Genomic DNA, 68,390 nt, shown 5'->3' with positions numbered 1-68,390 from the left:
CTTCCTCCAAGTATTGTAGAGACTGTCTAAAGCCCATATGGAAAGATCCATGATAGGGTATGCCTTGGCACTTTTGTGAACTAAACCCCTGCTTTCAAAACTGAGGCCTAATAAGAAGCTTTTTGCATGAAGAAAAGTGTCCTGCTCGGAATTGTATCCACTTCTGTAAAATAGAATCATAGAATCATTCAGGTTAGAAAAACCTCTTCCAGTTCAACTCTCAGCCCAACCCCACTGTGCCTGCTAAACCATGTCCTGAACTACCACATCTACATGTTTTTCTGAAGCCCTTCAGGGATGGAGACTCCACCACTGCCCTGGGCAGCCTCTGCCAGGGCTTCTCTACTCTGTCAGTAAAGAAATTTCTCCTAATACCAAATCTAAACCTGCCCTGGTGCAACTTGAGGCCATTTCCTCTCATCCTATCCCTTGTTACTTGGGAGAAGATCCCAGCACCCACCTTGCCACAGCTTCCACTCTGGGAGCTGCGCAGAGTGATGAGGTGTCTCCTCAGCCTCCTTTTTCCAGGCTAAACAGCCCCATGTCCCTCAGCTGCGCTTCATAACGCTTTTGCTCCAGCCCTTGTACCAGCCTTGTTGCCTTTCACTAGACAATCTTCAGCCCCTCAATGTCTTTCTTGTACTGAGGGGCCTAAAACTGAACCCACGATTCAAGGTGTGGCCTCAGCACAATATAGGGGCATGATCCCTTCCCTGCTCCTGCTGGCCGAACCGTGATGATCCAAGCCGAGATGCTGTTGGCATTCTTGGTCACACTGCTGGATCATATTCAGCCTGTGATTTATCTACTCCATTTCCAGTGAAGTCAGGCAAGTTCTAACACTCTGTCATGACCAGAACTAAGCCAATGCTGAACATATTTCAAAATCCTCCACTGAGCGACTGATAATCTTACTGAGCTTTCAAATAGCTACTTAGGCAATAGCAGTGCCCGATAGACAAGAGGCTCTGGTTTGTCTTGTTTAAAGCTGTCCGTACCCAACTTTAACTGCAGTTACATACTACAAGGAGGAAGCAGTACTTGATTTTTTCCTTCCAGAAATAGAACTAAGTGGCCTACTTGACAGCCAGGAATCAAATAAAATAGTCTTTTTCTTTAGGGGAGGAAAAAAGGATACAAATAATAAACTATACAGAAATTTCTTGGGAAACCCAGTCTAAATTTCACCTTTGCCACACAATAATTTTTCAGTCCCAGTTTGCCACCTTTCTGTGTTGAATTTTATGACCAGCTTGATCACGAGGTGTTCTTTCCGTGGGTGGCAAGATAAAGTGACCCAAGTCCATCTCAGTGGGGTTTTTCTTTTGTTGCCACATGGTACAATGTGTGGTTTTTTTCCAAAGAACAGAATATTCAGTGCAAAGTTCCATGAAATCAATGCCATGAGGACTGACAGAAATACACATTATCAGTGAAGCAGGGAAGGTTGCTAGCCAAGGGCTTCCATGTGTGTTGTTCTAAAGCCATGACAACTACAGGTCTTTTACAGTGTCTGGGTCTGTAGGTCTTAAACAAGGAAAAGTAATTCTTGAATTTTCATAGAGAAGATATTTGAATTTTCATAGAGAAGATATTTGAATTTTCAAGGCAGGCCTGGTGAGCATGTGGTATGATTTTGTTCTCTTGATTTCATGCTGGGTTCAAATGGTCGCATTTTTAGTGGCAGGTCTGTTTACAGGGTATTTTCTGATTCACATTGGACTGTTGCACGCCGTGAGGCACCTACCAAAACAGGTTGGGTTTGCAGGTATGATTCACATTGCATTAGTCTCTGTTCATTCCGTTTCCTGGCAGTGTCAGACAAAACTGGGCTTTCAGGATCAGAGGTGTTGTTCTGTTTTATGTTAGTGGGGATGGCAGTGAAAACTCTGAACTGACACTGCCAATAATGATGGATCCTGTGCTTTCCTTATGCAAGATTCCAACTGCAGCCACCCTTCCTCACGCAGAGCTGGGTTTGCTCATGTTGTGTTCCTTTTTATACAGATTTTCTGACAGAAACAAAGCACAGAAGGAACACGAGGCTTGGTCTTTTTAAGATGTGTTGAACTTCGTATATCTTCTGGTGTCAGATCTCCAGGAATTATATCAATCATCTTTTGAGTGACTAGTTCAATCCTTGCAAGTTTTTAGATTTAAGATTGTTCTCTGTGTTTGGAAGGATAACTTCAACACTCAGACTTGCATTTGCAATGTGGGAGACACAGAGTGGGTGCGGGCTTACGTTTCTGGCACTCGTACAGACTTATCTGCACGCTCCTCTTAGTCTGAAGAGGCAAATAATGACCACTCTACAAGGCGAAGTCTTTCACAAACAGCCAGTCTTGGGCTTTGAGAAGAGGTGCTGAGGTCAGGCAGAGTAGCTGGACTCTGTCATTCTGAGTCTGAGAAATGGGCGTGTGTCTGGGTAGGTCATAGTTGAGCACAGGTTCTGGGGTAGCAATGTTGTTGTTTGTTAACGTGTTTTGAGTTTTTATTGGGCATAGGTCAGGCTTGGCAAATTAAAGGATGTGTCTTAGTTGATAGGTTTGAACGTTTCAAACATTCACTCTTGAACCGCTGTGGTTTCTAGATCACAAGACACCATCCCCAGGGACAATAGATGCATTCGGAAGGGTGATTTTCCATGGACTCGGTGCTGTCCTAGCTCAGACTCCGGTTGGGAGTTTTACTGTTGTCTTCAGTAGGAGCAAAGACATGCTGTGATAGTTCTGATCAAGCAACCACTGTGATGTAAAGTAGACCTGGTCTGCCTCTTTATCGAACAGTTTTCACATAAAATGTCGATGAAATGAATCCAAAGTGTTTCTCTGGAAATATCAGAGTTCTGATAAACAGTCCTGAAATCCGAAGTTATGTTTTCTATGGTAGCATGCTGGCTTTAACAATCCTGCAGGGAGTCAGGTGCTGGGCTTGTAAGATTTCTAGCTTTGAGACACCCACTCAAAAGAACATCAGTGTTCTGGGATGCCAAAGCATCCAGGCTCTCTGGCAGGAAGCAGGGAATCCAAAGCTCTCACAGTGCTGACAGCAATGAAGCTGCAAGACCCAACTGTGCCACAGGACATTGGAGGCTGTGAGGCTCATGTTTGGGTTGGGTTCTCAGTGTTTTCAGGCTTCCTCTTCTTGCACCGGGAGCTGAGCCCAGGTTCTTGTTTCAGCACTAGGCTCTCTTTTCTGTTCTTACACTGGGAACTGAGTCCAGGTTCTTGTTTCAGCACTAGGCTCTCTTTTCTGTTCTTACACTGGGAACTGAGTCCAGGGTCTTGGCTCAGCACTGGGCTTTCTGAACAGGGGATCCCCCCACTGCAGTAAGGGACACAGGCCAGGATTCTTCTTTAACACAAGCACCTCCATTTGCCTGGATGATGAGAGTCCTTCGTGACTGTATTGACTCAGTCTGTGCTGGCTGTAAAGGAATCCTTGAGGCTCTCAACAGTGAGAACAGCTCAAGTGCCTGTACTGGAGACAGCTGAAGCTTAGTGAGCAAATCTCGCTCTGTTTCCAGTGCTCACAGTCATAGAGAGAAGTCAGAAATCAAAGTTCACTTAAAAGTGAAGGAGCCAGGTAAAGACAATTCTGAATTTATCCTTATAATTTAATTTCCTGAGTTATTTTTAAGATAGGTGAAGAATACGCTTGACTGGCAATATCGACCTCCTGTTGGTATTAGAATAAAAGGCATTTGAGCAGAAAGCAAATGTCAAGGACTGTCAGCATGGGGCTGGAGGGCAGGGTAGAGGAATGGCCTAGCGAGTATCACCGCTGGCTAATTGATCCAAAAGACAACACTAAAAGCTTCACGTGCAAAAAGCTTGTTAATATTTCTTCTCATGACTTGAGAAGGATTCTCGAGTTAGCACTCAAATTAAAATACTCCCAGCACAGCTACTGGGACTTCCACAGATCTATCAGGTGCCTCTCTAATTCCTTCATTGTGACAGTCTGCACCAATGTTTTTATTACCCATTTAAGTGAAACACATGAATCGTGTGGATCTTTTCTAAGCTTAATCACATTGTTTGATCTCTCTTTTAATAGCAGGTCTTCTTGAAGGCTGTCAAATTAGGTCCCCAAATCCCTTGTCTCCTTGAAAATCAGAGTTTGCAAGCCCTACTTTAAAGCAAAACCAACCAAACAAGCAAACCAAGTGACATATTCTCTGTTCCATACTATCTTTTAGTCACTTCTTTAACTTTGGAAATCACAGTTTTCTAGTATTGTGTGCTATATTCTAACAAATACAGGTAAAGGAGAATATAAGAAGGAAAAGGGCAACCAGAAAGATATCTTTTTGTTGCTGCTGCAGCAAACAGTTCTCTTTGAAGAGCTCATTACATGCTGGTAATACCACTGGGAGTTTGATTCAATTTAAGGCAGAACTGAACCTACACGCCAGAGATCAGCTAATAAATGTGGGCTGTTTGAGCACTGCTTGGAAAGCTTTCAGCTGTTAAAAACCATTGATTTTTTTTTTAAACAGAAAAGTACACATGCTTAGGTTTGACTAATTTTGCTGCTGAGGCTAAGAAAAAGCATTGTGCTATTTCACCATGGCTTTGGATTTCACCTGCTGGGACAGAAAGCAGCACATTTAATGCATGGAGCCTCACACTTTGTTGTAGCAGAATAATATGCAGAAATGGTTTATCTTTTTATGTCGGTGAGTAAACGGCAGTGCCAGCTTTCAACATGTCTTAACGTGCCTGCTTCAAAAGAACAGAGCAGGCTCAGTCCTAGCTGTGGCTCAGTCTGAGCTGTGACCAGCCTGCTCTGGGGGCTGCAGCGCTCTGGGCCATGTTTCATCCTGTTCATCCTCACCTCTCTGCTCTTGGGGTTCCCTGCTGTCATGTCAGAAGGCAAGTGCTACCTCTATCCAGATACCAGCTTTGAGGAAAATGAAGAGCTGAGTGCTGAAAGGAGCAATGCTTTTGAATACAACTCTGCTAGAGCTGTGTTCAGTCTACAGGACTGGAAGGATTCTGCCCTACACGTTCAGCTGTCTGTCTTGCACTGTAAACACTCCTCCAGTCACAGGCACCTACAAATGGCTCTATCTGCTTCTGTTCTCCTGTTCAGGAGCCAATTTAGGCCCTTAGTCTCAGCTAAAGACTTTCCAAAGGCAGTAGCAGATATTAGAGATGACAAACACCACTCCTCCCCCAGGGCTTTGTTTAAAATAACCATCTTACCATTTTTCAAATTATGAGAGCTTTACCTTCCGGAATTGCTTACTCAGAAAGGGAGGAAAGAATGAGAACAGGATTGCTGTCTATTTCTCCTCAATGCCTGAACATAATGCTTGAACATTTACAAGTTGTTTTAGACAGTTACACTAGTATCTGCCCAAGAAACAAACCAATATAGAAATCTAGAGGCCAGAATAGAAAAAACAGCACAAAATCAGAACAATCATAGCAGTAATGCGGGTTCCGTTTCTGTGGAGGTGAGCAGGAAAGAGGGAATATTTATCAGCACTACATTTTTCAGATCAGAATGGGAAAACTGTAAGTTTACAATGAAACTAAATGCAAACCAGGACGAAGTCAGGATGTTGGCAGTGCCAAGGGGCACAGGCTGTCAGTGATACAGTCACATCAGGTACGTTGGCTGCGGAACGGTGTGATCTGTGTAAGTTTTCCACAAGTCCTGCAACCCCACAAGACATAAAGCAATCTTGTAAACTCTTAGAAGTGTCCCATTTTGGGAGCAAAACCTACGGCTCCCAGAATCATTAGTTCATTTTTGATGTGCTTCTCTTCTGGTTTTAACCAATACACCTGCTTGCACTTACAAAAACGTTTGTAGCCATGTTTTTATTCTAAATTGGAGGTCACAGATAAATGCATCAAAGGAATTCAAAACACAACAACCTCCAGATATTTCCTACTCTTGCTCAGAAGCTTTCAGTCTTTCATTACTAAACCTCAAGTATGTGAAAGCTATGAAAGAAATATTAAGACCATTGCCAAAAAAACTTTCAGTTTTGACTCCTGACTGAACTCTGCTTACTGAATCATTCTCCTATATCTGACCAGGGAAATGGGGGAGTCACCATCCCTGGAGGGTTTTAAAAAACAGGTGGACAAGGTGCTCAGGGATCTGGTTTAGTAGTGGACAGGTACAATTGGACTCAGTGATCTCAAAGGTCTTTTCGAACCAAATGATTCTATGGTATCACCAAAGCCCATCCAGCTACAGCTGACTGCAGCCGCAGTCTTCCAGGCATGGTGCCACCAACAGTTTCTTCTGGGTTGAATGCCCTTTATTAGCTATTGGAAACAGAAGAGCCACGATTTTCAGAGAACTGACAGCGGATCTGTTATGATTGTTAGAAATACGTGAAGTAGCTTCCTGCTAAACATAAGCACAAGTAGAACAGATTTGACAACAGCTTATCAAACATGAGTAATATATCAAAATTTATGGGAAATGGACAGAAATAAAGACTTTAAATGAAATCAGTGCTTGGTGTGCTATGGAAAAACCCACTAATGACATATGTATTGTTCCACACCTATCAGTTATGCTAACTGTTTTTAAATGGCACCTTAAAGGCGAATGCAAGCAGGCACTCAGAACGTGAGCTTCTGTGGAGATGTGACATCAGCAGCATACAGGGTAGCAAAACTAGGTGAATAGCAAGCTCAGAAGAGCACAGGCTGCAAAGCTCAGGCAGCAGCGTGGAAATTGGCAACTGGGTGCCAAAACGTTTCTAGGGCACAAGTTAATGTACTGGATTCCAAAGGCCTCCCGAGAATTATGTAAGAGGAAGAAGAAAGATCCCCTCCGACAGTTATATCATGAAGCAAACATCAGTCACACCACCGCAACAATTTGAATTCCAGCTAGCCTATCAAAGACGTTTATTAAAAACAGAGAAACCAAAGGTTCTTTCTGATAAGGACTTCGTCAACTGAGTAATGCCGCGCCCTGGGTAATTCTTCCTTACATCAGTTTTGTGTTTAGAATCATAGAATCATAGAATAACCGGGTTGGAAGAGACCCACCGGACCATTGAGTCCAACCATTCCTATCAAACACTAAACCATGCCCCTTAGCACCTCGTCCACCTGTGCCTTAAACACCTCCAGGGAAGGTGAATCAACCACCTCCCTGGGCAGCCTGTTCCAGTGCCCAATGACCCTTTCTGTGAAGAATTTTTTCCTAATGTCCAGCCTAAATCTCCCCTGGTGGAGCTTGAGGCCATTCCCTCTCATCCTGTCCCCTGTCACTTGGGAGAAGAGGCCAGCACCCTCCTCTCTACAACCTCCTCTCAGGTAGTTGTAGAGAGCAATGAGGTCTCCCATCAAAGATGTGCACTTCACTCATACCAAAACATCACTTGTTCTTTGAGGGACCTTGTAACTAGAAACGGATAAAATAATCAAGCCAGTACCTTACCTGGTTTGCAGATTGCCTGCTTGTAGTGACAGAAAAAACCCTCACAGGGATATGGAAGAAAAAGACTGATCCTTAGAAGTCACAGAACTTTCCACCTGATAGCCCTCACAAAACACAGAAGGCTTTGTATTTGAATAGATTCAATTTGATGCATTATGGAGGAGTCAGTATGAGCTGCCACGATCAGTAAGGTATCACCTCATAAGGCAAAACAACATTGCTCTTGTACTGGCTGCCAAAGGACGAGACTGGCAGCTGTCACTTGATCAGGAAAACAGCTACATGACTACACTGTGCGTTTCATGAGGTGACTTGGTGGGGATTGTGGAATGCTCTAGGGATCAAGTGTGCAGGATTCGAAAAGCGGGGCAGGTGACAGGGTTTGATAACAGGACTCAAACACTGTACAGATTGATGTTGAAAGGGAGAATATTCTCCTTGTGAAGACAGCACAACAAGAAGTGTGGCAGTGTGTGAACTCTCTTCTTTTTGATGACTGTTAGTAGGGAAGATGGGAGAACAAAGTGATTTCTGGCTTATGGTTGCACCATACTTATAGTATCAGGGAATGTCTTGGGTTGGAAGTGACGCCCTTGCCATGGGCAGGGACACCTCCCACTGGATCAGGGGCTCCAAGCCCCATCCAGCCTGGCCTTGAACACCTCCAGGGATGGGGCAGCCACGGCTTCTCTGGGCAACCTGGGCCAGGGCCTCCCCACCCTCAAAGTGATAGCTCATCTCAATCTCCCCTCTTTCAGCTTCAAACCATTTCCCCTCGTCCTATCCTGCCCCTGCACTCCCTGATCAAGAGCCCATTTCCAGGTTTCCAGTGAGCTCTGAAATGAGACTACGAATGGTCATTCTGGTTGACTTAAAAATGCATATTTTAATGAGAGAGGACTCTGTAAAACTGCAGGCAAGTGGCCACAGTTTTGATCTTGAGTGGATCACCCAAGATGAAAGGTGTAGCATCAGGACTGAGGGTGTACCCAGATGTGCCCTATCATGGAATGCTGTTAGCTACACCTTAGCAGGTCTGTTCTGCTGCAGTGATCAGATCCTTTCCATGTTTATGTTTGCTCGTTAGACGGGCCTTCTTGCCCGCTTTGTATCTATGAGTCTATCTCTGTTCAAATACAAGGCATATATCTGTTTGAGATGTTTGACTTCTTTCTCATGAGAGCCAAACATCAGTGATAAGAATAGCAAACAGCATAGCAGAGCAGAGCAAGAAGAGCTTGGTACCTGACTGTGTGTCCAGAACTACAGACCTTCACTTAGAAATACACTGATAATTACAGTTATTTAACAAATGAGCTACTTTCCAGTGGAAAAAATGTAACAGCTAAGGCACATGGCCGTAGGCACAGGACTGGGAATAGGGGATAGCGATGTCTCTTTCAGCATTATCTCCACTCCACCTGTAGACACCGGAGAAGGGAAGTAGCGTCCTTTCTGCTGGTTCCATCGGCTTTGGCAGAACTGTATTTTTCATTTTGAGGGAGTAAAAATAATTGCTACTTAGCCACCCTTCTCCTGTTATCATTCAGTACACAAAAAGCCAGAGCAAAACTAAGAACAAACCCCCTCTCCAAACCAAAACTGGCAGTGGCTGTGGCCCTGGCACACAAATGTCTCAAGCTTTGGTGTGTATCTCATGGTCCATCCACACAAACAAAACTTTTGGTCTTTGGAACAAAGGAGAAAAAGCAGTGAATAAAACCAAAGGCTACTTAATTAGAGGGTTACCTTTGGGTTTTGAGAGATCACTTTGAAATGGACTTCCCCAAAATGCTCTAGCAGTTGTTCTTCGGATGATATACCCAGTTTCTTATTCAGGAGTCTCCAATTTTAGTACAGTTTGGTCGACATGTGCATAACTTTTATCAGGAACGTGAATCCCAGTGGAACATGGATAGCTTTCCCTTCAATCTTTGAGCACTTCCTCCTCTCCTGCAATCTCCTTCGAATGCAAAACACCTGAACAGGGATGGGTGTGGGGGTTTTTCTGATAAAGGTGTTACTCACTGCTCAGGAATTCCTCCAGAGCTATGGCTCTGCTGTGGCATCTCTTCATCCTCACTAAGGACGTTGTATCCAGCAAAAGAGAGCATGCAGCACAAAGTGGAGTTGGCTAAATAGGTATCCCTACAGTATTTCTGCAGTGAGAGCCTGAGAACGAAGCCATCCACTCTGTGCTCTCTCACTCTGCGCACCATGCTGTGATAGGATACTTAAAAATGCACGTATTTTTTTCCCAGCTCAGTTACTCTTGGAATTACTATCCCTTGGTCCCCCACATCTGAAAATAACACCGATAACCATCTGTAGCTTTAGCCATAGGTGTGTATGACAGTGCGTTCATCTTACAACGCGATTGCTGTGTTGCGTTCTGTAATGCCAGGAGAGCTTTGCGGGGAGCGTACTCAGTGCAGTGTGAAGGAATTGAGTAACAGGAAGCTCAGTATAATATTTAATATTGGTAAGCAAACATCAGCGCTGGAGCTCAGCTCTCTCGTTCAGCAGATGTATGAAATGTTGGCATAAAGTACAGGACAGACAACAGAAGATATCTGGAAATAAACATGGACCCTGTATTCCAAACTTACATATTAACTCCAGGGGACCCATGTGTTCTTGCTAACACTGCACAATGCTGCCGGGGAAAATTCCAGATGGCTTTCAAGATGCAGCATTACCTATAGAGAACTTTTCTAGTGCTAAATTGCAGTGTAACAGAAATTGTTTTCCCTCACAGTCCTTAGCTGTCGTTTTCTGAAGGCTGTGAGCATTCCAGGAGCTGTTCTGAGGCAGGATTTGCCACGGCCACAGTTTTTCACCTTTTTGTCTTGGGCAATGTCCCATTCTGGCTGCATTTTACAGTCCCTTTATGGTTAACAACAGGACACCTAAGTGTGTGCTTATCTCTCACCTACTGCTCTGCTCAGCTGTGGAAGCAGGTGAATTGAGCTGATGGCTGTAGGAAGGATATGTTCCTTTTTTACCGAGTTTCATTAGAGCAGAAGGTGCTGGTCAGATTGCTGAGTTAACTCCTTTTATCTGGGATCTTGGAAAAAGTACAGCTAAGCCCCTGGTTCCACCATTCATTTCAATGCAAAGTGCATGCAGACGCTCCCACACTTGGAATGCCGATATATCCAAGTGTCAATGATGTACAGGACTGCAAAAAACCTGCTGGGTAGTCTACACCATTCTGAAGGTTACAGGTTGATCAAAAAGATCCATGTTTTAGTGATGGTCTTCCCCCCTGCCACCTCCTTTGTGTAAGAGTTATCCAGATAAGCTTTAATTCCCAAACCAGACACTTGTTCCTTTAAACCACAGACAACAATTCTGGTTTTCACCTACAAAGCTATCAGAAGCAGACTTGGAAAAGTGCAGAACCTGCTTGCAAAAGGCACAGCTTGTACAAATGTCATTGTGCAAACTATTCCGTTCGCTCATCTAAGGTTTGTGGGGTTATGGAGAACAGAACAGTCTTTCTAGAAGACAAGATGCACTGCCTTGACACTCTTCTAACTGAAAATCGCCTGCAAATATTTTCTGCTTAGTAACATCATTTGATTTCTTTAAGACATTTCTGAAAACTCGGGTTGAGAAACAAAGTAAAGTCTTTCGTTTCTTTTGTACTTCACACAACTGAAGTATTCATCCTGCTCCCGGTATGACAAATGGAGAGTTGTGGTCAAACTGCTCAGGGGAGGGGAAAAAAGCAGAGTAGGAAAGGGAACCTTAAGGCCTAAAGAAGAGTTAGGGGACCTCGCTCTGGCTGTACCAGGTAGGCACTGGCTACTGGAAGCACTGAGTTGTGAGGCAGAGCACCACCTCCAGCAGTGCACTGAGAGTGGTCGTGTGGGTTGACATCCACCACCAGAGAGAGAAATCCATTCGAAGGAACCATAGCATTTCCCACATGGAGCTGCATCGCTTTCCACTCAGTAAGAACCCAACCTTGTACTTGGTATTTGTTTTTAAGGCTCTCACCAAGTGTTCTGGAAAAACGATCTCCATTCTTTTCCACATCCTGGGGATCTCTCAGACAACGTGATTCTCCCTGTGTCTCACCTCATACCCTACCAAATGGTCAATAGCACATTTCTGAAGAGGAGAACAGTGCTTAATTAAGAGATTACTCTTGGGAGGATGTTATCACAAACGAGGATTATGAAATGACAGCTCCTGGAAACATCTACACATGTACTTGGCAGTTTTCTGGATCCTGGGGAACATCAGCACCCACAGAAACCAGAGCGGGACCTGATAACCCAGGTGCTCAAATCAGCCCTTTGTCTGTTTTCACAGCCTTCCTCATGGGTGTTAACCTGCATATATATCCCAGAATTTGGAGTGAGATGCAGTCTCACACAGTGTAAAAGTGTCAGTTCCAACTTACCCACATGGATCCATTGTCTGCATGAAAATGTTTTGCTCTGAAGCTGCCTATACTGTGCAATTCAGATTCCCTGGTCCTCATTCCATACTTCTACCTCTGTTTCTTTAAGCCAATTTAAATGGGAGACACTGATTACCTGTATTTTTGGGCTCATCGCTTATTGTACCCACCTGTACTATTCATACCAGAGTCTCAATGAGTGATCTCACCTTTGTCAAGTCATTTTCAATTCTGATTCTCTAACTACAAGCAGGTATGAGCACTGAGTACTGCCTGGGTGAATTATTACTGTACGATACCAACATGCTTTGCTTTTGGACAAACACAAGCAAAAAAACCCCAAACCCACGGCTATAGGATTAGATGATGACTTTTTTGTCTGATGCCTTGAACTCTGTGTTTGTCATTTGATAAGGAACTTTACGCAAAACTTTTATCTATTTGGGTGCTGGAGGGTTCAACCTTTTCTGGACAAAAAGGCCCAGAGGAGCACATAATAAACAAATAATATCAAATTCATTTTTGGCAAGGACAGGCCAAGTTTTGTAATCTTCCTCAGGCCAAGTGGAAATCTACAGATGCCAGCTCTGCGGTTAATATTTTACAGGCACGGGCAGTAAACGGTATATAAGAAAACGCTTTCCCTTCAATCTTCCTAGCATTTCTGAGCTATTTAGCTCACATCAAAATCTGCAACCATGAAGTGGGTAACATTAATTTCATTTATTTTCCTCTTTAGTTCTGCTACATCCAGGAATCTGCAAAGAGCTGCTCGAGATGCAGGTAAGAAAGGGGTCATTGGCTATCTTTGCAGCCTTTGTTAGAGCAATGTAAAGACTTGAATGCAGTTTTTGCAAGCTTGATCCAAAGAGATAAGGAAAATTTGGCTCACTTGAGAAGAAACTAAATGGAGAAGTGATGAGGAGGTGGATAGGACACTCCAGATAGCTCAGCTTAATGGGATGAGTCAGTTTGGTGGTATCCCTCTGCTGTGTAGTGCATGGACAGATACAGATTATTCAGAATCTGCTACTTCCCAGCAGTGTGCTTTTGAAAGTGCTGTCTTTGGAATGGTAGTTTGTAAGCGAGCTCCTCACCAATTAAAGGCAACGGCTTTCACATGAGTGCATAACAAGATCCTCAAATCTACATTAGGCAGAACTACAACCCATATTTATCGCAGTCAGGGCCAAGTGAAGGCATTCATCTGCTTTCCTTGAAGAGCACAGATAATATGCATTGGGAGGAACAAGAAGATGAATTTGTCAAGCTAGTAATTGTGTTCCAAAAGAGAAAACTCTGCTAATGCTTGCTGAAATCAGACTGCAGCTGCAGTCCTTTATTTGTGGGGCAGACCCAATAATAGTTTTAGTTATGCAAAGGATGCATTTACTAACCCTTAACAGTAAGCTACAGCTGTCATTTTGTGCTTACAGAGGTAACTATTACATTAGAATCCTAAACATTACATGCTTGGTTCCTTCTAAAACATGAGCACGAGTAAGAGTTAAGTACCTGCAGACAAATGCGCAAAAGTGGTTGTCTGAGACAACAAAGAGTTCAAGGGGCCTGAGTTCAACTGAAGTACCCAGGGAAGCAGTACAGATTACCTGGGACAGTATCAAAAGGTGGGATTTTGCTAGTGCTCAGCACTAGCCTAGGCTGTTTCAAAGCAATTTCAAAGCTTCCTTAAGCATGGATGACTGCTGAAGGCTTGTCAAAACCTGGCCTGAGGTACCCAGAATATGTTCTTTAAGACAGTAGCACAGCCAATATGACTGTGAGCATCATTGTTCTCTGTTTTTCCTTGCAGACCACAAGAGTGAGATCGCCCATCGCTACAATGATTTGAAGGAAGAGACATTTAAGGCAGTGTAAGTGAATGTTCACCTTGCGTTTTCTGATCCTTTTCCATCTCCATTGATACTGGACAAAGAAGGGAAATGAAAACACACTGTATGAGCTAGTGGAGATGTATTTGTCTTAGTGAAGTGTGGCAGTGAGTCAGCCTTCTTACTGTTAGTATACTAAGTCTACAAGGGTTTTAAGAACTGCAGAAGTCATGATGACTTCATTGCTCTCTGGGAGAAGAACCCCTGCAAACCTTACAGGAAAACCTAAGTTCCTTAAGTGAAAAGAAAATAGGTGTGAGTGATACAGCTCTGATAACAGTAGGATGGAGAGAAGTTGTGCTGGGTTGAGACATTAACACAAGGACCCCAAAAACCAACCCACAACCTCAAAACACAAATCTGTGACAGGTTTTCTGAGACAATTCAATTGTTCTCTTTTGAAACTGGTTTGAGGAATGGCAGGGGGCCCCAACAGGAACATTACTCATTCTGAAAAGAGGCAGCCTGAGGATGATTTGTGACAATGGCAAACCCCCACTTAGTTTATGGCATTCACAAATACGCTGGTAAGAGTGGCTGAAAACTCGAATCAGTCTTTTCTGGTTTGTTTGTAATTTGTTAATTAAGCCTTTTTTTCTTGGAAAGTGAGGTGAAAAACACACTTCAGAAAGGAGGTGCAAAGAGGAAGGTTATGGGACCTGATGCTACGCCCATCCTGGTGCTCTCTTTCAGCATTTGAGCATGCCATTCGAACAAACAACTTGACATCCAGCAGCATCTTTGAAATTATTGCTTGTTATGTGTCTTATCAATGTGTTCCAAAATGTGCTCTGTGTTTCAGGACCCTGATCACCTTTGCCCAGTATCTCCAGAGATGCTCTTACGAAAGCCTGTCTAAGCTGACGAAGGACATTGTTGATCTGGCACATACGTGTGTGGCTAACAAGGATGCCCCTGACTGCTCCAAGTCCCTGGTAGGCAGGAAACCTTTTGGTGTTGTGTTTCTCCTCATTCTATGCAGCTACCAGAATCATCCTCTGTGAGGATTTGGGCCTGATCCTTTCTGGTGTTGCTGTTGTCATTGGCCAGTGCTCAGAGTTTAGTCTCGTTTTTGCCAGATTTGGAACTTCTGCCTTTCAGAAGTACCTAAATGATCTGTAGAGCCACAAAATTGGAGCCCAAACACAACACTTGGGCACATTAAGTTTAGCTTTGCCTGGAAATAGGCATTAGCATTTAGTACAAATAGCCCAGCTGTAAAATACAGGCATAATTCTGTGTATAAATGTGACCAAAGTGTGTGGGGTTTCACACAGGGACAACTTGAAAAAAGGTGGTGTGCTTATTTAAGATACTGCAAGGAGTTTTAAGAAAAATCCTCTAAGATCAGGTAACTAAAGAAGCTTGCAGGCACGCGAGATCTCTGGATGTCCAGCAAGTTCAGCCTGGATCTTTGAAAAGCCAGGTGCCTGTGTGCTCGCAAGCTCTGATGTTTGGACCGAACAACACGACTACATTAGTTCTCCCTGAGGGTTTCCCAAGCTGATCATCAGGTAGCATATAAAATCCTGCTTCAGTCTTAAAATTCAGTTTAGTCATAGTCAAACTTAATCAAATTGAGTTGAAAACAATATGTTATTCCAATTTATGGTCTAAATCTTATCTTAAAAGTGTATTTACTTTTCAGTCTGGGTTTTCTTTCATAGATAACTAGAATGTACACTGCATGTTCTATAAATGTCAATTCTGACCCTTAGCATCTCCCTTACAGCCCACCATTTTCCTGGATAAAATCTGCCAAGTAGAAAAGCTCCGTGACTCCTATGGTGCCATGGCTGACTGCTGCAGCAAACCCGATCCCGAAAGGAATGACTGTTTCTTGTCATTTAAAGTGTCCCAACCAGACTTCATTCAGCCATACCAAAGACCAGCTGCTGACGTAATCTGCAAGGAGTACCAGGACAACCGAGTGTCTTTACTGGGACAGTAAGAAAAATGGCCATTTTGTACTGTTTCAGTATTAAGTGGTGCAGTAGAAGGGTGCCCAAGCTACACGGTATGTGTGGGCGTGCAGGACATCTGAAGAAGCTGCAGATATTTAACCTCATATCTGCAAATTGGAAACAGTTGCTCAATCATTAAATATCCAAAGCTCTGATCGCATTTTTTCATTCCATGCTAGAGCAGCCTTTTCTATTAAAAAAAATAGCCTTTAACTGATCATACTTTATAAATCCTAGGGGATGTTTTTATTCCCAAAACCCCCAGAAAACCCACAGTGTTTTCAATATTGGTTTAATAATTTACTCACTCCATCTTTCTGCTATCCTCATTGTAGTTGGAAAGGTTGAAGAAAGGTAACAGTACAAAAATATTCAATAACATCTTGGCAAAATGGCCACAGATTAATTTTTCACACTCAAAATCAGGATTTTCAAGTATCTGACAACACGTTTTAAAATACAATATGTACATCTAAGCTCACAAACAAAGAGTTCATCCTCAGTAGACATTACGTTGGGAAAGCAGATTACCCTTCTAAACTAGACGTAGTAGTTACAGAAGCTGTAAGGGGTTTAAGGTTGCTGTTGTAGTAGGAATGTGTAACTGATGTTTTCCTTTTCCTTATAGTTTCATCTACACCGTTGCAAGAAGAAACCCCTTCCTGTATGCCCCAACAATCCTCGGCCTGGCTGCTGATTATGAACATGCCCTTCAACACTGTTGCAAAGAGAGCGATATTGAAGCTTGCGTGAATGAAAAGGTATGTCTCTTGTGATCTTAGCAGCAGCTCTTTTTAAAGTGAGAAGCAGCTTTAAAATCCAGTGTTAAATTATGGTTTATGATTCCAAAATTGTGCTTTTGCTTTGTGGGTTTCAGTAAACATCTTTAATGTGGCTTCATAGAAACTAAAATGGTCAAAACCCTCACATTTTGGGGTTTTTTTAAGAGAATACAAAAGAATCAAGCTGTAAGTTAAGCTTGTCATTTTGTCCCTTGGCTAACATCAGGGAGCTATGAGTATTGCGCAGATGCACTGAAGACAAAGAACATGTAGCGCTTGGGATTTATCATCTGTGGTAAACTGTGGTGAGAAGGCTTGCTGCTGAAGAAGTAGTAAAGGGAAAGACAGATCTCACTCAGCAGCCTAACATGCCAGCACCACATCTGATGTGTAGGTGCATGGGAGGTCTCTCCTATTCTTCCCCTGCTTGTTTCCCAAGCAAATGGAGGGAAAGGAGTGAGAAAGGGGTAGAATTTTCCTGTTCATACAAATCTTTGCATTAAGAACTTACGGAGAAGGGTCAGGATTAATTACATGATCGTCTCATGAATCAATACCAGGTGACTTACACAGAGCTTGGCTATAGAATGGGATGGACCTCACAGCCCATCCAGTGCCACCCCCTGCCATGGGCAGGGACACCTCCTACTGGATCAGGGGCTCCAAGCCCCATCCAGCCTGGCCTTGAACCCCTCCAGGGATGGGGCAGCCACCACTGCTCTGGGCAGCCTGGGCCAGGGCCTCCCCACCCTCATTGTGAAGAATTTGTTAGCAATGTCTAATCTATCTCTTTCCAGCTCCATTTTAGAGTCATTCTCCCTCATCCTGTTGCTACATGCCCTTGTAAAAAGTCCCTCCACAGCTTTCTTGTGGTGTCCTTCAGGTACTGGAAGGGGTTGAGAAAACTGAAGCCAAGATTTCACGCAAACCTTAATAATCACACGAGCCAAACTTTTCCTTTGTCTCAAGCTCAGCCCCATTGACTTTTGCATAACTGCTGTGGTGCTTTGAAAGACAACCTGGGCTCTGTTGAAGGCATGAGTTTTGAATGAAATTGAAGTATTTAGCAAACAACAGTGTGTCTGTAGAAGAGCTGTACCGTGCTGTAAGGCATAGCATATGGACTGAAGGTTAAATACTGGATTGCAAGTGGGTTAGGACTGCCCAAGGAATCCTCAGTTTGCTTGGGTTTTCATCAGCACTAACTGGACCAGAACTTGCTCTTCCTGAAGGGGGATTATCAGATCTGCCTTTGTCTCAGTCCATTATACATAATCAGTTTAATATGACAGTGTGCACCCTGTTATTGTAGGCAGCTGCCATAAAAGAAAAAGCCAAGAAAATCAGTGTGAAGCAGCAGTACGCTTGTGGAATCCTCAAGAAGTTTGGAGACCGAACCTTCCAAGCAAAGTAAGCTCCACTCAGTTTTTTTATAAGAAGTAACCTAAACCTGAAGCTACTCAAGAGGGAAATATCAACATGTATATTATTTACTTCTAACTGCTGAATCTGAACACTGCACTCATGGTGCTTCCCAGCATACTTTTGGCTGAGGACCATTGTCCAACAGACTTTCAATGCTAGGATGACAGTGATTCCTTAGCCTGTTTATTTAGATGTAGGATCTAATTCTGGTCGAGTTTCTGCATTAAGACTAGACACAAAATCCCAAATACAAGCAAGAACCCTCATTTCCAAATTCGAATTTGGAATTCCAATTACTTGCTCTCTGTGTCTGTTTTGAAGATCCATTTGGGTTTTGACTGGTTTTTGACAAAGCTTTTAAGGCCCTTGAGAAATTTAATGTACTCCTAGTGCTCCAGTACAGTGCTGAGCTCTACTAATTAAACGGCAAATATGTTGTCCACTCCCGTATCACCCAGGAAATCCATTAAGTGATTGTACAGAGCCCAGTCAAGGGTATAGTTGGTACAATTCCAATGTGAATCTCCAGTGAGCTGAAAACTGAGCTCCTGAACTGGGAGGGCGATAGCGAGCTTTAGGAAAAAGATCAGCCATGAGAGTTAGAGAGAAATGAAACTGTCTGTAGAACCAACCCAGGAGATGCTGAGAGATTCAGAAAGACTTGTGCGATGAATAAACAGATGGCCTGCCCATGTACAGACAACCACTTTCATCCTGTGGCTAGTCTAACACACTAACACTGACGAGGACTACCTCACTAGAACTAGTCAGCTTTAATTTAGAGGTTTAATTAAGACTACATACGCCTATGCTAACCAACCTAGAAATGCTTCACAGACACTCAAGTGCGACAGGGAATTCTGGGGTGTGATCCTTACATGGTCAGCTCAAGCAGAGCAGAAGAATCACAGACCTGTTTCTTTCTGGGTTCCTGGTGCAGGTGTTGATGCTCATTTGTTGCAGCCACCAGAAATTAAAAGAGAAAATGAAGGGCTATTTTCTTGAAATAATGCTGATCTACACTACGATAAGTGTTAATGACTTAAAAGGTTCTGTTCAATATGGAGCTTTAAAATAAGTGTATTTTTTCTCTTTCACCTAGCAAACTTGCTCGCCTGAGCCAGAAATACCCCAAGGCTCCATTCCCAGAGCTTGTTAAACTTGTACAGGAAGTAAAGGGTGTCTACGAGGAGTGCTGCTCAGGAGACATGATAGAGTGTATGGACGACAGGGTAAGCCAGAAATGTTTACCTACTTGAAAACTGTTTCAGACAACAATAATTTGTGCACCTCTTAGGTCACAGTCCAGGGAACTTGTGCTGAACACTGCTACGAGATTCCCCAGGCCCCAAATCACCCATGGCCAGCTCAGCTGGCTCTTACCGGAATGAGGTTTTGGATCGGTTCTGGAGCCAGCTCTTTATGGTCATGAGGGCAAGAAGCTGTTGCTTACTTTATAGCACATCTTTGGGTGAAGTCCAAACATTGATCAGGGAGACTGATGGTACTCACTTCAAATCAATCTTAGACAAAGCAGAGGCAAAAAGGGCACATTTTTTTGGCTGTCCTGTTGTCTGTACTGCCATTATTCCAGCTTTCCCGTAGTGCCAAGGAACTCTTGAGAACATCTTGCATGGGGGGATTAGCAAAACCGTGCAGTAGTGGCAGGATTTAAATGTTGCCTGTCTGGCTGGAACTTTGGCACAGTTTTTAAATGAGCTGTGGGGAGTTTCTCATTTTGTCCTTTGTCAGAGCTGGACACCTGACTGGACTTACAAGATCAATCTGGCATCCCTGTGACAAACCACTTGATGACCTTCCGTGGCTTTCCAGAGTTTGTCTTCTCAAACTTTAAGATCAGGGAGGGAATGGCATTTAAGATCAGGGAGGGAACATCATGCTCAACACACACTGGACATGCCCACTCCTCTGATTATTCGTTTTTGTATGGAGACAGTGTTTCCTTAGAAAAGTTCTAAGTGCGAATGAATGGAGAGGGAAGAGTCTGAAAAAAGAGAGAGAAGATGAATTAATCTATCTCTAAATTATCATTTCATAGCTGGTCTGATAATGTTTTAATTTTACAGGCAGAGATTATGGACTACGTGTGCTCTAAACAAGATGTTTTCTCAAGCAAAATCAAAGACTGCTGTGAGAAGCCCATTGTGGAACGAAGCCAGTGCATCATGGAGGCAGAATTTGATGACAAACCTGAAGATCTTCCCTCACTTGTTGAAAAATACATCGAAAATAAGGAAGTGTGCAAAAGCTATGAGGCAGGCCATGACAAGTTCATGTCAGAGTAAGTAGTGCGAACAGCACGTGTGCTTGTATTTCAACATTCCGGCAAATGATCCTCTGTCTTTTCTGGACTATGGCCTTTTGCACCACTGGAAAAACTGTCCTCTTGGGCATTTCAGGTGCCTATGGAGAAAAGGGATAACCCCACAGAGTAACTAATGCAGCTTCGACCCGAGTTGAACCCCTAGTTTCTCATTCATGCTTTGTGACTTCTACTACTTATCAAAGCTGCATTTATCAGTGCCTCTCTTCTATTTGAGGGCTTTGTGCATCCCCACATACATCATCTGCTTAAGAAGTACTGTCCTGGGGACCTATTTAGTTCCTCTCACCTTGGCCCTGTCAGCAGACCAAAATCATTGGAATGACCAAAAAATGCTACTAAATGAAGCAAACAGCATTCCAAGCTCATTGTCCACCTTACTTGGTCTCACCTGAGGAACTGTTATCGTCAGTTGCTGTGTTGTGCATCAAGAAAGCATCTTGCTGTTCAGGAGCTCTAATTCTGCCAGCTTGTGTGTCTTTCAGGTTTCTATATGAATACTCACGAAGACACCCCGAGTTCTCCACACAGCTGCTTCTGAGAGTTGCGAAGGGATATGAAACGCTCATGGAAAAGTGCTGCAAAACAGACAACCCTGCCGAGTGCTACCGAAATGCTGTAAGCGCAATGTTTGTTTGCAGATAACTAGAGTGCTTGGTCGGTACCTATCATGAAACGATTGGGTTGGGAAGCTCCTATGGAAGAGCAGGCAGAAAGCATTTTGAGGGACTTGTCCCAGGGGAAGTTAGTGTTCTGATGGGAGATGAAGCACTCCAGGGCCCATGGCAAGGAGACATTTGTCTTAGATCAAAAAGTAACTCCGTCAGTCACCTCACAAAATCTCAGACCAGTATCACTCAACTGCTGAATGCCTCAGTCTCTTAGAAGTGTTTCTGCTTGTGCTAAGGAAGATGATTAATAGCTGGTTGGTGGAATTACCCTGTGGGCTCCACTGCTTAAGCTGAACATGGCTGCTCATGGATCATGGTGGGAACCAGCTGACACAGAGATGCCTAGACTTAGGTCTCCTCATCTTCAAGCAAATCACACACAGCATAAGCTGAGTCACTGCCAAGGGCTAGAAAGAGGATGTTCTCCTCACAAGCCTACCAAAAAAACCCATTGCCTAGAAAGGGAGTCCAATGGGTAATTAATTTAATTTAAAAAAACAACAAGATTTTTTAAATGTCACAGAAATTCTGCTAGAACTTAAGGTTCTCATGAGAATCAAGTCTTGCCCCTGCCACTCAGGCTCTACAGAATTGGTTGGCCTTGCAAAAGAGGTTTAGATCTCTGATCTTGCAGCTAAGAAGGTTTAGAAGAGGTCAAAAGGTATATTTGAAGGACCATTACTAGGATGTCCTGCCCTAACATTACTCATCAATTTATACTTCTTTGCAGCAAGAGGAATTGAACAAACACATCCAAGAAACTCAGGATGTTGTGAAGACAAACTGTGAGCTTCTCAATACCCAGGGCGAGAAAGAGTTCCTCAAAACGTAAGTACTTTCTGATTAATCTTCTTGAGGGTAAACATTGACAGTGGCTGCTTTGAGCCATATCTGTTTGGTCTTCGCTTCTGTTTTCACTTCAGTGGTTGAGCTCAGTAGAGCATTCTTCAAATGTGAGCTAAGAGCGATTCTTATATGACTCTTTCAGAATCCTGATCCGCTATACTAGGAAAATGCCTCAGGTGTCAACCGATACCATGCTTGAAGTTGGAAAGAAAATGACAGGCGTTGGTACCAAGTGCTGCCAGCTGCCTGAAGACAGACGCATGTCTTGTTCTGAAGGATATGTGAGTACATTTGTTTATTCTCTCGACTCATCTTGGAGATTTCTTCTGTTCTCAAAACCGTTGAGTTCTGGCAAGATAGACTCATGATGGTTTCCCATAAACCCCAAGCTACGCGTCTAACAATTTGAAGTCTGTTCATTTTTAATGGATGCGAGAACCTTATAGCTGTCTGATGGAAGCTGGTGAACATTTGAGCTAAACGTTGCTCTCCCTCAGAAAGCAAAAGTCAGTCAAGTGGGCCTGTGGCAGCTTGCATTTGCAAAGCTAAGCAGTCTCCAAACCCCTTGATTGTAGCCCAGTGGACGGACTGAGAACCCTCACCGGTTAAGAAATGCCCCACTCCAGGAATACCCATTTCTTTTAAGTCTTAAGACCAGGCCATTTCCAAGCAGGTGTTTAGATCTGACAGCTGCCACTTCCAACTATGCTATCGTGATGCAAACGTCACGTATTTCTTCTGTTGTTGTCGAAGGCATAACTCATGTTTGTCTTCCTTTCCTTCTGTTTTCAGCTGAGCATGGTGATCCAGGATATGTGCAGGAGACAGGAGACCACACCTGTAAATGACAATGTGTCCCACTGCTGCAGCGATTCCTACGCTAACAGGAGAACGTGTTTCACTGCCATGGGAGTAGATACCAAATACGTGCCTCCAGCATTTAACCCTGAGATGTTCAACTTTGATGAAAAACTGTGCACTGCTACTCCTGCTGAAAAGGAATTAGGGCAGATGAAGTAAGCTAGCAGAAATGCTTTGTAGAAAAACTTATGACCTGTGATGCCTTGGGGGGAGCGGGGAGGGTGGTGCTGGGGGTGGGCAGAAGAAAGCTACGCAGCTCCCATTTTGTCCTCTGACTGGGTCTTCACCACAGAGAGAAAACTAGGTGCAACTGTGTGTTTGTACTGAGCTTGTCAGTGTGTCAGTGTGTTTCTAACCACATCACGTGGTTTGGAAAAGGCAAATAGGGAATTTTCTTCAAATGAAATTGGGATCTTAGCTGACCAGGTTCATGTAGATCCACTGCCAGTGCAAGTCATTAAGACAACATAAAGATCATTTCTCTAAGTTTCTTCCTACCCGTATCTGAGATAACAAAAAGCTAACAGATGGTTGTGTTGAACTGGGAGTTTGGAGTCACAAGTAGACGAAGACTCCTCTAGGCATGACAAAAGGTGGCCTTCACAGTCCAATCCAGACCATTCTGTGTTTCTAAAAAAACTATCCTCATAAATGAGCTGTACCTGCATAGAGTGAGGTATTCAAAGTTGGGAAATCAAACTACAAGTAGCATTAACTCTGTGTTGTGGCTTCCTTTTCAGATTGCTGGTCAACCTCATTAAACGCAAGCCCCAGATGACAGAAGAACAAATCAACACAATTGGTGGAGGTTTCACTGCCATGGTAGACAAGTGCTGCAAGCGATCAGACATTGATACATGCTTTGGGGAAGAGGTATGTCCTAGCTCCTATTAAAAAAAAAAAAGATTAAAAAAAAACATAAAACACCTACAGGAAACTAGAAAATCACTAGGAAACCATGCACTAGAACATTGATTCTGCAAACTGCTATGGTTCCTTGTCCCTGTGCCTTCACAGTAAGCCTGCCTGCAGAGCACAGCATGTTTTGACTGCACAGGTTTACAGTCACAGATTGTAGCCACTGAACAGTTCCACGTGGAAAGGCTGTCTGGAGCTAAACTAGTCCAGTAATCTGCTCAAAGCTCAGCTGAGATCTTGATTAGATGAGTTTCTTTAGGGCCTTGTCTGGAAAGGTTGAATATCTACAATCTGCAGGTGAAAATCATGTATGTGCAGAATTTAAACTGTCTCTAGCATACATCAACTTCCTTTTGCGCTACAGATCCCTATAGAACTCTGAAGGATTGTCAGTAAGCAGGGCATCTTGATCAATCGACGGAGCTGCCTAATAGAGAGATATTGAGGCCCTGCTCTGGTAGGAGGTGTCCCTGCCCTTGGCAGGGTGGTGGAACTGGGTGGGCTTTGAGGTCCCTTCTAACCATTCCACGATTCTATGATTAGCAGGAGGGAGTCTGGCTGATTATGTCCTACAGTCATCCCATTCTTAAACTCATCAACCACAAATACATTCATGTGTTTAACATTTACCTGTCTTTGAAATAACCACAGGAGAAGTTTATCTGTAGCCGTATTACTGGGCAGGCACAAAGCAGTTACAGGGAATACAAGTGACAGTTTACACAGCAACCTTAAAACACAGAACTGTGTTACTGATACCCTAAAGTGCTTATCGATTGAATCCCTTTTTATCTCTAACCAAAGTATTGCACAGGTAAATATATTAGGAAGACTTAGGAAATATTTGTCTCTAACTCACCTTGAAAGTTTACTTTATACCTTTGCAAAATTGGAGATTGGACAAGATGACCTTCATGGTCCCTTCCAACCAAAACCTTCCATGATTCTATGAAGAATACCCAACATACAGGAGTGCACAGATTCTAAGGATAGGAAGTGCCATTGGAATTATCCTTTGAACACAGACACAAGTTTAAGTTTATAGAAGTTCTTGCTCAATCCCTACATGCTTTGTTCCTCTGGTTTCTCTCTCATGGCTGTTTGTATTCCTTTTTCTAGGGTGCAAACCTTATCGTCCAGAGCAGAGCCACATTAGGAATCGGCGCGTAACACGTGGTAGGTGACAGCAACAATGCTTGTATATCGCATCATCCATCTACCTACCCCTCCCTCTCTGCCCACCCTCCCACCCATTCTTCTCCTTCAGCTCAAAGAAGCATCAAGCTTCCCTTGACCCACCAGAGTTTGCTTAGAAAAAGCAAACCTTCTGCCACTGCACGGCATACAGAAAGCTGAAGCACTGCTAGTGTGCTGCCATTTCACAAAGTAACCCTTTCTGTTTCTCTGACCTAGGTTGCCAGTGGGGAAAAATACGAAGAGAAATCCTTTCGTGTAACTTCTCCCACCCTTTACCACTTTTTCCTTTGGTACCGAATGAGTATTTCGTAGATTGTCAGTGTTTTGTCAAACCACATGCTTTCCCAGGAACTTTTCAATCCTATTACTTGGAAAAAAAATGGAGAACAAATAAAAGCTTTATAAGTGTGCATCTGTCCTTGTCTGCTGGTGACTACCATGAGGCAAAGCTCTGCAGTGCTCCCCGTGCAAAACCATTGCTAGAAGTAGTACTTTGGGGCAGGGATTCCACTGGGGTTTTCCTGTTTCTTGCTCTTGGAAAGCAGATGTGAAAGAATAGGAAAGGTGGCAAGATATTTGGATAGACTTCAATACTCTGAGATAATTACAGGTTATTTGACGCTTTCCTTCAGTGATTATAACTAAGACACTGTTCAAGGAACTGCTCACTCTAAATAAGGCGACTCTTATGAAAAGAAAAAGAATCTTTTTAAATCAGCCACAAATCAAGTATCTCTTTGACCATGAAAAGTTGCACAGATCTGATTTTAGACACTTCTTTTTGTGTCTGAAGTTGGTTTTAAAACAGGTTTTGACTTTAGCAATGTCTCTGGAAAAGCCCACCCTTTGAATCATCTCCTAAAAGAGAAATCTTTCAGTTCTAGGCCACTAAAGCAACATGATGTTTCTACTTCTTATTCAGTTTCAGTCCACAAACACAAAGACCCCAAATCTTCTAGAACTTAGCGAGGAACCTTGCATCGTTAGAAGAGCCCTTGCATAATGTGTTTCATAAAGCCAGTTTTCTCAGCCTTGAAACTCTTTGTGCTTATAATTCCTGACCTGGGAATCTTCTCCCAAACCAAACCACTTCTCCCAAAGTGCACAAAGAATGAAACATTCTGAGGCATTGGGTTGAAAACATAAATAACAGAATCAATTTTTTTTATGAATGAAAGGTTTGAATGTTCCTTCACTGCAAATTGTATTGGTTTAGAGACATTCAGGTGACCCAAAGGCATTCACAGACACCTCGTTCAGATTTTAGAGGTTTGTGAATTTGAGCAAGACTCACTCACCAGCTGCAGTTAAACACCTTTTCCCTCAGTTTAAGGGAGCACAAACAGTCACGATAAAGACTGCTCCTGATATCTAATTCACCAGGCAAAGAGCTTGCAGTCATCGCTGCCACTAAAACTGACCAGCTGTCAAACATCATAGTCATATTAATTAGGACAAGTTAGCTTGTCTGAGGAAAAGGTTCAGGGGAGATTCTGAGGTAGAGAAACCACCTTGAGCCCCACAAATCTACCAAGAAGAGTGGGTTTCTGGTTAGATTCCCAGCTAATCCCCACACCACATTGCATTACAATTCTTTGGTGTGCTGGTTCACTTCCTGTTGCATTTGAAGTGGATTTTCAGCCGCACGTTGAATAATGCCAAATGCAAAGAAAGTTAAGGATGCCATTAAGGTTTAGTAATGGAAAGTGTGTTCAAAATTAATGTGCTTGTAAATTCAGTGGCTCCAGAGAGACACTGAATTCATATACAAGTGGTTACCAGGCTGCATTTATCAATGCAGAAAAGTGTAATGTGTCAAGAGAGCAGAGTCAAATACCAATGAACCAAAACTATATGACAAGAATGGGTTCCCCTCCACCCACCCCACCCCTTCAGTTCAAAGAACCTACCTGTGTTACTCTCGTGTGTCACAGGGTCTTTCAGTCTGCAGAAGGACAGCCAAGCCACAGCACTTAGAGCATCCTAAGCCTCGCTATTGGTGTGGTTTTGAAAATCACCTCTCTTTTGCTCCCCTGCTGAGCAATCTCCCTGGGGCTCTCCTTGGGGCTGTGGTTTTCCACAGCTGATATGGTTTCTTTGTAATGAGATGACTTTTTTTTTTCCCCCTTGTAGGGTCCAAGTTCAGAAGGAAAAGGAATAAGCACACCTGCAGCTCTAGCCAAGATCACACTTGTGCAAAACCAGCCTTTAAGCATTAAAGAGGTAGGGAAGCCTCCCCCGTTACCTGAAATGTAAAGTTTCTGCTGCCAAGTCCTTCAGGTTTCAGAAGGCCAACTGTTATGGTGACTTAGCACAACACCTGTGACCTGTTTCATGCAGCAGCTTTTGTTAGATTATTTCAAGAGACATTTAAGCTTTTTATTCCTTCCACTGCAACTTTCAGTGCCTTGAACTCACTGAAAACTACACAAACATTCCTGAGTATTCAAGGAGGAAAACAAAACAAACCCCAGTGCATTAGTTTAAAAGCAGACACAAGTGTTTTGAAGGCCCCCATCCTTGCCCGTGAACAATTTATTTTGTAACAAAACCAACTCCTGTAAATCAAGTTTTCCAGTCTTTGGAGAAAGCCTGACAGGAACCACACACACTCATCCTTTCAAAGAAACAACTTTGGCAGTGCCAGCCATTAAGAGTAATCACTAGAAATCCCCTCAGACACTTGGCTCCAGCAGTCAAGGGGGAATTGTACCGTGGAACCTCAGACTCCACTAGACTCCAGAGTGAGCTGTACGACATTCAGTGTCTTGGGAGGAGCACCTTTCACAAAGCAGCTGCAAGGAATGTCGGGTCCTCCTCCGAAGTGCATGCGTTTGGTTTTGCTACCTGTGGGCAGACTGCGTGCGTTCCCTGCCGTACCGCAAGGCGCTGTGTAAGCAGGGTCACCGCAACCTGAATTTGCGCCGTGTTGAGATAACAGGGATTATGTTGTGTTAAGATAACTTGTTGTGACATTCAGCGGCAGCGTTTCACTTGGCTGGATCATCACGCCTACAGGTGCGAGATAAAGACAAGGACGAGCTGTAAATGCCACCCTTTGTACTTTGTGGTGTCCAGTTGGGTCACAATCTGCACACAGTGGGATTAGGAACATAGATAGAAGTAGGAGGGTTTTGCCTAGAGAGTTAAGGGGTGGATCAATGGATTTTAGCTTGAGGAATATCTCACTTTGTCCTTTCTAGATGTTGCAGGGCCATCTTACAGGCTTGTAAGACACAGGAGGTTATTGTGGCCTCCTGTGCTGGCTTACACACCCACAGGGGGAGTGCTCCCCGAGACAAGGGGTCAAGGAAGAGAGGTCAATTCCTTCTTACTGCTTGGGAAGAAGCTGAGCTCTTCCAGGTGCATGAACTTCCTATGACATTAGTCTTCTTAGAGGGAATGTTCGGGATTTGACAAGAATGCCATCTCCAGGTTTAAAGAAAGGGTGTAATTGAATGCTATGAATGTGTTACTTGGTATCATTAAGGTTGGAAAGATCTCTAGGATCATCTGGTCCACTTACACTTTCCAACAGAAGAATTAAAGCATTGATAGAACCACAACAGAATTCACAAATTCTGCTTTCATTAGCAAGAATAGAAATGAAATAGCTGAGCTCTGGGGACACACACTTGCACTTCATTGGCCTAGTGTGATAAGCAGTGACTGAAATCTATCAGGAACAGAAACCAGCCTAAGCCCCGGTGAACACCGCTAAAGAGAACCCCCTAGCAGGATCTGAGTCACCTCTCGGCTGCGTGACACAGAACCAAGGAAAACCCTGAGAGCAGCCTGGGCATTTCAGGAGCTTGCTGGCATCCCCCACTAACCAGCCCCAGCTGTGGGCAGCTCACAGCTCCACACCCCGGGGGCGATCACCTGCCTCTAGCTCTGAATTGGCCTTGCAGACCCTTTCTCAGAAGTTCTGGACACAGCTGGGTCCTTGATAGGTGTAAAACCAAATAGGCCACTATGGTTTCTGTACTGTGAAGGACACCGGGACCTCTCCATGAGGACATAAGCTCTTCAGAGGGCTTCATCTCTAGCGTTTGCCCCCGTCTTTCTTTCCAGTTAAACGCTGCACATACATTTCCCTCCTGTGAAGGAGGGAGTGTTCACTGCAAACAGGCAGAGAGCCATCCAAGTACGTTCAAAGGAGAGCGAAAAGCAGTTCAATGTGATGCTGAGCTTGGAAAAGGCCCGTGGGGACATTTAGTTTAAAGGGTTTTAAATGCAGCAGCCAGTTGCAGCTTCCAGGAATACTTAGGACAACACATTACACATGCATCATCTTTGAAACTCACTCTTCCAGGCCAAAGATGTCTCTGGCATCAGTGTCTCGGCCATTTCTGCAGCTCCAGTTCCAAATATGCTTCCCCCCTCGCCTTTATTTTTATAACAGCAAGCTTGTATGAGGGGTTGTGCTGAAAATGAGACATCAGTCGGCGTCTCTCCCTGCCTACTCTAGGGAAATGGTAGCAGGAACACACTGGGCATCCCCAGATTGCCCCATGGGGCCTCTGCTCCTGCAGCCTCCCCCCAGGAAGCTGACGAGTCCCGGGCGCTGGAGGGGGGAATTCACAGCCAGCAGGCAAGAGGGAGCACTGATTCCCAAAAGGGAACCAGTTTTTTGGAAACAGCTGGATGAGAAAAGCCTTCTCTGATCTGCTCCTCTGTACTTAGTGAGGCTCATAGATGTAAAAATACTCTCCAGAGCCCTCCCTTTCCAGTAGATTTCTGTCTCCTATGGGGCTTTTCAGTTACCAGCGATAGACCTTACTTGTGCCTCCCTCAATAGATGTGGTTTCATCTTGGGTTTCAGGTCTCCTGCTCCGATGACTGGGGTCCCATCTCCCCTCTCAGAATCCTTCTTCCTTTTGACACCTCTCATGTGATAACAAACTCCCTCATTGTCTCCTGCAGCATGGAACAAGGAGAACTGCCATTTTCTCCCTGAAGAGATAAGAAGCTCTGGCTCTGCCTCTTCCCTCAGACCAAACACCCATACCCTTGCCCTTTGTTGCCGGTACCTGTGCCTCCCCAAAGCCCAAAAAAAGGTGACACTGTTATCACAGTGACGCGAACAGCACGTTATTTTTTAAGTCAGTAAAATAACTGCATTAACCACTGTTTTTCTCTGCATTCTACAGTTTAGGAGTAGATTTTGTTTCAAGATTCGCAGCTATTTGAATGGTTATTGCTAATGCAGCAAAACGTAGTGGATACTCCATTCAGCCTTTTCACCAGGACGCCTTGGGAGCTGGGAGCGAGCGCTTGTTCAGCAGGGAGGAGCCACAAACAGCAGGTTAACAGCTAATGGGGGGCTTGTCAGTCAGCAGCCTGGTACGAAGGCATCTTCTGCACAGCAACCACCTTTGAACAAATCTGTGAGTGGGTGAGATCATTACACACAATAAACAGCCCAGGAGTGTTTAAACTTCTTGTTTGAAGTGTGATAAGTTAAACATTTGTCTAAATTTTTGGGGAAAAAAAAAAGAGTCTCCAAGGTCCTTCCTTTGCAAGAAGCTGCTCAGCGTCATCCTGAGCAAATAACGGCACATCTAATTACTGTTGGGAATATTCCAAAAGGGCTGGTGTGCTGTGTGACAGTAAAAAGGGATTGGTTAACGAGAGATCGCTTGGGTGAGTATAAAAGTAACTCTTTCCCCTGAATTCTTCCTGCTTTTCACAGCTGAACCAGGCCCACCGTGGGCCGCTGCCGAAATCCAGCAGGATGAGCAGGCGAGCGGTCATTTATGTTGGCGTCTTGGTGAGCCTTGCTGCAGTCAGGGCCCTGCCGAGGAGCTACCGGGACACGGGTAAGAACATCTCCCGTATTTTCACTGTGGTCTGTTGTAGAACACCTAGCGCGCAGGGTTATTGGTAGCTCGTGGTGCCGCTGCTTGGTCCCTTATGGGCCAAAACTGTATCTGTATGAAGGCTTTGTGATCAGCCTGAGCCGAGTGGCTTCTTTATGGCTTGAGGCTCCCTGTGCAGTGCAGGACGGGCACTGGTTACTGAGAGGGAGTGTATGGAAAGGTAAGTTTATCCACAGGGCTGCGGTTGCCACTGATTGTAGGTACTGCCAAACCTGCTGAGGTAAAACCTGGGGTGTCCCAGTCCCTCCACAGAGCATGGGGAAGCAGGAGAGAGGAGTAACACCAAGCCGATGCGTGTGCCCTTTCTCTCAGGCTACAGCCTTGCCGCACTCTTTTTGTCTTGTTTGATCCTTGTACACCAGCCTCAGCCCTGCTGAAAGAGTGAGACAGTAACATCTCCAGCTGGGAGCAGGCTCCTGGGTTTAAAATTGATCTCTCGGGATGTTCTAACAAGGAACTCAAGGAATTGTTGCATTTAGCTTTGCCTACTAACAAAGGCCCTGGGGCAAAGGGAAAGCACACGTGGGCCACGTGTGTTCCTCTAGGCCAGTTCATATTAACTTGGCCCTCTTATATTGTGGGTCAGAAAAAGTTTCCTGCCCTCGTGCTTCAGTCAACTGGGAAGCAAACCGTACCCCAGGCTCTCAGTTATATTTCTGTGAGACCCCAGTACCAAAAGAAAAAAGGCATTTGATGAAGCATTTATTGAACATTTTTTATGCAATATTTTTCAGAGGAAAAAAACAGCCTTGGACAACACTTCTCCCAGCTGCAGGAGAAAAATTTCAAAGCCATGTAAGTTATCCAGGTAAAACGTCTGCTTGCAAATTTGCTGCCCCTGAGCATTTGTGTCATTTGGAAATGGGCACGCGCAGGGAGTTAAACACTTGCCCACTCCTCCAGCCCACATGGGGTGACAGGAATCCTCCTCCTGCCTCGCACGTACAGGTGGCACCGGTAGTTTCCAGGTAGCCAGCACCTGGTGTAACGCCGTGTGTTCTCCTCGCAGGGCCGTGATCATGTTTGCGCAGTACGAGCAAGGAGGGACGTTTGGCAGAGCGGCTGAAATGGCCGAGGCCGTCACGGTGCTTGCCAAGCGCTGCGCCGCTGCAGCCGGAGCCGGCCCCGACTGTCTGAAGCCTCTGGTAAGCGCACGGGTGTTTCTCATGTGGCAAATGGCTTCAGCAGCGACTTGAAATTTCAGAGCCCTCATACAAGGTTTTGCAAAGAGGTGCGAGTACATTATTGAGATGGGACTCCCTGTGTGTGCCTTGTTGACTCCCTCCCCCTCCGCACTCCCAGCGATAAAGCATCCCAAGAAAAGTGAAGGAAAACAAAGCCCCTCTGCTCCCCCACCCCAGATATCACAGCAGCTTCTGAAATCGTTGACCTGTGTCTTTCTAAAGCTGTTTGGAAAGTTGTGCTTTTACAGCCTGGGTAACAAGAGTCAGAAGAAGCCAAATTAGGTATCTCTAGCCAAGGCAATTCTTAGCAAATCGCCCTGAGCTTTGAGTTTTGTTGCCACTTTTGGAGCTGGCAGACTAAATCGTGAGTGTTGGTCTGTGTGGCAGCTCAGCTCTGGTTTGTTGGATGCTGAAACAAACCCTGAATTAAAGCTGCTCCTGGCTGAGGTGTGACTGCCAGCTGGGCTGGGTCCCACGCTTGGTGGACAAGACAAGGCAGTTTTCAGTGTACAAACCTGGCTGCCATGAGAAAACATGGATCCTGCTGTGCTGCAAACAGCTGTATGCAAACTGAGTCATAGCTGGTATCAAGAAAAAGGGGCTGAGTAACATCATAAGTTCAGAGCATTTCAAAGTGGAACAGTTTTCGAGTCTGTCCTGGCAGAGCAGTAGCTACCAGGGCTTGGAAAAGCATCACCTCTGGGGTTTAGAGATCAGTCCAGTTGTCACTGCAGTCAAAGCAGGAGGGAATAAAGACAGAAACTGTGAGTTTATTCTAGCTGGGGCCTGATGGCTGAAAGCAGCCTCCTTGGGGAGCTCGGAGGAGTGAAATGGAGCCCTCACACAAATTTTTTGTTCTCTTTTTTCCCAGAAAAAGATTTTCCTCGACACAATATGCCAGGAGGAAAGTCTTCCCAAATCTACTGAGTGCTGTGCTAGAAAGGATCCTGAAAGAAATGACTGCTTCCTCGCCCTTAAAAACTCATCCAGAGGGTTCGTGTCTCCTTTTGAAAGGCCAGACGCTGAAGCTGCCTGCAGAAACTACTCACAGCACCACCATCCACTAATGGGATAGTAAGTAGATAAATCATGGATTGGTTGCCTGGAGAGCAAAGTCGTGAGCCAGGAGATGGCAAACGCAGCATTGACCAAACATTTCAGTCTAGGAGTCTCTGTAATAGTGTACTCGTTCCTCTTCCTACTGTGAATGACTTTCATAACTCATCCAGCTGCAACTGTCATTATGTGAAGCCCATTCTACCCGCACTCCCTGCTTTCGATACCGGCCTGAGTGACGAACAGTCCGGCTGGGTTCACTGCAGTCTGCGTAAAGGACTCGTCTTACACCAGTCCCACCCTTAGTCCTTAAAAGCCAAGTAAAAATTTTGCTGCCTCTAAGCCAGAACTAGTGGGATTTGAGACTCTCATCTGCAGGAAAATGGCAGCCTCAGCAGCATTTTCCAAGGTGAACACCTCGCTCCATAGCCCGTCCTTAGGACAGGGACACAGTCGCTGCCTGGAGCTGTCATTTTACTGTGCAGCAAATGCTGCTGTGGTGCTGCTGCCTCCTGCACAGAGGGGCTCACCTTGAAACCAAAGATTTTCCTCTCGGTTTTAGCTTTATCTACAAGCTCTCCAGAAGTCATCCCTTCCTCTATGCCCCTACAATCCTCTCCGTCGCTCTCCGGTATGAAGAGATGCTGAGAGACTGCTGTGGAAGTGTGGAAGAGCCCGCTCAGAACCTGGAGGAATGCTTCCGGAGACAGGTATTCCAGTTCCATCAACAGGTGTTCATTGATCAGGGTGCTACCAGGGACTCCCTAGAGCTGAGCAATTACTGACGCGCACAGATCAGCCAGTTCTCATCAGCACCTCACCCTGATGGAGCAATTCACCTCACTGGGGACAAGCTGAAATCCGTCTGAGCTGCTGTCTTGAGTTAGAGCTCGCGCTCCTAACTGGCAGCGCTCGAGTCGGGGATGTTGGGCAGATGCAGCTTTTTGTCCTGTGGCCACCTCCTGCTTGGCAAGCGTTTGCCCTGCAGAGACAGCCCACACAGAACCAGGGTCAGAAATCCAGAGCAGACCACCTGGAACAGGGGAAATCATATCCTGGTGGGATGTGATTATATCATATCCCTGGTGGGATATGGTTTCTGTTGGGCAGGCTGCGAGTGATGGGAGTTGAACATCAGCAGTGCCAAGCTGGTCACGTAGCTCCCAGGTGATGATTTCTTCCCCTGTGCTAAAACCACTGACCTGTTACCTAAAGGGGTCTGGTTTCCTCGCACAGAACGCTTAATAAATGGGGATGACTCACCAGCAAGCACGACAGTCGGTTCATCTAGCAGCTTGGATAGCATTTTGCTTTCACTATTAAGCCCCCTGTTTAAAATCCCGTTGCCACAGCAGGTTTAGTGTAACACACTGTCTTTTTCCTTCCACTTCCCTGGTCTGCCCCTTCTTTCTGGCAGGCACCAAAGGTGATGAAGCCCATGAACGAGGACGGGCTGCGGCAGGAACACACGTGTGCAATCCTGAATAACTTTGGAGAAAGGATGCTAAAGGCTCTGTGAGTCACGTCCCCCCCCCTTTTATAATTACTTTGAAAGAGCGTGGATGCTGCACATCGGCTGTGGGTGACTCTGTGCCTGCACACAGAACGCTGATTGCCAGCTATATCCCTCCCACATTCCCCTCACAGCAGCATCCAGCAGAGCAGGCAGCTTAAGACACAAATCTATGTATGACAGAAGTCACCACTTCCTTACAAACTGCCCAGTGTTTGAAACGAACGCATCTCTCCGTGATGGAAATCAGCAAAACGCCTCTCATGCTGTCAATATAAACTACAACTGCTTTTCTCTGTTGCAGGAAACTCACTCAGATAAGCCAAAAGTTCCCCAAAGCTGATTTTGTCACCGTTAACAAACTCGTGACAGATATCGCCAACATGCACAAGGGCTGCTGCCGTGGGGACACGCTGGACTGCATGCACAGGAGGGTAAAACTCATTTCATATGTATGTGTTTGCAGGAGTTTAATACCTTTTCGTTGCTGTTTTCAGATTTGGTTTTCTCCTGTGCTCTGACAATTGCTCTCCAGAACTAGAGTTGAACTCTTCAGATAAAAACCTGCTTGATTTTCCTATTTGACTGTCCCTGGTCAAGACATCAAGAGGAGGAGAAAGATCCTCTTTGAAACTAAAAAGACCTAATGCTGCTCCAGAAGATTTGGTCGCAGCTCCCAGCTGCACCACATGCGTTCTGGGCAGCTTTTGGCAGAACACAGACAGCTGCTCCCTGTCCCACGTTCCCTGCTCTCTTCTCACACCCCAAACCCATTTAGCTCCTTGATTGTCTAGAAAGAGGCTCCCTGGCTAGGTGGTTCCTTGTAGCACCCATCTGGGAGTCACCTTCTCATAAAAACCTGATCCAAATAGGTATCCAACCCAAAACCTGATAAAGTGTCCTTCATTCCTTTTTCTCCCCCTGCAGGAGGAGATCCTACACTATGTCTGCAGCCACCAAGGCATCCTGTCCAGTAAGATGAAGAAGTGCTGTGAAAAGCCCCTGTTACAGAGAATCGAATGCCTCATTAACACAGAAAATGATGATCAACCCGCAGAGCTGTCCCGCCACATCAGGGATTTTATAGAAGACAAAGGAATATGTGAGCATTTCACCCAGGAAAAGGAGACACTCCTTGCCAGGTAACTCAAGCGCTTAACTCACTGTTCCAGTGCTGGGTGACAGTCTGGATGTTAAGCCCAGGCTCGCAGCCTCGGGTTCCTGTGCTCTGTGAGCAGGCACAGGACAGCATGCAAGCTGGTCTCTATGAGAAGTGCAGCTCATTGATGTGTAGGAATGGGTCTTTCACCAGAAAAAATAAATGATCATTTTGAGAGCATTAAAAAAAGAGCGAACCCTCAGCCCCACAAAGCCTTAGGCTGTGCCTGAGCCAAGCTGGGGCTGTCACATGCACAGGACGTGCTGAGGCAGTGCTGGCCTGAGCCAGCCACGCTTTGTGCCAGTTCAGTCCCAGGGCTGAACTGCCAGTTCAGTCTCAGGGCTGAGAGGATGCAAAATTCTCCTGCTCCTCCAGACATCAGACAGACCCCTCCCCAAAGCACCCCTGCTCGCCCCGCCGCTCCCCAAGGGTGGTAGTTATGGCTCATCTCTAACTCCTGACACTCCACCTGTTGCAGGTTCCTGTATGAATATTCCCGGAGACACCCTGAATTTTCTGCTCAGATGCTTTTACGGATTGGGAAGGGATACGAGGAGCTACTGACCGAGTGCTGCCAGCCCGGTGCTCCAGATGACTGCGCCAGCAGAGGGGTGGGTGCCATGGGGCGTCGCAGCGCGCTGGGGGAGTTAAGCACAGCACCACGCAGCTGGTGCTACCTAAAGAGCAGGTCTCCCTGCTCCAGGTCCAGAGTGAGGACCCACAGCGCCTCTAACAAACCCAGCAAATACAACACAGCCCGGGCATGCTGTACAGAAAAAGCATCAGCAGAGCTTTCACAGCCTTCCAGGGCAAAGCAACTTAACACAGATGCCAGGGAAGGGGATGGAGCTAACATTTCCCCGCTCCCCCCTGCGCTCCCCAGCAGCACCAGTTGCCCACTTGTGCATGAAAAAGGTGCTTCTGGTTATGGTCTCAGGTAGATGTTGGCGCTGTAGATGAGTGAAGTCAAGAGCTACCCTGTGTCCCAGCCCTCGCCCCCCCTCGTCACACAGAACTAAGGGGATAGAGGGTGGACACCTGTGGCACTCAGGCAGCTTGTAGAGGTGTCAGATGAAGGTGTTCTCAAGGGGTGAAAGCTGGGAGGTGCAGCCCAGGTGAGATGCAGCTGCCCCTGGCCAGGCAGCAGCACATTCTCCTTTCCCCAATATGCCAACCCCTCAAATCAACTTTTTTTTCAGGAGGAAGAACTGAAGAAACACATTTATGAAACAGAAAGTGTCATGAAGACAAGCTGTGATGTGTACAAGGAGAAAGGCGATTACTATTTCCAAAACGAGTATGACTTTTTATGTGCTTTTGTTACCCCTCTCCAGCTGGGGACAACTCGGGGTGGGGTAAAGCTGTGCATGTCAGACATGACAGGCTAAGCAACACCAACATACCAATGGCTTCTAGGATTTTTGTCTCCTTTCCAAGGCAGCACGCTGGCCTCTCGCGAGTTCTCTCCTTCACCCAGCTCACAAAGCAGTGAAGGGACAACTGGATCACTCTCATCCATGATTTTTAACTGTGTCCTGTAACTGAAGAGTCAAAGTTGGCCAAAGGACACTTGCTGTGTCTTTTGCAAAAGGCTGTGCACAGCCGCTGCAGGAGCTGGAGAGAACACTGACAATTGCAACAAACCCCTGACTGCAGTAGAGAGCAAAACCAGACTCTCTGAACCACAGAACTGTGCCTACACACAGGCACAGGCCTCCAGGAGGAACTCTGGCCCTGATTTCAATGCTAATTAGCACATGCCTGACTTGAGTATGTAAGCAATCTCAGTGAAACCTCTAAAATGCCCGTGCACTGAAAGCTTGGCTTCAGCCCACCTCCTCCAAGGAGATTGTGGCCTTTCTGCGCTTCTGTGCGTGTTTGATCTTTAAAAGCCCCTCAGAACTCAAGGTTTCCACAAACCCAGTGAGTGCTCCTGCCTGTTAAGGGTTTCCTGGCCCCAGTGGTTAATAAGCAGCTTTTTAAACAGAGACAACGAGCGAGCTGCTGTGAACTTACCTCATGCCCTCAGCCAGTCTGCCCAGGCAGCACTCGAGTTCAGTTTTGCTCTCAGACTGCCAGGAAAGGTGTAACGCAGGAAAAATGAACCAACCAGGTAGATGGCCCAGCGACACCTACCTGGCAATGCTGTCCTTAGGTTTATATGTTTAACCTGGTAAGACACCAGTCAGCAAGAGGAGAGCTCGGACAAAGGGAGCAGGCTTACAGCAGTTTCTGCGCTCAGGCTGAGTCCTGCCCCTGTACCGCCATGTGTTCTGGGTGGTTTGGCCTGAACTTGGCAGGGTTTGCTCTTTGCTGCCTGGCGGAACAAACCCACCAACAGCAAAGAAATTATCATTTCAGGCTTCTCGTGAGCTTCACCAAGAAGATGCCCCAGCTGACAACAGCAGAGCTGATCAAATTCACCAAGCAAATGACTGCTGTCAGCTCCAAGTGCTGCCGGTTAAGTCAGGACAAGCTGCTGCCTTGTGCCGAGGAGAATGTGAGCATTGGCATTCCCTGTCCTCGCCCTGCTTCTTTCTGAAAGTCCACCACAAATCCTGCTGTCCAAGAGCTCGGGGGAAAGGTCAACGAGAACCTGAATCAGCCCACAGGAGGACAGGACATGGTCTGGGTGATGCTTGGCCATGAGCAGTTACACAGAGTCCAGTCCTGGTCCTGCTGAAGTGAATAATCTCTTGTTGAGCTCTTCCTTTCCCAGTGCCTAAAGCTGCTGTGCTCCATGGAAAGGATCAGTTTTGGAGAGCTCTCCTGTAAGAGTTCTCCAGGCCCGTAAGCCAGAGCACTTACACAGCACCCGCATGTACAACCTCACAGTTGCCAGCAGAGCAACTTATGCACAGGAACCCTGCTGCTGGGAGCAAATCACACACAAGCAGGATTTTAGGGAGCACTCATATCATTTCTTTGTGTGGAGGACAGCCCCTGCATCTCCACATGCTTATTCCAAAACTCCAAGGCATTGCTACACTGATAAAAAAAAAAAATCAGTAGAAATACAAACTGTTATCTACCTTACAGCAAAGTTTAATTCAATTCTCAGTGATTTTATAATATTGCAAAGAGCTGCACGTATTCCACAGGGACTTTTGAAAATGAAAAAATAAGGTGAAGTTGGTTTTCCCCCCCCACTTTTCTCTGTACAGTTGGACCTGGTGCTTGGAGAAATCTGCAGGAGGCACCTGGCCGACCCTATAAACCCAGGAGTTTGCCACTGCTGCAGCGGCTCCTACGCTTTCCGGAGGCCCTGTGTGGGGAAACTGGAACTGGATGAGAGTTACACACCCTTGCCCTTGACTCCCGGTCTCTTTGCTTTCCATAAAGACTTGTGCACACGTGAAGAAGAGCAGTTACAGCACAAGAAGCAGGAGTAAGTTGTGCCTGTTTCAGTCACCCCGTTTCTCATTCTTATCCCAGCAATGCTTGCCTTGCCCTTGGCCACTCCTTCTGGCCACCTTTGCCACTGGAAAGAGCCATGCATCCCCCAAGCCCCTCTGCCAAGCTCCCTGTCTTTCCTCTCATGCTGGTCCCAGTTCCTTCTGCCGTTTGGTTCAACCAGCACTGACTTGTGTCAGGCAAGAGGAAAGGCATTTCCAGAGGTGGGAAGCTGCACTGGTGTACGCGCCACCAACGGCAGCAATCAGCAGCCAAGGTTGGGTCTGGTAAAGGTGCCCTCAGTCCTGTGGTTTGGCCAGGGAAAACATGGATGCCGGACCATCCAGAGCCACTGCACGAGCAGAGAACGCCGTGGCCATTACCTCGCGCTGGGGGGGTCCCGTGCTGTCCTGGACCCTCTGGAGAGGCACAACACAGCCCATCTGCACGCTTCGGGCAGGGCTATGGTGGAACGGCTCCCAAAGCGATCACTGAGAGTTGATTTGACAGGGGAGCAGGGTGCATCCTCTCCCCCTGCTGCAAAGGGGAAGCAGGCAGTAACACAACAGGCAGTTCTGTCTGAGGAACTCCCCGGTGAGCTGCGTGCTTACCTCTTGGCTTTGTTGCTTCCCTTACAGGATGCTCATCAACCTCATCAAGTACAAGCCCCTCATTACCCAGGAGCAGCTGAGCTCCATCACAGCCACCTTTGCTGCCATGAGGGAACGGTGCTGCCAAGCAGGAGACCCTGAGGCGTGTTTTGCCAGAGAGGTATCGTTTCTGTCTCACCCACACATTGAGTCACTACAGAACACCAACTCTAGGCAAGAGTGTGGATTTGTCCGTTAGGCTATAACCCAAATCGTTGGAGAGAAAGGATACATTCAAATGCAAGACCAAAGCCTTTACCCCATTCACTCTCCCCATCTCTGTTTTCCTTGCTGTAATTTTAGCTCGCTGAACTCCATCCGCAGGGCTGCTTCAGCTTCTCTTCACACTCTGGTAAATCTGCTTTTACCTGCTTATCTCACTGATACATTCTGAGCTGAGCTTTGACAAACCAGCCCTGACCCTTCAGCCCTGCTCTATTTTCTCCTATCTCTTTGCCCTTCTTTGCTCTAATATGAAATGAAACACAAGCAATTCTGTCTTTTGTGAATAAGAAATCTCTCCTCTAAACAGACTCAGCTGCAAAACGTCCCTCTAACTCTTCTGAACAGAGCTGTACATTAGTATTTTTCCAAAAGATAACAGATTTTCAGGCAATCAGAGCTGAACAGTAAAAGCAGAATTCGACAGCGTATTCAGCAGTGACAGAGGTACCTGCACCCTGCAGGCGCAGTGCTGGGACACAGCTTGCAAAGGAGAGAAAGCGGGTCCCGCTGCTGCCTTACTCATTACCTGGCTCATAAGATTGCCCTTCTTGCTCCGTTCCTTATGGATATTTTGCCTTTTTTCAGGGTCCAGAACTTATAAAGAGTAGTGAGAAGGTGCTGTCGGCATGAAGAGCTCACACGGCGCATTGGAAGAGGTCGGCTGAGTGCTGTTCTGTCACACAACCTGAGCAGCGAGCGCCTCTTCTCTAAGTGTTCACCAAGTATAAACAGAGACGTACGATTTATCACAGTAGAGACAACTGAGTTTCCTCACAACTCTAACACAGCCATGGGTGTTTCCACCAACCACATCCTGCTGCTGCAGACAAGGTAGAAGAACAAAACAGCAAATTCCCACAAAGAATCCACTGAGCTGTGTCTCCACAAACCCCGTCCGCTCGCAGAGCTCAGCTTACCTGGCAATTAAACACATGATTCATGTTCTTCAGATGAGGAGAAACCTGTAGGCAAACTTCATGCCTGGCTCCCATTGCTTTGATTCCAAATGATCAAGGATACCTGAACTGTAAACCAAACATGTTGCTTAAGCCAGTTTAAGCCCAGAGAGAGGGCATCACCTTAAAGAAATTCCCTGAGAGAATCAATAAATGGGTGGAAATATAGGGTTTAGATTGGCCACCACCTCATGGAACCTGCATGACCTTCCTTATGCCAAACAGTCACTGGCACACAGAGAGAAAGGCAGTTTAATTGTTAAGATATGGAGCATAAGCACACATGAGATCTAATTATTTTTCAATCACTAAATCATTATTTTTCTATTTATACGCACACACTCCTCCCATTCAGTCATTGGTACAGCTGCTTGAGGGCAGTTGTGACATTGCCTTTAAGCACAGAAAGATTCCCTGTGGCATCCCTAAAATAAAAGGAAAATAAGCACAACATCATGGAGACAACTGAACATAGGCTGCAGAACAACCGGCCAGCACGGGAACCGTCAGGGAAAGCACCGGGAAGGGCCAGGCTGACAGCCCAGCTGGGGTCACACACCCATGGCTCCCAGGTTTTACTTCCTCTTTATGTTAAAAGAAATCAAAATGCATCATAAAAAATGCCAAAGCCAGTACTGAAAGAAGTGTTTTTCCTGGAAGCCTCTGGCTGGAAGGAAGAGGCATCCAGGTATCAGGTTCCCTGGTAGATATTCCCAGCAATAGAAATAATAAAGAAACAGAGCCCAAACAAACATCTATAATTGTAAATGCAGCTGAAAGCCACATCAGCAGAGAGAAGGGTTCAGGTCACAATAAAGAAGTTAACCAAAGCAGGATCTGTCCTGCACAAACCACGAGGGGTGTAAATAACTAGCAGGAAAACCCTTGGTTAGGTTTGTGGCTGACAAAGCAGCCACTGCTCCAAACCCCTCTGTAGCATTCAAAATGTCAAAGTGTGGGAAATACAAGAAACAGCATAGAAAGCCCAGCTGTGCTCTCTGAGGGCCCTTCTAACCCAGGACATAGGTGGGAGTGAGCTACTGCTCCATTTTGGCATGGGAAACCTGCCCACAGGGAGCCCTGGGGGTAACCACGCTCTCACTGCTTCAAACACACCAGGCCCAAGAGGAACGAAGCCCACACTGGCTGAAACCACCAGCTGCCGCCTGAGGTTGGGTCAGAACCTGACTGCGATCAGCTCCAGCCCTCAGGGCAGCACCGCCCTCCCGGGGGAGTTCCTCACTCCCTCACAATAGGTTCCTAAAGCTTGGCTGATGCCTATTTGAATCAATCCCTAGGGAAACACCAATGATGCTTGCAGTGCTTCTGTTTGCCCCTCCAAGGTGACCATTTCTCAACACCACACCTCTAAACTGCTGCAGTGCCTGTATTGCTGCTCCCTGTTCCCCTTGCCCGTGTTTATTTTCCTGGGCAGGATTATACTAAACCCCACATTAAAATAAGCCTCTTGCCCAACCACAACAGCTCCAGTTCACACACAGGCTGTTTAGCTTTACATTCCCATCCACATCGCAGCATCTCAGGCCAGGTAGGTTTTCACATTCAGTTTGTCCCATATGATTTATAAGTAGCATTTTCTGCCCCTCAGTTCCCTCCCTCTCTCTATTTGGTTTCTGCAGAAGCCAGAGGAGACTGAGCCAAAGCAAACACCATGTGAACCACACGCTGATAGAGGAGGACATCTAGTTGTGCACAAATGGGATTTTATTTACACCTCTGCAGTTTGAGCTCCAATACTGAGCACGACTCAGAGCCCTGGCTACTGCACAACGCGCTGGGGTCACGCTGCCCCAAACCCACCTGGGGGACAGACGCCTGCTTGGCCCCATCACAGCTCTGACATTCAGCCTCTCGCTGAGCACTTCCAGCTTCCATCCTCACGCAGAACACAGCGAGTGACACATTCATGTCAACCCCCACCAAAGCTGAGGTGCCTCCCAGGTGCCAATCGCATGTGTACAGCAGTGTTACCCACAGCTCTCGGTGTGCAGCTCAGGAGAGGCTGTGGGGATAAACCCGCTCTTGAGTTTAAGGAGCATAGGAGCTATTCCGTGGGAGGGTTCCCGTTTACCTCTTTTTAAGCGCAGCTCCAAGCTGAAGCAAGGCAGGCACCCAGCAGCCTGCAGGCAGTGGGGTTTCAGGTCTTGCAGAGGTATATTTTAGGGTAAGTGAAAAGCCTTGCTGTGATCTTGGATACAATACCTTTTGTCACTTAGCGCTAGGTAAAAGCCTCCTCCAACTCTAATTCGGTTTTCCTTCTCCTAGAGAAACACTATGTACTCCATTTTTCGTGTTTTCTGTACCATTAACAGACCAGTTATTGTGATGTTTTTCTGCAATGCTAGGTTTCTGGCAAAGGTTTGTGGATCAGCAGGGTCACAGCCTTGTGTTTGTCACAGGATTCTTCCCTAGCTTAAGTTTCAAGATTGATTCAGGCTCCACCTTTGGGGGGATGAAGCGCATCTTCATAGGTGGTTCCCAACACGTACTCCAGAGCTGGAGGGGAGGGGGCTGTTTTGGTGGCAGAACTCCCAAGACAAACTCCAGGACTTTAAACAACCACGGTGTAAGTGCTGTTCAGTCTCAGCACGTGAATGCACCTGCTCCCCATTGGCATGGGTGGTGTGTGGGGTACTCACAACCGGCCTCTTGCATCAGACAGTCGTCTCTGTTCTTTTAGCAGTTCGGCTGCGGAGGTGTTGGCTTATCAGACTCTTCTCCTTTAGGTACCTGAGGATAGAGAGTAACAGAACCCTGCAAAAACTGAACCCAAGTTCTAACATGCAGGTTGAGTGGCTGAAAGATGTTTTAACTGAAGCTTTTCTGACAAAACATGGCCGTTGCCATTTGTTTTTCTTTAGAACTTGTGGCCGCTTCAATTCACAGTTATTATCACATTGTGATTTGATAACAGATCCACAGTTGGTGTCAACTCTCCCTGCATTTGACCCCAGGACTGTTCAGAAATAGCCTCTCTAACTGGTACCTGCTGGGCATCTCAAACAACTGTCAGAATTCATGCTGTTTGTCACAGGGGAAGTTCTAGAGGGACATCGAGCATTTGGCAACTCCTTTAGCTTAAATAGCTGCCAAGCCAGTATCCAGAAGGTGCTGCCTTGGGACTTGCCAAGGAAACACGACAGCAAGCAGAGACTGAGGAACAGGCTGTGGCTCAGAAGAGAAATGAAGTAAACAAATGACCCCAAAGGTCCCAGTTTTCCAGAAAGATCCCCACCTGTTTAGGTAATCAGCATTTATTCTGGAATCTTTTACAGCTCACCTGGGTGTGCAGGATACATTGTAAATCCCATCAGGTTTCACAGCAGCCCCACTTGGTTACAGAGACACACTTGCCTCTTGGGCCAACCCCCAACTGTGAATATTCTCCTGGACTTCAAGCAGCCCCTCACTCGTTTTACTCTATTTACCTTGCAATCGTCTGTTGGATCTCCTGCTCTTCCTCTTCATTGAGTCTGTGCAGAATGGACTCCAAAAAGGGAAGATGGAACTGAATATACTGAGCAACCTGTCAAGAAGGCAACAAGAAATGCCCATTAGCAAGGCTGCTCGCTGGGAAAGAGACTGTGAGCTACCAGAACTGACGATATACGTACATCGCTGCTGACCTCCTCCACATCCCCATCCATGAGGAAGAACTTGGCGATCTTCTCTGAGGGTCCCTGCAGGAGCCTGTGCAGTAAAGGGACGTCTCTGCTCCGCAGCTGCTTCTTTTCTGGGAGGCAAAGCGAAGGTTGTGATGCACAGAACACGGGGGTGCCTCGAGGTACCTCGCACGGCCTTTTGTCTGGACAAAGGTCCCCCACTGGGCTGCTGTGCAGTTCTTAGAACCTAAGAAGTCTCTGACAGATCCACAGGAGGATGTAGGGCCTGCCTTACACCGTGCAATTTAAAAGGATCTGCTAGGTGCACCCCAAAGGAACTGCAATTCCAGGGGCAAATAAACACTGAAGGGTGGTCCCAGGCCCATCATCTTGACCATGACTCCCTAAAGCAAAACCTGCTCCATCATTTTATACACCATTTCAGCTTTGTATGTTGACATGCAGGGCTCACGCCCATCAGTTCTCTCCCCCATTCCCTCAGGTATTCCTTTCATTAAAGAAAACTTCCCTTTTCTTGAGGGAACAGAGAATAGACTTGCAGAAGTAAATTTTCTCCACTAAAAAAAAAAAAAAGACTACTCCAATGAGGCATCTGTGATCTAGTTCTACAGTCCAAGGCTGTCAGTTCAAGTATCCCATGATCCTATCAGCAGGAGCCTGGGATCTCACAGTTGCAGTGTGGCTGGGAAGGATAAGAGCAAGAGCAGAAGAGCATCTTAAACACCACTTGTAAACACAGGCAAGAGAAGGCCCATGGAGCTGAACCAACCCCAGTAGCAGCATGTCAAAAGCACCCAGCAGGCCTTTCCTCAGGCTACCCTCTCCATTAGAGGACAACACATCTCTAAGGGCTCTCTGGAAGAGCGAGTGTGCCATACTGAGCCCTGTGATGGACCCTTCACTTCCAGTGAAGCAACCGCACTTACCTCCAGATGCATGGATAATGTAAAGTGCAAATTCCCGTGGGCTGTTCTCTATCTGTAAAACAAACAAGTTTCCTCAGGATGACAAATACACTTTCCCAGTATTTCAGCACTAGGAGATGTGCTTCTCAACTCAGATACTTAAACCAATGTCCAGGATGGGATCCTGTCTGTGGAAAAGTTCAGACACTGGGTTTGGGTTAGACTGAAAGCCGCGCTGCCACGTTCCTTGTCACTGTGCCCCACTGCTCCAAAACTGCCTGCAGCACCACAGCACCCAAACCAGTAACGTCCTCTGGGGCAACACCTGAACTTTACAGCCTTGTTTCCTCAGATCATTCTTTGCTTCATACAACATCCTCTCCAGGTGACTCACTGGGGAAGAGCCCTGCAATCTCTTCCTTGCTGCTTCCCTGCACAGCCACATAGCACAAAGTCTTTTGGAACACCTACTCCTGCTCTGGAATTCCATTCCTTACAAGATTTTTCAAGGAAACAAAACTTCTATTGTTACACTATCAAGACTTACCAACCATATGAAGTAACTGCAATAGCAAAGTCTCCAGACAAATGGAAAATTACGAAAAATTGTACACTAAGAAGAAGCTACAGAGAATAAAGGTTTTGGAGCCACACAATGGTAAATATTCCTTACTGGATATAATTGTAAATGTAAGATGGCTCCAAGAAACAAAAAGGCCATTTCAGACAGGACAGCACTGACCTTGAGCACTGGTTTTAACTCTGCCTTTCTGGAGCATTCTGTGTGCCTCGATCCAACCCAAAGCACACTTAAGAGAGCTCCCCGCTCTCTTAAGCGCAGCACAGTGCTCGGGTCCCCTCACTAGAGGGAAGCACAGCCCCATGCACTGAACTAACAGCCTTTCCCTGTGCTGGAAAGGCTGAAGTGCAGCAGTTTTCTCTGTGCACGAGTTCAGAGAAGTGGTTCTGCCGTTCTTCCTTCGCTGCACACTGTACACCCAATACGCCTTTTCTAGACACAAATAACTGGCACATCTGTAAAATAAACCCACCCATTCCTTACACACAGCCCATGTGGTTGTTCCTACACTCCATTCTGTGCACTCTCCCCTCCCGGTGATTTCCCACCTTCGCCCAGTGCCGGTATGACACGTGAGTTAGCATTTCCAGCACACAGGAGCCACGCTCACTCCTGCAAACACACAGAGGTACCTTAAACTTTCGAAGCAATTGCTCTATCACTTGTCTTGTTCTCATCTGGCTGTTCACTCTTATTTTGGTCTCTGATCCAAAAGCAGGAGTAAAAACAGATGTCTGGGAATAAACACAGCAACAGGTGTATGAGAATGGCTGTATTTGACAACTGGTCACACGGAGGGGCCAGGAGGTGCTGGAGAGGCCGGCAGCGTGCCAGACATTCCTATCCATCCCAGCACTCCACCTCAGGGATGACAGACAAGCACCGACATCCATACCTCATAGTTGTAGAAATGGCCGTTAATTGAGAACCTATGAGTTTCTACTTCAGTTCTCGTTATTGTGGGGAGACGGCTCCTCTTCCGCACAGCTACAGCGTCACAGACAGCCCTGGGCAAGGTAGCACAATCGTGTTCCTGCTCGCTCTCCAACTTCAGCGTGCGGCTTTCGTAACAGGAATAACCTGGACAAAGTGAAACCGCATCAGCGCATTGTGCCGCTGTGCTGCCCCCCTGCCAGCAGCCCCGCGGGGGGCAGCTCTGGACACAGGGACCACTTATTCCTATGTGGGGGTGAGGGGTGGAAGAGGAACACCGGCACTAACTTGGCTCCAGGGCTGGCTTTTCAGGAGATTTCAGTGTCTCCCCACTAATATGATGAAGGTCATCAAACTCTCCCCAGCGCGTCATCCCCCTGCAGCATCAAACATGCATTCATAGCTGATTACTCCTCTTTAACTCAGCAATTCCAATTTATCCCACAGCCACGCTCCATGGAATACATTCCTATCCCTGTTAAAAACTCTGGAACACAACTGCAGAGCTCAGGGTGGGATGAAAAGCCACAACCATAGTTTATGTTGCCATAAAACTAATAAAAATGTGGTATGAGGAGGGACACCTGTCTAGAGCCCACTGGGCATTGGCCAAGATACCCCTTCCATAACTTGCAACAATTGTTTATCTTGACCAACTGTACAAAAGCATTAAAGATCCATTTCCTATATAAATTCAGCCAATTCCGGTGAGCATGCCAAAGGACTCTGTGTCCCATGCATTCACAAAGTTCATTTGAGATCAGTCACGCTGCTCTGCATACCTTAAAGCGTGTTCGGGCAGATTTGCCTCTCTGTGATCATGAATTAATATTGACTTTAAGATTCAGATCCTCACCACTCCCCAGGTTTTTAGAAAGCACAAGGCAAAGTGTAACCTCAACAGCCAGCATTTTTCTGCCCAGCAGAAGCTGGTGAAGGACCCACTTCCCCCAGCACAAAACGGTGGTGTGTGAGCAGCCACCACGGCCTTGGGGAACCTGGGACACGCAGCCAGCCCCATCCACTGAGACCACCCACAGGAGCCCACCTCGTCCTTGGGGAAGCTAATACATTACCTCTTACCAGGGAACACACCCACACTCTCCACTGACTTCAAGGTTACAAAAGAGGGTATCTGCTTCTCATCCTGAATTTTCAGTCGGATGGGATGTCGGACTCCCCAAAATATTGACAAGATTCCTTCAATAAATGGCTTGCTTCCTTCTTGCTGGAAGGAAAAAAAGGAATGCTGCATAATAATTGGATAATAACAATCAAGTAATAGTAACGCATTTCCTCTCAAAGTAACAGGAATAAAATGGAAACCTAAAAAATTGAAATTCCTGCTGGTCTGAACTCTTTCTGCTCTTCTCAACTATTTCCCTACAGCACTTGCTGTGGCCTTTTCACAGCCGTGATCTGTTCCACCTAACACATTTATCACCCAACAGGCGCCCTGCACTGTTGTTCAGTCCAGCTTCACTCAACGCCAGCGCCTGGCGGTGCTTTCCCTGCTACCACACGGCTTCTCAGGCTGTTTTCACACAGCTCCTTACCTGAGTATGGGAGAGCTGCAGGTTTTCTTGATCGGAATAGTACGAGTTGTAAGTCTTCAGCAGGGAACTGAGCTGCTCTCTAGAAGGAGAGACAACAATGAAACAGACACTTGAGCATCTCTGTCACTGCAACATCTGTGTGCTGAGCAGCAGGGTAACACCCCATATCCCTGTTACTCTCTCTGTGCAGATCTGCTAATTATTAACTTGTCATTTTCCAGGAGTAAAATTCAGTCAGGATACTGGGTCATTTATTATTTGCTTCTTTAAGGACCTGTCACAGTCTGACATTAATCACACTACCCCAACGTAATCCGTACTTTGGACTCAGCTACAGCAGTGAGGGGGAAGCAAACAGGAACAACGCTCCCAGGAACCAACCTCAAAGATGATTTTAGTTCAGTTACCATGTGTTCTTCCTGCATAATTGTTTCCATTAAGGTTTTATATCTTCTCAGATACTCTGACTTCAGGTACCTGCTGAATGCCCACACAAAACATGCCCATCCCCTTTTACATGAAACAACAGCTAAGGCTCTGATCAGAGGAGAAAGGATGGGGCTGAAGGATCTCTGCCAACACACCAGGATTATAAACCTGCCCATCCCCTTGGATTTCAAACAGAAACGCAGCATTAGATTAAAAAAAATCAGCATGTGCTGCTCCAAAAACTCTGCACTGAGGCAGGAGGGCAATGCAAGGCATACAGGTGCTAACAGTGCTTAAAACTTAATCTGTAAGATCCACCACAGGTGCTAACAATACCTGTCACCACACCTGATAAACCAAGCCCTCTGCAGGAGAAAAGGGTTTAGGAACACCTTTCAATTGTGATGGCATTTCAAAGGAACCAAGTTAGAGCCATGGCACATCCCAGTTCCTAGGCCACAGCTGCCACCTCCTCCCTGCAGCAGACTGGTCTGCAAGAACCAACACCAGCTACTGGATTGTAACTGATTCCCAGACCTCCTGGGGAATTTCAGCAGCTGAGAAAAACAAGGCTATTACTCTGCAGGTAACAGTAGGGCTGCACCACTGAACTCAACAGGTTACCCGCATTCCCGTCAAACACTCTACATGTCAATGATTGACTTGGTGAACCTACTGCTACTCCACAACAACAGAGCACTGGGCTCTAAAACAACCTTTTCAGCATTTACTTCCAGTCACTTCACTTTTATATCCCCGTAACAGGGGTGGTGAAAGCCTTTCCTTACTTCACTTTGGGCACCTCCCTAGAGGCTGCGTCTCATGGGCTGTGAGGGGCTGTACTCTGGTCGTCCCATCACAAGGTAAAGCTTTACTTGATTTCGATATGAAGCAGCTACCAGTGAAAGTTATACCAGGCTGGCCAAAGTGAGCAGGATTAAGCAAGTCTTGGCCTTGCACACAGGCAAAATCCAGCTGCAATTAAAAATTAACACTCAAGTAAGATGTTTTACATGAGTTGTTACAGACCTGTCAATCCTGCTTGCAAGGTGCTTAAAAGTATTTCTACACTGCAAACCAGTGCCTTTGGGAATCATTTTATTGAAAGCTGCTATTTTGCAAGCTTTTCCTAGGTATAAAGTTGTGGAGATCAACTCCCTGAACACAAAGGGGGAATAAACACAATTTTAAGTAAGGCCCATCCAATAGCCTACAAGAAAGCTAAGGGAGGGTTCTTGATCAGGGAATGCAGGGAGAGGATGACAGGGAATGATTTTGAGCTGAAAGAGGGGAGATTGAGATGAGATCTTAGGGAGAAATGTTTTCCTGTGAGGGTGGGGAGGCCCTGGCCCAGGTTGCCCAGAGCAGTGGTGGCTGCCCCATCCCTGGAGGTGTTCAAGGCCAGGCTGGATGGGGCTTGGAGCCCCTGATCCCGTGGGAGGTGTCCCTGCCCATGGCAGGGGTGGGACTGGGTGGGCTTTGGGCTCCCTTCCAACCCAAACCATTCCATGATTCTATTATTCCTAGTCCCCATTGGCTGCATAGACAAATAAAATCACAGGCTAAAGGCACCAAGTGATGGGGTAAGGGCTAAGTCTGAGGCAGATTGTTTTTCAGAATGAGCTTTGAAGATTTTCAGTTAGTCTCTTGCCTCAGCTAAAATGGAATTCCTCATCTTCCCATCAACTGCCCAGGTTTGCACAAATAAGCCTTTTGAGTTTCAGTCTTGCATTGGTGCAGCCAATGGTGACAAACCCCACTAGCGATAAGAAAAGCCCAGAGGGAAAGATTTAACAGTAACTCACACTGACTCATTTGTCCTTGTGTAGCGGAGTCATTAGAAACTCTGTACCTCTTTTAGCCCCATAAAGGAGTAACCCCCACCCCAGCCTACCAGTTCCAGAACAAATCCTATCGTAGCTCACTTCACTGGGAAGGCCAAAACCCACCCTAACCGAGAGGCTGATGGTCACCTCTACACTGCCAGAAAACCAGTGGCTCTGCTGTGTTGCAAGACCCCTCGTGCAGCTTTGACAAGAGCTAAATGCAGCTTTTATTGGAAGCCACAGCGAAGTAACTGGTCAAACGACTCTGACTAACCCAGCATGGGTAACACCTCTTTCAGGCTCACCACATTCTTCAGTGACAAAGGCAGAACACAAGGGAGCCAGAAGGCCAAGTACCCTTGTGGTACCATAGCCAAGCTCAGACTGTGTTCACATGAAATTCTAACCCAGGACAAGTCACCTGTGCTCTTCTCCTGAGCCCTAAGCACTTGTCCATGGATATTTATGGCAGTTATGCTCGAAGATACAATAGCTTAGCCAGCCACGTGCTTCAGTCAGCTGTTTGAGTCAGCTGCCTTGCAGCTCCCAGACAGCAGGTTTGCCACATCAGCAAGCCCTGCAGGATCCAGCTGGAACAAGAGCAAGGCAAGAGCAGACTCAAGGTACAGATGAGGGCAACAATGAAAATTGCATTGGAGGCAAGCTCGAGTGTGTACAGAATGAATGCTTCAAGAATCACTAACACATTTGTTTTGTTACAAGACAAAGAAACCAAGGCAGTGCTTTAAACCACAGCCACAAAACAGAAACATCTCAACCAGGATCCACGTGTCACTAAGTGAACAGGGGAATAAAACCCCAGAGATTGGGTCAGCTGGTGTGTTTTCAAGTGCCTTTGTATGCCAAGTACACGAAGGTTCTGATAGATTAATTACCTCTGAGACAAGCTCTGCCCCAAATGAGCAGCTGTATAGAAGGAACAACTCTTCAGTTCTGACACTTTCCTTAAAGGGGTAGAAACCAACAGCACTGCTTACGCCACACAAAGTACTAAGATTCAGATGTAAATACCCACAGCAATGCAAGAAATCCCATCCAAGGCCCCATCCCTAGGTGCCTTTGCAGCCAGCTTCTTCCCACAGGAATGTCACAACCGATGGAAGCGAAGCGAGGAGAGCCCCCCACCCCGCAACTTCCAGCTCTGCTCAACAAGGGAAAAAACAACCCCCTGAAAAGGGGTGGAGGTCTGCACCAGGGCTTATGGCACCACTGTGGAAACATTCCATCAGCCAGAGTTAACAATGGAAAAGCACCACACAAGACAGTGAGTGCAATTACAAGCTTTTTGTGGGTAGCCTGAGGGACCAACTCCACTCACCTCAGCCCAGAGGTGGCAGAGGAACCCTGCAGGACTACAAACCAACCCCATGTCACAGGCAAGCAGAGCTCAAAAACACTGGAAGTTGTGTTCACTTGGAATAGATTTCAGAAATAGGAAGATTTTCTTCCGCAGTTTGGAATTTTACTGCAGTAGCCTCAGAAAGTGCTGTTATACCCAATGAACGAATGGTTTAATGCTCTGTTCTTTAAAATCCATATGAAGGGCAACTTTGTGCTGTGGACACACAAGAGAAAACAAGAGACAGGAATTGCATGAGCAGCTGCTGCACCAGGCTCAGCTCTCTACAGGATGAACAGGGAATGAACATGTAAGTAACTGGTAAGGAATGAACATGGTAAGGAATGAACATGGAGTAACTTGAAACAAGGCAGCAAAGTCATTAAGCATTACGGTTTTTTGTTGGTAGCTTACCTAGTTATGAACTTCTCCTCACTGATGGCAATAGAAGGCAGGTTCTGTGCTTTCATAGTCACTTTCTTCATTTATTCAGAAGAGACGAATCTAAAAAGGATAAAACATCATAATACATCCACACGGAGAAACACTAAACAGTGAACACAAAGCCTTAGCCACACAGGCATGAACACAACCTATGGGCTAGCTATGCCAAACTTTGATATTAAGGCTAATGATGAAGTGGTCAAAGTATTTTCCAGTCTTGGCTAAAGAGCCATAAGCCATTCCCACCCAGAATCCCGTAGTACCTTAAATCCCAAGCACTAGACACGCCAGGGCTCTCTCAGACAGCTTTAGCACTGCTCTAGACCTCCATGATTATGCCTCACTTGGAAGGAGACTGAGACGGCAACCCGTTTACTCATAAGGATTCTTTTGTTACTTATGGATAGTGCATCGCCCAGGGTCACCAAAAAGCAGTGACTCAGCACACCAGCCTTAACCACCGTAAAACCGGACCAGAGAACTGCTGAGCATTGGCAGGGTCCTGCAGCATAAAAAGAAAGCAGCTGAGATATTAAAGAGCAAACAAGGCTGTAATTAAAGTGAAGTAGCAATAGAATTTACAGATCTCCATGCAGCAATCCCAGCACGTTGTGTGGGCAGCAGGCCAGACCCAGGCTGCAATAACGCGTCCTTCAATAAGCTCAATGACAGAGCCTTGGCTGCTCTCCTTCCCCCTCAGGTAACAGAAGAACAGGCAGGCTGAGGAAACAAATGCAAGAGACTCAGACTCAAGATTGACAATTGCTGCTGCACCAAAACACCTCAGTTTCAGCCCAGGAAGTGTCATCACAGGGATGAGGGGCAGCAGGGAAATGAATCCATAGAAAGCAGCAAGACCTCCAAAGACTGCACTGTTAGGCAATTACACCACTTTCATTTCTCCTGCTTGGGCACAATGACAGAGGAGTCTCCTAGCAGCACCTGATGTCCATCATCCCTTAGCCCAGGAGCTGGACCCCAGTCCTATTTTGGACTGTGTGGGACAGAGCCTGGGCAGAGACAGCTGAAAAGCAGCTAATTGTCTGCAGCATTAACAGGGACCCTTCAGAAAGCCCATTCAGGAAAGAAATTCAGGCTTGTAAAGATCATGTCTGGCTAAAGAGTAAGTGTCTGGCTTCTGTGCAAGTATCCTACACTGCTGAGCTGCTTCCTTGGAAGGCTCAATAGTAATAGATGAATGGCTTAAAATATGTATATACGTGGAAAAAAAGAGAAGTTCTGCATAAAAATACATTCTCTTCACCCTATAAACACATCAGAAGCTATTTCACCACGTCTCAAACCAGAGTGGGTGTCTGAAATTTCAGGGATGGTTCAGTAGTGGACAGGTACATCTGGACTCGATCTCAAAGGTCTTTGCTGACCAAAAAACTCTATGATTCTATGCAATGAGCTCTACATGAGCAGCTGGGGCTTCCAAGAGTGCCTGGGCAGTGGCTCACTGAATAGAGCACGAAGGATCCCACATCCTCAATGTCCTCTGGGTTGTATCTATCAAGACAGAAGCATCCCTGACAGCCAATCAAGCCCAGGGACTTGTAAGCAGTCACAGGTTTGCATACAAGGAACTGCTTACATCAGTGTAAGAGCCATGTTCCTTTGCCCCCAAGATGAGTTCAGCAGACACTGGCCACACTTTGAAATCCAATTTCAACCTAATTCTCAAAGCTGCAGAGGAGTTTGTGTTTTGGCACTAGAATACCTGGACATGCACTGGAGCTTCTTCCCATCCACCAGGAAACAAGGTGTTAAGGGTAGTGGAGAGCCAAGTCACCACTATTTAACTGAGAGCAGTGACTCCAGCAAGCTCCAGCACTGCTTCATTGCTCGTGGCTGCGTTCTTTTCAGTAGAATTTGACCTTAGAACAATTCATGCGAAAGAAAAAGCTGATGTCTACAGACTGAGAAGTGATCCATGCACAAAAAGGGGGTGATCACTGAACAGCCCGTTCCCCTGCACACCAAATGGCCCACACTACATTATTTGCAGTTAGTCAGCTGGGTGCCCTTGAAATGCTGACAATGAAACAAACTGGAAGAGCAGTTGGATGGGAACAGCTCTTCCTCACTGCCTCTCTCTTGCTGCACACTGGCCCAGGCGAGGGCTTGTCTCCTCTCCTGTAGCTGGTGCAGAGCACAGACAATGCTCATTACATCCCCCTCAACTTTGTGGTCAGTTCTGCTTATCAGGCTTGGATTCCCACACCACAGGCTCACCCCAGAGAGGAAACCCTTCTCCATGCAACCTTCCCACAGGCCCATTTGGGCTCCACACACCTTGCAGCCCTTATTTTGAGTTAACCCTGAAACCTGCAGGTTGAGAATGGGCAGTGACTTCAGCAGCATAGTGACCTCACACCACAAGTGCCAGCATGTTTACACTGGTGCCCCATAAACCCACAAAGCCATCACCTCTTATATTGCCTCCCAGTACAACATTGTTTTCCATGTCACTTCCCTGTAGCTCCTTTGAGCAAGCAAACATAAGAGGAAGGTGTTTTTTCCATTGTTCCCTTCGATTTGGACTCAAAAACATGCTAGTTTTCCAGCACTTCCAACACTATAAGGTTGTATCCATCTATTAAAGCCAACTCCTGACTTGTTTGGTGTCAGCCAGGCATCTTTATTACAATACACTGGATTAGAACCACACAATTACCCCCAGGAAGGCCTCAGAAGCAGGATCTGGGCTGGACCAGAGACTGAACTAAGACAACTCAACGCTCAAGGGAAGACAGACTGAAGCCTAAAATACCTCTGGAAGGAAAGAAAAGAAACATAAGGGAAAGATGCGAGTAAAGGAGAAGCAAGGCAGATATAAAATGAGCAACTCTAGAGGAAGACAGATACACTTTAAGAAGGAAGGAAAGGGAAAAGTCTAGGAAAAGGAAAGAGAAAGAGACCACTGCAGGATGCCAAAACTACAAGAGGATCAACGGCAACATCAGGGCACCAGACATATCATAGGTAGTGAACTTCTCCATAAGGTTTAGCTCTTACCTGGAATGTTTTTGTTTTTTCCATGAGAAAGTATAAGTTTGAGTGGAGAGGCAGGTGAGAGTGCTTGATTCATTTTATTAGTTACCACCATCTTTAGTTTTTATTTGCTTATGGGACAGGACAGCAGAGAAGTAATGCAGCAAAGGTGAGAGCTAATGGCCACGGCGATCTTGACACAGGGATAAGAGAAGGCAGCTGGAGAAGAGGACTGGGAAGAATAGGACACCCAGAGCTGAGCCACATAGGAGCAGCAAAGCAGCACCAGCAGTCTGTAAACACCTGGATGTGCTTTGTGGTGCACCCGTCTGTTCAAGGGAAATGGCAGCACAAGCACTGCACTACACAGCTCTCCTACCAGCATCAACCAAAATTAAAACCCCAAACCTTCCCATGCATTTCAAGGCATTTTGACCCAGTGCTTTCCAAAGCTGTTCCAAAGCCACAGGTAGTGAGGATGGGGTCAACCTGCTCCGTGTCTCATATGCGAAACACAAGGCTCAGCTGCCTACAAACTGAGCTGTTAACTTGGATGTCCTCACTGCCAAAGGAAAAGGCTGATCAGAGGAAAGGACTTGTTCCAAGCACTCACACTTAGACCACTGAAAAAGAAGTTGTGGGTTTTTTTCCCCTTTGCCCCACCAACTTCTTTATGCAGCAACAGCACTATGGGAACACAGGACTCGGCACTACAAACCACAGCAAAACTCCTCTGCCCAGGCAGGGTCAGAAAGGGTTTGGATTGCTGGAACCACAACTGAGGATGTGTTTCTACATGGATATGGCCCCTTCACTTCCCAAGTCACACAGGGAGAGGTACCCAAGCTCCCTGCTTCACTCTGTGATAACAGAGCAGAGCTCACACCCTATCTATTCAGAACACAGTAATTTATTGTTATGAAGCTACTTTCTATTTCAGGAGGGCGAGCTTTTACCCGCCAAAAAGCACAGACAAGGTCACTGATGTAGCCTCTGCAACCGCACGAGTGTCTGGGTGAAGGACAGTGAGAGCTCACACCCCTGAACACACCGACCAGCTGCACGACCCATTATTTACCCATTTTAATCACAACCCTGAATCATGCAAGCCACCTTGAGATTTAGGAGCTTCATTGCCAAGGATTCCTGGCTGAATGCTTCTCCTCCACTCAGCACCCTAATTATCCAAACAGAACCCGACTCAAGCCCTGGTTGCCCACACAGGACCTGGCTTTGTCCTGACACTGCAGGTCACACAGCAAGAAGAGAAGTACATTCCCTTACCTGTGCATGGGGTCCAAGGAGGAGCAGCACCAGAGGAGTTTCACACACCTTTCCCTGAGCCCTGGCAGAGGCATGACAGCACGTACCAGCTGGCAGCCACCTCTGCCACTCCAAGGAGCCCACAGAGCCTGTAATTACTCTTTTGCTTAACAAACTGGGAGCACTGGAAAGCCAGGACACTCCCCACACCTCGGTGCATGTTGGGAATATTTACCTACCTACCTACTTTCCTCCAAGCACTGACAGGAGCCCTCCCTTTGCCACAGCTACACCTATGGGGAGGCTCCAGTTAACGCTTTAATCACTAACTTCATAACGAGAAGCAACCTGCTGACTCTTAGTAATCATTTCTTGGCAGGGCGCACCCTGAAACGTCCTGTGCTGGAAGCACCGCCAGGCTTTAACCACTTGTCTAGTCCACTTTCCACTTGACAGGATAAAGTCTTATTTCCTTCTCTGGATAGATAGCAGCGTTTGGTGTTTGGAGGAGTAACAGACACAGACAATCGGATTGTGGCTAAGTATGGATGTACAGATTTATAGCGTTATGGCAGAAAAGGGGACAGCACAGCCTGCTCACATCATCACATACAGCTGTAGATTCAATTTCTTGCTTAACTGTATAATATTCTTAAGGCTATTACTCACTGGGCAAGAGCTATGCCTAAGAGAATTCATTGCTGCTCAGCTTAATTGCCCAGCAGCTAATTATATAAGCAGATGTTTAAGCAATACAATCTGTGAGCCAACACACACCTTCTAGTTCCTACTGTCTGCCCACCTCTTTACGGCAGCAACTTCTTCACAAGAATCAGCCTGAAACTTGAAGAGCAAAAAGCATAAAACATTCACCTTCACACCCTGTCTCACTACGCTGTGATTTACACCAAGTTACTTCTGCTGTATGTGATTTGATGTCAGGGAGAGGCAGAACAGCCCCATAACTACTGGATTCCTGCTCACATCGATCTCCTCTGGTGTCCTCCCCTCAAGCCAGACCCACCACTGTACACACAGCACCAGATGTGTCATGTTTGGGATTGTAGTTCCTGCTGCAGCTTCTGGCTCTGCACCTGCAAGATGTTCCAACGAGGATTTGTTTAGCATATACAAGGCTGAGAAATCTCAAAACACAGCAAAGAGTCAAAATGCATGATTTTTGCTCAGCACAGCACAGAAGCTCCATGCCATGGTTGGCTTCACATCAAGTTCAATTTCTGGAGCCGCTTCACCTCTTACGGAGTTGTTGAACACAAACCCATACAGCTTGGTTAAAATCAGTGGTTTGACATTTGCTGTCGCAGCTGTAGACAATTCAGGCTGAGGGGATCAGTACGTGCAGACTGGCAACAGGTGGTGCATCAGCAGAGGAAAAGAAAGAGGTCTTCAGGGTCCCATAGCAGGAGTGAATTTTGTAGACACCAAGAAAGAAAATGGTCCTAATCCTTTCACAAGAAAGTGAATCGATGCGCGGAGAACGTTATTTTTCCATCTCTTATAACAAACATAGTTCATATGCCTAAGAACAAGTCACAACTTGGTTATGCTATTTCACCCCTTACATTAAAGGGTAATGATGATTTTCATAGAGAAGGCAGGGAACGTGACCATCCTTGAGGCTTTAAAGGCATTGAAGCCCATGATATTTCTGGCTCCTTGCACAATATTCAAATAATCTTAAGTTAATAAATAATTGCAAGTTGAAGCTCAGCTGTTTAATAACTTTGTCCCAAATGATTAACAGACAGACTGGCAAAGCTAGAACAACACCTCAGATGGGAAAAGCTAAGAGATTGCAGTTTTACTTTTGTGGAACACAACCATAACAGGCTGGCTGTGGGCAGATGCTCATGGAAAAGCTGACCTTCGAGGTCTCTCCCACCCAAAACCATTCTATGACAAACACGACAAAAGATACATGAGCTCACAACAGATTTCACTGCTTTAGTGAGAAGGAAAATCCCTGATATTTGGTGCCAACAACTGTTTCTGGACAACTTTGGATCATGAACAGTAAACAGGGAAAATTCTTGGACTTCAAGCCATCTACTGTGATGCAAAGTCAAAGCCTCAGCTGAAAGGATCTGAATTTCACCAGAACCGAGTGACTAATTCTTCCCTCTACATCACAGATGGAACTAAGAGGATTACATTGATAAGTGCCACAAATCAAGGAATTCAAGACAACTGGATTTACCCTACAAAGGGCCTCTCGTTCTTTAGCAAGACTGTTTTCTGTCATCACACTGAAGTGCCAGCAGAAAGCCCTCTGTGCCAGGACATGTTTTGCAGACACAACTGATAAGCGTGAAGAACCAACTAGGAAACAGACAACTGGCTCAGATAATTAAATACACAATGCATATGCTCACTTCAATGCCTCAAAAATCCATCTAACCCCTTATACGCAATATTTTGTGAGTTTCAGGGGCCACAAATTGTGAAGGAAGAAAAGAGAAGTGGAGCTAATGCTTGCAGCAGCACATAAAGAGCAGGAACATCCCAGATACTGACCTTTGCCTGCAGAGAAAGCAGCTCCTGGCTATCACTGTCGTTATCCTCATGAGCCACCGGTAGAGGAGTGCGTCCTGCCTCAGCATCTGAAACACTGTCAGCCACACTTCATGGCTTGGTATTAATTACATCTACCCATTAAGTCATCCATTTGATTTTACAGGACTTCCTAAAGCCACTCAAGGTTTTTCATTGCCTGAAGCTACACAATATTTTAAAGGGCAGAACTGGAAAGAACTGCCCTGCCCAAGAGCTACAGTCACAAAGCTTCATGCTCTGAATAGAGCTCAGCCAGGAGTAAAATCACCTCTTCACCACACCCAGCAGACTTACACAGAACACGTAAGCCCTAACTCCTCCACCCTCAAGGTTTCCAGACCCAGATTGTCCTCAGCTCCAAGGTTTTCCCCTAAAAACATAATTTCCTCAGATTTCTTTCTGCACATCACTTAATATCTGTGTGCTTCTGCTTTCAAAGAACAACCCACCTGGTTTACTTCTCTGCTGGTAACTACAATCAAGACCACTCAAACTCCACTCACAAAACACAACCTTTCTCCTTCCACCACCTTGGATTCAGGATCCTTTTATGCCCAGGTCCTGCCCTGTAATGGTCAGTCGAGGGCCATGTGACTGAGGCACCTGACTCCCATTTCCAATATGCTAATGACTTCTCTAATTACTGCTTCCTTAAGGCACCTGAGTCATAACGTGGTCTCCTGTTCTCTGCTCCTTTTGAAAGCATCAGTCCAGTGCCCCCACGGTGAACGGCCATCCCTGAGCTGAACGAGGGTTCTGGGGAAGCTTCAGAGCTCAGTGTTGCCTTGCAGCTCTTGCCATCACCCCAGCGATGCCCTTCCCACCTGCTGCACCTGAAACTGCCCTTGCAAAATAACCCCCTCATTTCCTGATACTTCTACACTTCCCTTTAGATTGCGTAAAAATGGGAAGAGTCCGTCTGCAAAGTGTATGAGGAAACAGTTGTGCCCAAATTGTCCCATTCTCCTCCTTGAGTGTTCCAAATCATAAAGCAAACCTCAGCAATAACACTAATTCTGATGTATTTTGCACAGACCTATGTAGGCAAGTCTGGATCTCCACAAAGTCAGTGAAGAGGTGGGCAATATCCAAATCCATCCCAGTGTCCCGTTAAAAATACACAGATCTCACACAAAAACACCTGCCCATCACCAGTGAGTGTTTACTTTCTAACACAAGGCAAACCAGACACTGTTTTCCTGTCCTTGCTGCAGCCCATGGCACTGTGTGATGGATGATTCCATATCTCCTGCACTATCCAGAGCCCTGCTGAATGGGCCCTGCACGTCACAGAGTCCAAGGGGAACTGCTGCTAGTGTTCACTGCCCTATCAGTCAGTGTCAAAGATGTTACCTTTTCTCCCTCTGAACTTCATCTCTGGAAAATCTGCACAGTTCCAGACCCTGAGATCACAGAATCACAGAATGCTTTAGGTTGGAATGGACTTTTTATAGGTCATCCAGTCCAACCCCCTGCAGGAGCAGGGACATCTCCAATCAGATCAGGTTGCTCAGAGCCCCATCCAACCTGGTGGCCTTGGTGGGTACTCTGCTGCCTCCCTGGGCAACCTGGGCCAGTGTCTCACCACCCTCATTGTGAAAAATTTCTTCTTTATATCCAGTCTGTATCTCCCCTCCTGAGTTTAAAACCATTGCTCCTTGTCCTGCCACAACAGGCCTTGCTAAAAAGTCTGTCCCCAGCTTTCCTGGAGCCCCTTTCAGTCCTGAAAGCTGCTCTAAGGTCTCCCTGCAGTCTTCCTTTCTCTGGGCTGAACAACCCCAACTCTCTCAGCCTGTTCTCATAGCAGAGGTGCTGCAGCGCTCATACCATCTCCATGGCCTCCTCCAACAGCTCCATGTTCACTTGGCTGTTTGAAGAGAGCCCTCTGACTCCTCTGCTGTCTCTAAGATAGTTCATCCTCTATGAGAGACATTTTTCATCTCTGCTTAGGGTTCCTGCTGAAAATTACCCCATAGAGAATGCAGCTGCTTGCTCTGGATCACGCTTGTCCTTCCATAGCACTGCGTATCCATGACAATACCAAACAACCCCTTCTGGGCAGTCAGCTGGCTGGGATATCGTACCAAGAATAAACACATTTATATACATACCGTGTCATATTCACACTCTTCTCCTGAGTATCAGATTGTAGCGATCACGCTGTTCTCTCTAGTCCCACTTCTGTGCAGGGTCCTGGAGCACAGTGGGCGCTGTGTGCTACGGGTGGCAGCTACGTGTCACTCAGCGGCAGAGGCGGTGGCATTCCAGTGGTGCTGGGGGAAACAATAGTGCCTCTAACTCTGAAAGGCTAAATCCTCTCATAGTGCTTGGCTAACATGTTTACAGCCTACACTGGGTTCCATGGGAATCGACAGGGCTAAAACGCAACCTCATCATTGGGGACATCTGAATGTCTTTCTAGTCTGGAAAACAAAGCTGGTTGAGAACAGAGGCACATGGAACACAGCGGCATATAAACCCACTTCTGATTTGGATGATGAGCTCTGCCCATTCCTGCATAAGGCAACACAAACAAGTCAATAGCTGTTTAGGAGATGCTGGAATTCTGGAAAGATTCTTCCCTGTACAGTTGTTCGCAGGGTGTGTCTTCCAGTCTGGAATTTGATCCATCTGAAACTGTCATTCTCAGCCCTGTGGGCGATATTTCACTCTTAGCGCACATGTCCTTACAAGTGAAGAGTCTGAGCGAGCTGCCCGCTGGAAATGCAAACTCAGCCTCTGTGATGGTGTTGTCCCAGCCTCCCCAATGCATGCGACTCAGGGGGAATGCACGGTGCTTGCCAGATGTGATCCTCGCCACAGGAAAGAGCGCGCTGCTGGGTGACAGAGGCGCTGTGCAAAGAGGACGGTCAGTCTGCTGAAAAGCTGCAGAGGAACAGAAGTGTCTTTAGGGCTGTAAGCTGGATGTGCGCTTGCTCAACCCCATGCAGAGAGCACAGGTTCCAACAGGTGCAGGAATGGAAGCAATTTCAGGCATGATATTTGATGCAAAGGTTACGGCAGAAGCACGAACCGCATCTGAGTGGTAAATGTCCGGCTGTTACCGGAGGCATACGGACAGGGAGCTGAATGCTCCTCTTCCAGAGCACTCATACTCTTTGACCCCTGCAGTAGCCAGCTCTGCAGCGCCGCAGGAGTTGGCTCTGAATTTCAGCATTTCAGACACCTGTCTGAAAAATTCAGTGTGGTGAAATACCCTGACCCTGACAGATCAACACCCATTTATATAAGACTGATGTGAGCATTCGAGCCTGGCATCGCTCTCTTGACACAGAACATCACAGATCTGCACTTGAAGGACAACGTTTTTCCAAGAGGGACAGTCCTTTGCTTCTGCTGTTCATAGCTGCCTCTCTTACCTGAAATCTCATCGAAGTGGCATTATTCTGGGGCTGGATCCTTACGCTTCCTCTTCCCCACCACTGAGCGAGGCCCTGCCAAGTGCAGGATATACTTTTTCCCGGTGTAACCAACTTCATACAGCAACAGCACGTGTGTAACTCCATGCTGGAAAATGAAAAGGAAGATCTCTTTTGGTGTCTGTGCTCTGAGGGCACCAATTCACCTTAACAATCCTGCTTTGCCTCACCTGGAATGTCCAGCTCCCTCGATCTCTGTTCCCCTCCCTCTCCTGTCTCCCACCCACGTGCCCCTGCCCCTGTTTAAGCCCAGCCTGGAGAAGTTGCTTTAATTTTGAGGCGGGTTAGAGGGCTGTTGAGCTCTGCTTCAGTGTAGCTGGGCCGTGGACCCCACCTGACCCTGATCTGCAGAATGGATTTTCTGGTCACTCTAGGCTTGGTGGGTGATCACTGGAAGATCTGACGGGGGTGTGGGAACTGATTTCTTGGCTTTACTTTACCGCTGTTTCACCAATGTGACCTTGCCTGGTACTTGGACTCTTGGTTCAATGCAGCTCACGCTCTGGTTTTGCTCAGCTGGGCTTGTTGAGGCAACAGAAGAGCTCAGCAACGGAGATGACAGAATCATGGAATGCTTTGGGCTGGAAGGTCGCTTAAAGCTCATCCAGTGCCACCCCCTGCCATGGGCAGGGACACCTCCGGCTGGATCGGGTTGCTACAAGCCCCATCCACCCTGGCCTTGAACACCTCCAGGGATGGGACAACCTGGGCCTCACTACCTTCTCAATAAACAATTTCCTCCTAAAATGTCATCTCAATCTGTGTCCGAGCTAGCTCTGCAGGGAGCTGGTGGCCCAGCACGGTGAGCCTGCACTGGCCTCTGCTGGCTCCTGCAGCAAAGTGTCCACTGGAGACCCAGCGGGAGCCAGGGCTGAGCACTGGAGCTTAACACACAGCTATTCCAACATCTGCATTTGAACCAGCTTTGTTTGCTGTTCTTATTTTACTGCAGTCAAAAAGCCAACATAACGGCAAATCTAGAGAAAAAAGGCTGGACTAAGACACTCAAATCCTCATGTTTGTATCCAGGATCTTGGATTGCGTTCCTGCAATGTTTGCGTTTTACACTCTGCCAGGGCTCTGCGGGGTAAAAATAACTCCATTGATGGTTTTTTCCATATGCAACACTTATCTTGCTCCTTCACCTTTTCCAGACTGTTGAGACTCTAAATGCTTCTGCTGGCACATTTGTTAGCCTTCAAAGAACTGAAAAAGTTTCTATTCCACTATAAACACTAATGGAACTGAAGTCTGCAACACTGACCTATGAAACCATCTGAGAACCTTGAGGGCGCCCATCCTGTAGCCGTAGGGGAATTGGGATGCAGAGGAGTGGAAGCACCACAAGGTGTGTGGCCCCAGGGGTGCATCTGGAGTTCATGTTGCCAAAAGATTGTCTTTAGCTGGCAAAGCTGAAGTCAATTCCCTCTCCAGCAGCGAAGGGCTTGTCAAAGCTCTCAGTGTTTGTGTAGTGGAGCTGGCACTTGTGAGACAGTTCTATTGACTCTGGAGAGCCGGAAAAATAGCTGTTAAACTTAGGCTGGAATGATGCTTTAGGGGCACACGTAGTCAATCAGTGTTAAGGAGGCTGTTAGGATGGAAGGAAGTTTCCATGACTAACTGGAGAAAACATGAAATGGCTCTGGAGTGCTGCATATGGAGCTAAAGCACAGCAGATGCCAACTCCCTCATCTAGACCTGCCCTAGCACCAGACTTGGAAATGGTCTGGTTTTAGAGGTCAATCTTCTGGGGCTGGGAAACTACAAACCAGTAAGTTAGTGCCTTTACCAGGCAAATCGGTGGAAAAGAGAACAAAGATAACGTGGGATTGCAACTGAAGTATAGGGAAGGGTTGACACAGCTTTTGTTTGTGTCTCAGGACCTGCTAGGATCCTGTAGGCAGGGAGCTGGGTAATTCACTGCAGGAAACCAAGAGTCCACCACCAGAGACTCCTCCAGAAAGAACAGAAATGACCTGTGTAGAAGAACAACCATTTTGAAGCAGAAGGCAGGACCAAATAACAGTCACTTTTCTTGCTGGGGAGAGGTGGGCTGAGCTCTGCAGAGCTGCCCGGGGGCCAGTGCTCTGTGACAGAAAGTAAGGAAGGTGGAAACTGAGCTGTGAACAAAAAGGAAACTGGTCTTGTCCTCTAAACCTCTTCCCACACAATGTAAGCACGGTACAGCATGTATCGACCAAGTCTCTCTCTGGTGAACCTTTGATCATATCCAAAAACACTAATCCATGGTCACAGCTAGTGATAACCGTGGGAAACGACCTCAGGCACACACAGCGGCATCTTCCAGAGCGAGAGCAAAACATTCCTGTACACTAGTAAAGGGCAGGCAGAATGAACTGGCCGCGCATGAAAAGCACAGGGCTGGACGCACAGGGCTTGGGTTTGCTGTTGAAAGTCTCTTAACGTCCTTACGAGCAGCTCTGGCTGCTGTATCCGAGTTGGCCTCACGGTGGAACTGTGGACCTGTGGGCCCAGCAGGAGGCCCCAGCACCAGGAAGGCTCCCCGCATCTCTCCTGCTGCGAGAATGCCTGCAGTCACTGCAGCACCAGTTGGTTGAACAGGGGAGGTGGAGTGGGATGAACCTCAGGGTGGGCTGCTGGCAGAAGGGCGTTTCACACATTGGCTTCTCTACACCTTTTGGCCGAACGATACATGTGGAAACATTTGAATTCCTTCTTAAACTGCCTTAAGCAGCCCTGCGATGACATTTTTTGGTGCTGCAGTGATCTCCGGCAGAAGAGAAGAAGGGAAGGGATGGTCGAAGACCCATCTGTCTGTCTCACACTCCCCACAACTCACCTGCAACCAGCTGCACCCGAATAACCACACTGAGCACTTCCCTACCAAAGGGGTGGGTGTCCACGCTGGGTCTGGGCCTGCGGGAGCAGAAGTGAAACGGAAAACAAGTCCATCCTCAGCAGTATCAGTAGTTCTTCCTAGACAAGAAAGAAGGGCAGAAAAATAGCGTGAGGTGTCTGGTTTTGGTTCTAGGCTCAGCAATGGTTAATGACAGAAAAGAGGACTGGTCCTAGACAAAGAACCTGAAAGGCCACCACAGCCTCCTGCTTACGTGAAGTTGTTAGCAAAGCACTTTCAAAGAGAAATCCTAATATTCCTAGCAAATCCAATATTATTAAAGGAAAAAATCTGGACCAGAAATGGTAATTCCTGGGCAAAACCAGAAGTGCATGCAGCCATTGCAGCCCATCGGGCTCTGAGTGCAAGAGGCTGCTTCCGCCGCTGCTGTCAACAAGTCAATATACTTAATTTTAGCTTTCAGATGAATGAGTTTCTGGACTGCAAAGAGGCAAAGCATCCTCTCCCCTCAAACACTGCATTCACATAAACAGGGCTGAGCTCCATTCTGCTGGACCTGCCAGCACCAAAACCGCTGGAGATAGGAGTGTGCTGCCGTTCTCAGGAGGTGAGGCAGCCCTGCACGACCTGCAGGAAGGATAGGTGCAAGCCCTCACCCTGGGCAGCCGCTCTCGCTACGTGAACAGCAAATAAAACCTTTACGAGAAAATCTGGGGGTGATACTGGAACTGGTACTGCAAGAGGATCCCACTGAGACTTCTGAGAGGAGACCCTCATGGTGTATTAGAGGCTGTTTCCACTGAGGCTGCTGAATGTCTCAACTTGTCGATAATGTGAGCTCCTTTCCAGTTATGACCCATGTGGATAATGGGACAACTACCGGGAACAGACAATGTGCCCGAAACCAACCCAGCAGCACATGGCAAGGGCGAACTCCAAACCAGACTTGCCAATACAAGGCAGCCTTTGTGTGCAGAAGAGATGGCTCGACTGCCAGTCAGCAGCTCGCTATTTCCTGGGAGGTGTGTGCAGGCGTGCAGCGGCGTGCAGCTCTGGATTACTGTCAGTGTACTGTCCCGAACAGTTCCATTTCTCATCAAATTGTTTGTTGATGGCGGCTGAACACAAGCTGGCAGTGGCCTAGGTGGCCAAGAAGGCCAATGGCATCTTGGCCTGTATCAGAAACAGTGTGGCCAGCAGGAGCAGGGAAGGTGTTGTGCCCCTGTACTCGGCATTGGTGAGGCCACATCTCAAATTGTGTGTTCTGTTTGGGGCTCCTCCCTACAAGAAGGACACTGAGGTCCTGGAGCATGTCCAGAGAAGGGAATGGAGCTGGGGAAGGCGCTGAAGAAAAGGGTTGTGAGAGGCACTCCAGAACATGGGGTTGTTTAGCCTGGAGAAAAGGAAGCTGAGGGCAGACCTCATCAATATCTACAACTACCTGAAAGAAGGGTGTAGAGAGGTGGGTGTTGGTCCCTTCTCCCAAGTAAGGAGGGATAGTATGAGAGGAAAGGGCCTCAAGCTGCGCCAGGGCAGGTTTAGGTTGGATATTAGGAAAAATCTCATCACAGATGGGGCTCTCGGGCACTGGCAGAGGCTGCCCAGGGAGGTGGTGGAGTCCCCACCCCTGAGGGGATTAAGAGATGGGCAAACAAGGGATGGTTTAGCAGTGGGCGAATACGGTTGGACCCGGTGATCTCAATAGTCTTTTCCAACCAAACGATTCTATGATTCTATGAAATAAACACATTTAGAGATATATAATTGCTCGGATTCAGGTAACAACAGGGGAGGCTTTTTGCTTTGCCATTTGTGTTTGAATAAATAGGCTTTCAAATGGGTTCTGTGAGGTTATTTCTGGTGTAAGTAACAGTGTTCTCAGTCAGCACCCTCCTTTAACATACCCTTTTCCACGGTATCAGCTTGTGTAATGCTGCACCTCAGGCTTTTTGAGGTAAAATATTTCAATGGCCGTTAAATGAGCAAATGCTCATTACGTTCAGTTTCACACCTTCTGAAACAGCACAGATAAACCCCTGAATTCACAAGACTGGAGAACTGTGCACACGCACAAAAGGGATTGGATGTTGTGGGAATGGCAGTGATGGCAGCACTTGGGTCCCTGACGTGTGGATGCCTGAGGCCTGCACTGCATCACATGCCAGAAGAAGATGCTGGTGCTATTTTTAACAGAACTGATCCTGTTAAGGCGTGTGAGAAAGGAAGAAATCTCAAATTGCACCAGTGGAGAGGGTGACAGGGAAATCACCTCCGTGACTCTAGTGGGTCAATAAGACCCTTGCAAGCCCCAACAATGTACTGAGTCAAGGAATGTGAGAGAGAAATAACTCACGTAAATCTCACAGCAGAAGTGTGACTTGTGTCAGCTCCCAGCAGGAAGCTGGGCCTTCAGCTAGCACCTGCTGGGAAAACAAACCAGCCTGCACAGGAAACTAGTGTCACCTATGCCTGCATTTCCTGGCTCCAAGGTGTGGGGCAAAACCACAATCCAATTGAAGTGCCTTTTTTGGTGTCTGTTTATTTGTTTATCAAGCACAATCAGGGTGAAATGCATTGCCTAAATCCTTCCCAGAGGATTACAAGGTGGATTTATTTCAGACAGGTAGAAAGCAAGCCTTTGTCTTTCTGACTTACAGATTAGGTTTTCATTTTAAAAGATCAAAGTGCCTAAAGTGTTAAAATAAGCTCATACCCATGATCGGCATCTTTTCACAGAGTGAAGGTGATGTTTCCTCCAATGCTCTTCCAGAGCCGTACTTTGGAGCATGCTTGGTAACTCCCATATCCTGCTTTTGCAAAGACTTAGCCTGAACTCTCCTGAA

At 46.5% G+C, this 68,390-nt stretch overlaps 3 protein-coding genes across 4 annotated transcripts; 2 read left to right on the top strand and 1 right to left on the bottom strand.

The window, feature by feature from the left end:
* Positions 1-12,465: 12,465 nt before the first annotated feature.
* On the top strand, positions 12,466-25,149 carry ALB (albumin). Its single transcript, XM_069855033.1, has 15 exons — positions 12,466-12,622; positions 13,653-13,713; positions 14,534-14,666; positions 15,464-15,678; positions 16,324-16,456; positions 17,790-17,887; positions 19,005-19,134; positions 19,990-20,204; positions 20,732-20,864; positions 21,648-21,745; positions 21,906-22,044; positions 22,556-22,779; positions 23,365-23,497; positions 24,662-24,718; positions 24,956-25,149. Exons 1-14 carry the CDS (start codon positions 12,538-12,540, stop codon positions 24,710-24,712), a joined length of 1,848 nt encoding a protein of 615 aa, XP_069711134.1. The 5' UTR covers positions 12,466-12,537; the 3' UTR covers positions 24,713-24,718; positions 24,956-25,149.
* Positions 25,150-30,053: 4,904 nt separating this feature from the next.
* LOC138719705 (alpha-fetoprotein-like) lies at positions 30,054-40,804 on the top strand. The gene is made up of 15 exons (XM_069855034.1): positions 30,054-30,129; positions 30,435-30,561; positions 31,356-31,416; positions 31,631-31,766; positions 32,677-32,879; positions 33,424-33,571; positions 34,279-34,376; positions 34,679-34,808; positions 35,302-35,516; positions 36,012-36,144; positions 36,733-36,830; positions 37,895-38,033; positions 38,698-38,921; positions 39,565-39,697; positions 40,387-40,804. Exons 2-15 carry the CDS (start codon positions 30,477-30,479, stop codon positions 40,429-40,431), a joined length of 1,848 nt encoding a protein of 615 aa, XP_069711135.1. The 5' UTR covers positions 30,054-30,129; positions 30,435-30,476; the 3' UTR covers positions 40,432-40,804.
* A 2,509-nt stretch (positions 40,805-43,313) lies between these two features.
* RASSF6 (Ras association domain family member 6) lies at positions 43,314-61,409 on the bottom strand. 2 transcript variants are annotated; one of them, XM_069855055.1, is made up of 11 exons: positions 61,380-61,409; positions 52,405-52,494; positions 48,376-48,454; positions 47,896-48,047; positions 47,108-47,196; positions 46,782-46,966; positions 46,519-46,620; positions 45,328-45,379; positions 44,393-44,511; positions 44,207-44,304; positions 43,314-43,508 (listed from the first exon to the last, which is right to left on the bottom strand). In XM_069855055.1, exons 2-11 carry the CDS (start codon positions 52,473-52,475, stop codon positions 43,433-43,435), a joined length of 1,023 nt encoding a protein of 340 aa, XP_069711156.1. In that variant the 5' UTR covers positions 52,476-52,494; positions 61,380-61,409; the 3' UTR covers positions 43,314-43,432. The 2 variants fall into 2 exon arrangements, with proteins under 2 accessions (XP_069711156.1, XP_069711155.1); XM_069855054.1 differs by lacking the exon at positions 61,380-61,409 and adding an exon at positions 56,716-56,986 and having other exon boundaries at positions 43,315-43,508.
* Positions 61,410-68,390: the final 6,981 nt, after the last annotated feature.

The sequence above is a fragment of the Phaenicophaeus curvirostris genome, chromosome 4, assembly GCF_032191515.1.
Source record: "Phaenicophaeus curvirostris isolate KB17595 chromosome 4, BPBGC_Pcur_1.0, whole genome shotgun sequence".
In the NCBI taxonomy this organism is placed as follows: Eukaryota; Metazoa; Chordata; class Aves; order Cuculiformes; family Cuculidae; genus Phaenicophaeus; species Phaenicophaeus curvirostris.
Note: the sequence above shows the minus strand (reverse complement) of the source record. Positions and strands in the feature narration are given on the sequence as shown.

Bases quoted from the DNA above. Each gene is read 5' to 3' on its own strand.
- LOC138719705 (XM_069855034.1), top strand. From the start codon at position 30,477: ATGAGCAGGCGAGCGGTCATTTATGTTGGCGTCTTGGTGAGCCTTGCT. The intron at 32,880-33,423 runs GTAAGTAGATAA...TCTCGGTTTTAG, and splicing joins CACCATCCACTAATGGGATA to CTTTATCTACAAGCTCTCCA. The intron at 36,145-36,732 runs GTGGGTGCCATG...CTTTTTTTTCAG, and splicing joins ATGACTGCGCCAGCAGAGGG to GAGGAAGAACTGAAGAAACA.
- ALB (XM_069855033.1), top strand. From the start codon at position 12,538: ATGAAGTGGGTAACATTAATTTCATTTATTTTCCTCTTTAGTTCTGCT. The intron at 17,888-19,004 runs GTAAGCTCCACT...TCTTTCACCTAG, and splicing joins GACCGAACCTTCCAAGCAAA to CAAACTTGCTCGCCTGAGCC. The intron at 23,498-24,661 runs GTATGTCCTAGC...TCCTTTTTCTAG, and splicing joins ATACATGCTTTGGGGAAGAG to GGTGCAAACCTTATCGTCCA.
- RASSF6 (XM_069855055.1), bottom strand. From the start codon at position 52,475: ATGAAGAAAGTGACTATGAAAGCACAGAACCTGCCTTCTATTGCCATC. The intron at 47,197-47,895 runs GTAATGTATTAG...TTGATGCTGCAG, and splicing joins GGTGTGTTCCCTGGTAAGAG to GGGGATGACGCGCTGGGGAG. The intron at 45,380-46,518 runs GTACCTCTGTGT...TTTGTTTTACAG, and splicing joins AATTGCTTCGAAAGTTTAAG to ATAGAGAACAGCCCACGGGA.